This window comes from Glycine soja, chromosome 1, assembly GCF_004193775.1.
Source record: "Glycine soja cultivar W05 chromosome 1, ASM419377v2, whole genome shotgun sequence".
In the NCBI taxonomy this organism is placed as follows: Eukaryota; Viridiplantae; Streptophyta; class Magnoliopsida; order Fabales; family Fabaceae; genus Glycine; species Glycine soja.
Window position 1 is genome coordinate 25,378,401 of NC_041002.1, and position 72,089 is coordinate 25,450,489.

Below are 72,089 nucleotides of genomic sequence, written 5' to 3' on the forward strand. Positions count from 1 at the left end.
TTGACCATTTTGGAGTGACGGCAATGGAGTCGTTTGATGTTTAATCAATCCATTGAAATCCTAGGGTTTGTCCCCTTTTTTTTGTTAAAAGCATCGATGGGTGAGAACTTTTGATCGGCCCCTATGTTCACTTGAGGCTCATGCACGGTGCCCCTCATTGCCCCAGTGTAAGGCTTTGAGGTACCAATCGTTGTCTTTCGTCATGACCTTGTAGCTGGGAACCTATTGAGTGAGAACTTCTAATCTGCCCCTAGGTTCGTTTGAGGTTTATGCATGGGGCCTTTCATTGCCCCAGTGTAGGGCTTAGAGGTACCAATTGTTGTCTTGTTTTCACAACCTCGTAGTGAGGAAGAATGAAAGACGCAATTGATTCTTGCAAAAAGAATTTTCCAAGGACGAGAAATAGTTGAAGGATTTTTCAGCTGATGGATTAAGTCAAATGACTCCTATGTAGAAGCAAGATGTTTTGATGTCTTGATGATGCTAAAGGATCAAGTGCTTCTAAGTTTTATTCAAGACAAGAATCCAAGAAAGTCAAGATATATGATCAAGTTGATTTCTAGAATCTTTTGGAAGAAGTTTCCAAATTGAAAAAACAAAAGGTTTGACCAAAGAATTCTATCATTTCAAATTGAGATTTGCTCTCCGGTAATCGATTACCAGCAGCTGAAAATGTTTATAACAGTCACTAGAAATTTGAATTCAAAATTTATAATGTGTAATCGAATACACATGGATGGTAATTGATTACTAGCAATTTATTCAAATTTTAAAGCCTGTGATCTATTACACAAGTCTTGTAATCGATTACCAGAGGAGATTTTCAGAAAATAATTTCCAAGAGTCACATCTATTCAAATGGTTTATGAATGGCCATCAAAGGTGACTTGGAAACACGAATTTAAAGAGAGTTTTCATTGCCCACAAAGTTTATCCTCTCAAAAGATTAAGAGTTTTTCTGAACTGAACTGTCTTATCCTCTCAAAAAGATTCCTTGGTCAACCACTTGCATATTCAATAAGGAATTTTGATTGGTCTTCATTGTACAATCTATCCCTTTTAAGAGAGATTTCTTCTTCTCTTCTTCTTATTTCTGAAAAGGGATTAAGAGACCGTGGGTCTCTTGTTGTAGAGGATTCCTGAACACAAGGGAAGGGTTGTCCCTGTGTGGTTCAGACTTTGTAAAAGGAGTTTTACAAAGAGAGTGGAAAATCTCAAGTGGGTTGCTTGAGGACTGGACGTAGGCACGGGAAGTGGCCGAACCAGTATAAATCAAGTTTGCATTCCTCTCTTCCTTTAAACTTCTTTTATTTATTGCTATTTATCTTTTGCTTTAAAGAAGTTTATTTTGAATTGTCTTTTGAGTAATTCATGTTAAGGGTGCATTGTTAATCCAAAAAGAAAGAGTGATAGTTCAATTGGGGAATAGTCTTTGCATCTTAATTCAACCCCCCTTTTTCTTAAGGTAACTGAGGCCATTTGTCCAACATCCTATTCTTGACAACTCGCTTCTCTAAGAAGACAAACTTTCTGGAATGATAAAATGAAGTCACATGAACGTCTATATTTTTACTTGAAAACACAGTCAATCAAATGCCTTTTTATTTTTTTTTATTTTGAAACTTATTTGTTTTGAACTTTACTCATTGTTTTACGGCACCCCCACCAACGTGCAAGACGAGTAATCTCTGATTGAACAGTCTTGGAAGTCAACACTCAGGAGCGCAGGTCGCTTGAGCAAATAGACCAATGGCTTGCACCCACATTCCGGTGAAAGTTGAATAAGCAAACATGCGTTTGTGAGAGGATGAGGGACAAGGATGTCCATTTTATCCATATCATTTAGCATTGTAACTGTGGTTTATATTAATGGCATAAACTTGAAAATCCTGATGAGTCATAACAACAGCTTCCAGAATTGCCCCATGTATGGTGTTGCTTGTCAATGTTATGATTCAACAAGCGATTCTCCTCAAATTTCAGCCAGCCCGTATCAATTAGACTTCACACTTTATGCTTCGGGGTCATACAATGCTCAATGGAATGCCCCAGGGCTCCTCCACGATAAGCACACGTTGCGTTCGAGTCGTATCCTCAGAAAAATGAAGGTTGAGGAACCTTGGTTGGGGTTATGGCTACCATTGAATTATTGAGTGGATATGGGATCAAGTTTAGCATATGACAACGGAATTTGGGGTGAACCCTACAGGCTTTTTTCTGCAAAATTCCTTTTTGTTGGTGTTTTTTTAGTTTGTGCTAAAGGTGGTCTTCGTCATTGGAAGTGCGGTAGACAGGCTTTATGGTTGATTTAGGGATGGCCTTTGTGGATAACTGGGTGGTGGGTAAGGAGGAGGTTTGTTATTGACTGAGTAATGACATTGTTGGGTTTGGTGGGAAACTTGGCCGTATAGGAATGGCAGTCACAGCATGGGTTTCTCCCTCTTTCTCACCCTCTTCATTTGCCCCAGTTTTCTCAGTCGTCCTAGTAGGATGATCAAATTTGCCTCTTTTCGGACCCACATCGATCCTTTCACTGGCGAAGACCAAATCCGCAAAGCTTTGAGGGTGCGTAGCCCACCATCTTTTCATAGTAGAGTATCGATAATGTGTCTACCATCACGATCATCGTCTCCCTTTCCATCATTGGGGGTACCACCTGGGCCGCCAGATCCCTCCACCTTTTGGGCGTGTTCTTTGAAAGATCCGTCCCCCTTTTTGCAAATGTTCTGTAGTTGCATCCTATCCGGAACCATATCAAAATTGTACTGATACTGCCTAACAAAGGCAACCATTAGGTCCTTCCAAGAATGGACTCGGGAAGATTCCAAGTTAGTGTACCAGGTAACAGCTACCCCAGTAAGACTTTCTTGGAAGGAATGTATTAGCAATTCCTCATCTTTTGTGTATTCCCCCATCTTCTGACAATACATCTTTAGATGGTTCTTGGGACAAGTAGTCCCCTTGTACTTGTCAAGGTCCAGCACCTTGAACTTGGGAGGGGTGATGATATTGGGTTCTAGGAACAACTCTTTTAGGTTAGCAAAGGCATAATCTTCACCTCCTTCAATGGCCCTGAGCCTTTCCTTTAGATGATCCGCCTTTCCCTTTTCGGCCATAGCAGGAAGGGCTCTTCCCACCACAAAACGCAATGGTTGTGGTTGTGGGCGAAACTGAGGGCCCTCCAAAGTGTTTTCAAAGGGTATACCACCAACTGCTTGCCCTTCAGTGGTATATCCGAGCCAAGGCTCGAAGTCGGCTAGATTGTGATGGGGAATTTCATGGGTCTCTTCCACGGTTTAAGAGACATGTGCATGATCAGTTTGGGGTTGCTGGCTTTCAATGGGTATAGGAGTGGAGTTATTGACATTCTTATTGGGAGTGTACGCCACATTGGGTGGCGTATAGTTGAGAGGCAAGCCATATGACGGGAAGGCGTGCTCGTTTTGAATTTGCACATCATGGGGGCCGCCCGTACTTCCTAAATCTTTGCCTACCATATTTGAGGTTGGATGATTCATTTGCTTGAGGCCGGATGGGGACGTCGGGTTCACCTTAGCAACAACGCTGGTAGCGGCAATTGCAACCGCATTGGCTTCCATTATCTTCTTCACGCTCATCATGGCCTCCATCATTGTGGCCATTTTCTCTTTAATGGCCTCCATGTCGGCCTTCATCTTCTCTTGTATCTCCTCTACTTCACCCATTACTCTAGCTCTAGCACGAGTTCGGTAAGGGCGTCGTAAAGCGTGTCCCTTTCTTTTTTATAACAATGATTAAGTTCATTTTATTTTATTTTTCAAGGAAAGAATGCAACGAGCAATGCAACCAATGAAAAGCATGGATGCATGCGAATGATGTACAGTTGAAGTATTGCGAATTTTTACGCAAGATATGGGGTTGAATCAATTTAGATTTTCAACATGGTCCATGACATCTTTGTCAAGGTGAAACTGGAAGTAACAAGGACATCAATAATCCTAAATATGTTTGGCAGTAGACGAAGCAGTGATGTGACTCGATTCATCTTTTGCCCCAATTTTGCAAGACGGTTACCTCCATATTTCAACTTGACTTGATGAACCTTTTTGTAAAAGTATGAGCTTGGTTCAACCCTATAATCCAAGGAATGACAATTCTGATCGCCAATACTTCAACAACATCTCATAGGGATGAATGACTCGGGCATACTTTAAGCTATGCATGGGAAATGTAATTATGAAATTGAGATGCCCGAAGAAACACCATTTCCTAGTTAACCATGCATTAGGTACCATGTTCACTCATTTTGGTTTTTAAGTGAAACGGGTTTATGATCCTAACATGGTTGGCTCATGGTGCCTAACACATGCAACTAAGAATGTAGTGTGAAGCTTCACGCTTCCCCCTTTTTTGTTTTTGTTTTGTAGAGGAAAACGCAAGGATGAGCAAACATGAAAACAAATGGTATGCAATTTTGCAGATCAAAAAGTTTGTTGAACGCATATGCATGATGATGCCATGACTCATGCAAAATGTGAGGCTGGAATATGATAACGGACAAATGCAGGATATGTCCATTATGATGTTATGAAGAGATGCTTATGCGATGCATGATATGAATGCATTTTACGGACACGAGAGCCCAGAAAATTATCTCTTCTTACTTGCGCATTTGGGGGTGCAGTGGCCCATGTGTACAATTAAGAAGGTGATATGGACCTTCCGGCTTCCCGTGACAAAGGACGAGACCAACATACAATGCATGCTAGAGATAAAATGCGGGAGTGACTTGATTCGCACTGATTTTTGGAGTAAAAACGTGGGATAAACTCATTTTATTCAAAAAGTTATAACTAGTCAAGATCTGAGCGACAATACAAACTTCCTAGCGGTTTCTAATCATATGGTCCATTAAGTCTATCATATGTTGACAATAGCTGAGAAGTCCGTGGATCTTCTTGGGGGCGGAGTAGGTGTCCGCCATTGCTTTGGCCTTGGCTAGCAATCGGGGAAGTTCTTGACTCCTGTTCAAAGTAAGAGCAAATCGGTCCGTCCACCTTGTTGCCTCTTGGTGCCATGAATCAATTACCCTCTCCCTTGCTTCGCTTTCTGCTGATATCTTGGCGTACTCATCCTCTAGCCTTTGCTCGTGAGTCGCCGCTAGATTTAGCTTCTCTTTGCACTCATCGATGACGGCCCACATATTCCCTTCAGTCTCGCTTAACTGTTGGGACAAATTTCTTTTCGACCTAAGGTAAGCCTTTAGCTCGTCCTTCAAGATCATGCCTTTGACCCGTGATGATTCCTTTCACCTCTTCGGAGCTTGAGCTTACTATTGCTGCCCTATAAAGCCCCTCAAAACTTTGTTGGCACGTGTTCTTCCTTTCGGGCCTTCTTGGTTTCTCGTTCCAAGGCTTCAGCGGTGGCCATATTGACGTCCCTTAGTTCATCATACTCTTTTCAGACTTTGATGGCTATGGACTTGAACTTCTCTTCGACTACTCGGGCTCTTTCAAGCTCTGCCTTTAGGGCTTGTACCTCATCACTTTCTTCCGAAGCTTTAACCTCATCGTCCTTCACAGTCTTTAGATTTGGGAGCCAATCCAATCCTTGTGTTCGGACTCTCAGCCACTTATGATAGCCGCCGATGATCCCATTACTGCTTCCCCTAAGCTCTCTGTCCTTTCTTCACGCCGCATCCCATGCCTTGCGAAATCCTTGGAGTACCCTCGCGTTGTGGTCACTAAAACCCCGTGCGATGAAAGGCGTGATGCTTTCGTCTAATGGCGCTCCTCTCATGGGGTAGCCAAGCTGTCTTATGGCGAGAACGGGATTATAATTAATACAACCCCTTGTTCCCATCAAGGGAACATTTGGCCATCCTTTGCATGAAGATAGAATCTTGATTCTTCCTTCCTTCTAGCGAGGGAACCAATTAACAGACGCCCCCCCATGCTAGCCAAGAGTTGGTCCCAATTCGCCTTTCCTTTTTCGAAGCATGAGCGGTAACCTTGTAGCGGATAGACGGGCCTGCCTTCTTGGAGAAAAAGGTGTGAAACCAGCCCCACCTAGAGAGCTGGAGTACAGCAAACAATCCTTGCATTGCTTTCTTCACATCTTCGGTCGAAGGTGTTATATAGGTCGGCTAGCATAGCGACAACCGGACTTTCCTTGTGGTTATGATAGGCGAGAAAAACGTCGATCGCTGCCAGGTCCACCAACCCATCCACATTTGGAAAGAGGACTCCCTCGAAAATCAACAGTGTGAGAATATCTATGAATGGGGTCCACTCGCCTTTATCTGCCAAGATTCTTGCTTTTACCTCCAAATATTTTCTCGGTATTCCGACCACCCCATTTTCGACTTGCCTTTGGCGGTCTAATTCCTGCGCCGAGATTTGGACTTTTTTAGAAATTCTGGCCAATGAGGGGTAGAACCCTGAGAAGAGGTATGGTTTCCTTCCCCCTAGAGGACATCCTAGGATCTCTTCAAATTCTTCCACCATTGGTGATAGCTGGAAGTCCCCAAAGATGAAGCACCTCAACGGCCGATCATAATACTGGGCGAGGGAGGCAATTGGTTCCATGGAGACTTCTACCCTAGCTAGGTCCCAAATGCTTACCATAGGCTTTGCGGAAGGCTTGCCGTTGAAGTTGACCCATTAATTGCCCCAACTTTCGTAAACTGGTGACCTCTAAGCTCTTGATTTTGACTTGATAAAACCTCTTTTTAAGCGAAGGCTTTTGACTTGATCCCATGTTTTACTAAAGTGAAATAAAATCTAGTGCGAATCAAAACTCCAACATCTATCATGGGTGGAATGGATGAATGCATGAAGGAATGCATATGACACGGATGCAATTTATGAATACGGGAGCTCGGGAAATTGTCTCCTTCTTAGATACAACGTCTTGGGGTAGCAAAGTGCGCAACGTATGTATTTAAGAAGGTGACACGGACCCTCCGTTGGTTTGCCCAAGAGAGGGGATTAAGACGGAACCCGCACATGATGCACATGCGAAAGGTACAATACGGGGATGTACATAGTATGATAATATTCACTAAACATAAGCAAACGGGTATATGATACTTATGCATGGCAGTGTGAAAAATGGCACGCAGCGTGTTTGCTCCGTGCCCCTATTTAAGGGACCTATAAGGGAGAGAACTAACTAGGCTTTTAGCAATAATCCCCAAGGTAGTCATATCTCTCTTGATGGTTTCTAGAGGTATCATCCCCTTCGAAGAACATATTGCAGCAATAGGGACTACTAGCAACAATAAGTTTTCAAAGAGAAAAGCTCTAGATGAGGGTTCACTGTAATCAAGCAAGTCGGAGACCTAGCATGATCACAGATTCACCTCCACTCCTTATGTTCCCATGAACCCGGGTATAGGGCCCTTTTTCACTCACAGTGTGTGCAAATAGTGTTAGTGTTTGTGTGCATCAAATGAATAAATATTTACCTCATGCATACATTCTAAAACACACTAAAAGCAACAAATAGTTTATATACACAAGAACATAAAACAAATAAAGGGAAACCAACAAAGGAGAAAGTCATGATAAAACATTGCACAAGATTAAATGGCCTAACTCTCTAAAAAACAGTCCCCAGTGGAGTCGCCAACTGTCGCAACCTACCCTTCGGCGGGAGGGCGACGCGTGACTCGCGGGATGCGTGTTCCACGAAAGGAATACGCGCGGAGTCGCCACCAACGTTTATTTGAGGAAAACGTCGGAAAAACCGGAAAAGACGCGATCTACGAACTTTTAAGTGAAAGGTTCGGGAGTTGTATTTACGCTCGGGGAAGGTATTAGCACCCCACACGTCCGTCCCAAGGGACGACAGCCTTTAATCGAATGTGCAAACGTGACTTTGATTTTTACGTTCCCTTTTATGTCCTTATATCCTTTTTATATTTTTCCTTTTTTGTGGTCGACAAGGGTGTTTCCCTTTGCTCCTACGTATTCCTCAATTTGAGATGAGAAAATCAGACCTACGTAGTTCTTTCTTATCAAATGATTCTTTTTTACTTAAGTGGTGATCATTTTAAGGCGTTGGACCTTTAAAAATGATCCATTTTACTTAGTGAGAAATTGAAATGACAAACTTCAAAAACCTATTTTTGTGGACGAGCTTGACTAGGCGAGTTGATTTTAGCCTTAGTTTCACTTTAGTTATTAGTCAATTCGATTAAGAATGAGAAATCCCAAAGAGAAAACGTCCGATTGATTTTCCGCTTTATTTTACTAAAAGATGTTTTATGATTATTATATTATTTTTTTACCTCTTTTTTGATTTCCAACGTGGTTACGGCACGACCGAACGGTCGGAATTTATTTTAACCGAAGTTAACGGATAATACAATTCAAACGTTCGGTGGAAATTTATTTTATTTTTAAGTTAAGCGAGAAATGACTTAAGTAAAATGGCTTAAGCACGTCAAGAGGGGGAATAAAAAGTAAACAAAACGAGAATAAAAAATGCACGAAACACAATGTGGACCACTACGGGTACATAGAATGAATCGAAAAGCTTGGTTCGAGGTACTTACCCGTTGAAGATCGAAGAACGATGAAGAACGAATGAAGAACGTCGAAGAATGGTTGAAACCTTTGCGAAATTCTTCACGGAAAACGTTACGGAAACGTTTCGGAAGCGCCTCGGCTTAGATTTTTTTCACGGAAACAATTTTTCCAAACAAATTCGAAAGAGAGAGAAGTGCCTAAGGGGCTGAACCCTTTTCTTCTTCACTTCCTCCCCTATTTATAGCAAAATAGGGGAGGTGGTTGCCGCCCAGCTCGCCCAGGCGAGCTCAGCTCGCCCAGGCGAGCCAGGTTGCTTCCTCCAGAAGCAACAGCCTTCTGGAGGAATATTCTGGAGGGCCCAAGTGGGCCTGGGTGCTATTTGCACCCCCATTTTTACTAAGTACACCCCCCTCTGCTTTTTTTTGGTGATTCTTTTTTCGTAAAGTTACGGAAACTTACGAATTTCGTAACGATACTTGTTTTCTTTCCGTAATGTTACGGAACCTTGCGGATTACATAATCATTCCCCTTTTTGACTTACGGAATGTTACGGAACCTCACTTAATTATGCAACGATGCTCCCATCTGATTTCCGGTGTGTCACGGAAACTTACGGATTATGCATCAATATTTTTTTGGTTTTTCGGCATGTCCTGGAATTTCATAAATTGCCTAATGATGGATGCCAAGCACCTCACAAGGACCAAAGAAAGGTCGCATGTTATCAAGCAAAGGTCCCCGGACGAAATTAGGGTATGACATCATGCATGTAGGCATTATCTCTATCTCTCCAAGTCGCCGGCACATGGAAAGAGGCATTAAATTGATACTAGCTCCCAAGTCTATGAGAGCTTTGCCTACATCAACCTCACCAATAGTACACAGTATCGGGACAACTCCGGGATCTTTGTGCTTGGGTGGAAGAATGTGTTTAATCACAACACTACAATTACCTTCCACAACAATTCTGTCACTATGGATGTACCGATTCTTCTTAGTTAGCATATACTTCAAAAATTAGGCATAGAGGGGCATTTGCTGAAGTGCTTCTCCAAATGGCAAAGTAATTTCCAGTTTCTTAAAGATATCATGAAATCTGGCCAAATGTTGCTCTTTATCTTTCTGGGAGGGTACCAATGTATAAGGTACCTCCTTGCATGCAATAGGAGTACCATCTTTCTTCTTTTTTGAGTTAGCCTCACTCTTGCCCTTTTTCTTTTCAATCTCAACAACCTTCTCTTTTTGTTTTTCATTTTTCAATTTTTTTTCTTTTTCTTCCTTCTTCTTTATTATCTCTTGACAATCTCTTATTGGTGTCTCTCCTTCTTCATCACCTTCTGCTTCCTCAACAATTTCTTCAAGTTCAACTAAATCATTAACCAGTTTAAGTGTCGGATCAGCTGCTAGCTGTTGTTTATGTTCCTCCATCTTCTTCTCATCTTTTCTTTCATCCACATGGGTTGCCATTCTACTCCTTGTCATGACAGCTTTACATTCTTCCTTTGGATTTTTCTCTGTGTTTGTCGTAAAGCTGTTTGACAACCTATCTGCCAACTGTTTTGTGAGCTGTCCCACTTGGACCTCCAGATTTTTTATGGCAGACTCTGTGCTCTTCTGGTTGGACATAGAAACCTGCATAAATTGAGCTAGTCTCTTCCAACTTTGTGGTGCGATCATAGAGACTAGGCCCTTGTTGTTGCGGCCTTATGGATGATCCCTTGTGGTCTCTATTGAATTGATTCCCATGATGGTGTTGGATCGAGTGGCCTCAGAATAATTAAGAAGGGGGGTTGAATTAATTATTCCTAAACCTTTACTAATTAAAAATTAATTTTCTAAGGCTTTTACTAAATTGTTAAGAGAATGAGGTCCTTTACTAATTAAAAATTAGTTTTTATACTGGTTCGGCAACAACTCGTGTCTACATCCAGTCCCCAAGCGACCTGCGGTCCTTGAGATTTCTTTCAACCTTGTAAAAATCCTTTTACAAGCAAAGATCCACAAGGGATGTACCCTCCCTTGTTCTCTTTGAACCTAGTGGATGTACCCTCCACTAGAACTGATCCACAAGAGATGTACCCTCTCTTGTTCTCAGTCAAACCCAAGTAGATGTACCCTCTACTTATACCACAAAGGATGTACCCTTCAATGTGTTAAGACAAAGATCTCAGGCTGTTAAACCTTTGATATTTTGTGAATGGGGATACAAAATAATTCTCAGGCGGTTAGTCCTTTGAACACTTTTGTATAAGGGAATGGGAAGAATCAAAAGAATTCTCAGACTGTGTCATTTTGAATTCTTTGACAAGGGAGAAGGGAGACACAAAAGAATTCAGGCGGTTAGTCCTTTGTTCTTTTGTAAAAGGGAGAAGAGAGACACAAAAAGAATTCAGGCGGTTAGTCCTTGGCGAATTCTTTTTGGCAAAGGGAGAAGAGAATGAAAACATGAATAGCACAAGTTTTCAAGGTTTGGAAAACCAGAAAACTTCAGAAAGCTTTTGGTACAAAGAATAAGAAGAAGTTCAAAGAGATTCAAGGCTTGTAAAGGATTGTAAAAGATTGATTGAAAAAGTATTCAAGATTGAATGAATTCATTTTATTTGCAAAACAAAGCCTTGCTTTTATAGACTCTTCGTGTCTGGTCAAGAAGACCATTTAGAAGAGTTATAACTTTTAGAAAAACTTAAAACCAATTTGAAAAAGTCAAAACCTTTTTGAAGAGTTACATCTTTTGATTTATTCAGAAACAGTCACTGGTAATCGATTACCAAATAAGTGTAATCGATTACACAAAACTTTTGTGTGAAAAGATGTGACTCTTCACATTTGAATTTGAATTTCAACGTTCAAAGGCACTGGTAATCGATTACCAAAACATTGCAATCGATTACAACTTTTTGAAATTAATTGGAACGTTGTAAATTCAATTTCAAAACTTTTTCAAATCCATTTTGCTACTGGTAATCGATTACAACAATCTGGTAATCGATTTCCAGAGAGTAAAAACTCTTTGGTAAACATGTTTTGAGAAAAACCATGTGCTATTCAATTTTTGAGAAAAACCTTTTCATACTTATCTTGATTAAGCCTTCTCTTGATTCTTGAATCTTGAGTCTTGAATCTTGATCTTGATTCTTGAGATCTTGAATCTTGAATCTTGATTCTTGACTCCAAACTTTCTTCTAGAGTCTTGAATTCTTCTTGATTCTTATCTTGAACTCTTGAGTTGTTCTTTGATTGATCTTTGATTCACTTGAGTTGTTCTTTGATTGACTTTTGAGCTTTTTGTCATCACCTTTGTCATCATCTTTTGTTATCATCATTGTTATCATCAAAACACCTTTGAATCACCTTTGATTCACCATGAAGCTTTGCTTCTACAGATGGTTCCCCCATTGTTCCTGTTGTTGGTTGTATTGTTGTCCATACTGGAATCTGGAAAATCCACCTGCATTAAAATTGTTTCTGGGCTGGTTCCCCATGTAATTGACTTCATGTGTGACTTGTTCTTTATTAGGGATACAACATCAAGATTGATGAGCTCCACCATAAATTGTACATCTTGCAACCTGCAAAACATAAGAATGTGAAGTATGCACAAAATGAATTTGAGTTGGCAACTTACTTAGTGTTTCAGTCAATGCCTCAAGTTGCTTAGATAGCAACTTGTTCTGTGCCAACAATGCATCTTGTGAGGTTAGCTCCAATAAGCTATTTTTAGTAGGAATATGGGCTCTACCTCTCATAATAGCAATGTCACATGCACCATATTTTCAATGAGATCCATGGCTTCTTCAGGGGTCTTCAACTTGATTTTTCCCCTTGCAGAGGCATCCGACAACTGCTTGGACTGTGGTCTTAACCCATCTATAAAAATGTTGAGTTGTTTCGGTTCTGAGAATCCATGAGTGGGGGTCTTTCTTAATAAACCACAAAATCTTTCTAAGGCCTCACTCAGAGATTCATCTGGAAATTGGTGAAAAGAAGAGACGGCGGCTTTGCCTTCGGCAGTCTTAGACTCAGGAAAATATTTCTTTAGAAATTTCTCCATAACTTCATCTCATGTCTTTAAACTGTTGCCTTTGAATGAATGAAGCCACCTCTTAGCTTCTCCAGATAGTGAGAATGAAAACAAGCTCAATCGGATTGCATCTTCAGGCACACCAGCTAGCCTAATAGTATTGCATATTTCAATGTAAGTGGCTAGGTGCACATATAGGTCTTGATTTGGTAAACCATGAAATAGATTATTCTGAATTAGCTGAATCAATGATGGTGGATATGTAATGGTTTGTGCTTTAACTTCTGGTTGTGCAATGCTGGTGAAAAATTGTGGCACATTAGAACTTGAATAATCTTCTAGGGTTACTCTTCTTGGCTCTTTAGCCATGATTGTATCTTCAACAGGTTCTATTTGAGAATGCCCTACAATAGGAAAACTAGAAGATGCCTCAGAAGATCGAGGCTCTTCTTCTAGAGTTGCTGCTACTTCTAAATCCTGCAAAAAAATTCTGATTCTATCTGAATTATGCCTTCTACATGTGGCATTAATCTCCAAATCAATGGGAATCAAATCACCTGTAGTAGATTGTGGAAGCAATGCCTTCTAAGATTATTTTGATGATGCCAAAGAATCAATAGTCAAAAAAGCTCCAAAGAATCAAGAGTCAAACAAGTTTCAAGAATCAAGATCAAGATTCAAGATTCAAGATTCAAGTAAAGAATCAAGACTCAAGATTCAAGAATCAAGAGAAGACTCAATCAAGATAAGTATTAAAAGAGTTTTTTTCAAAACATTGAATAGCACAAGAATATTTCAAAAAGAAAAATCTTTTACCAAAGAGTTTTACTCTCTGGAAATCGATTACCAGAAGGAAGTAATCGATTACCAGTAGCCAGCATTCTTTCCAAAACTGATTTACAAAGCTGTAATCGATTACCATAATCATGTAATCGATTGTCAATGTTTTAAAACGTGAGATTTCAAATTTCAAGAGTCACAACTTGTGATAAAACTTTTTCAAATCATTTCAAACTTGTGTAATCGATTACACAATACTTGTAATCGATTACCAGTGTTTCTAAACGTTTTGATTTTCAAATTTAAACACGAAGAGTCACATCTGTTGATGTGTAATCGATTACACTATGATGGTAATCGATTACCAATGACTGATTACAAAAAATAAATTTCCAAAAGTCACAATTCTTAAGGTGACTTGTTTCTGAAGATTTTTTCAAAAGTCACAACTTTTTAAGTGACTAGTTTTCACAAAAGTCACAACTCTTAAAATGACCAATTTTAAAGAAATTGCCAAGAGTCACAAACTTTAACTTGAGTCATCAAATGATTATAAATATGTGACCATGGCACAAATTTAAAAAGATTGATTTCCTTTTATGCATAACAGATTTCCTTCATCTTTCTAAAAAAATTTGTTCAATACTTTCTCTTTCAAGAAAAGTTCACTGATCAAAAACTTATGCTATTCTTTTTCTTCATTCCTTCTCTCTTGTCAAAAGATTCAAAGGACTAACCGCCTGAGAATTCTTTTGTTTCTTCCCTTCTGCCTCTTGACAAAAGATTTCAAAGGACTAACCGCCTGAGATATCTTCTGTTTCTTACAAAAGATTTCAAAGGACTAACCGCCTGAGATATCTTTTTCCCTTTCCCTTTAAACAAAAGATTTCAAGGGACTAACCGCCTAAGAATTCTTTGTCTTAACACATTGGAGCGTACATCCTTTGTGGTACAAGTAGAGCGTACATCTACTTGGGTTGTGATACTGAGAATAAGAGAGGGTACATCTCTTGTGGAACAGTTCAAGTGGAGCGTACATCCACCTGGTTGTTCAAAGAAAACAAGGGAGTGTACATCCCTTGTGGATCTTTCCTTGTAAAGGATTTTACAAGGTTATTGGAAATCTCAAGAATCGGTGGTTGCTTGGGGACTGGATGTAGGCACGGGTTGTTGCCGAACCAGTATAAATCTTGTGTTTGTCTTCTTCTTCCCTACACTCTTTACTTTTCTGCTGTGTACTTTTCATTTCAGCTTTACTTTTGTCTAAGTTATTGTTTTGTTCTTTACTTTCTCATAACTTAGTAGTAAAGCCTAATTGAATCTAGTAACATTAAGAAGGAAATTTTTAATTAGTCAAGACACGTTCATAATTAATTCAACCCCCCCCCCTTCTTAATTATTCCGAGGCCACTTGATCCATCATAGATCTTCTTTGCATAAAGGAAAACAAAACAGCAATTATCCAGTCCAAAAGAACAATGAATGTATGGTAGCTAAAATATGAACAAACAGAATCAATGAATTAAAGAGAAAAATATAAAGCAATGTCGTAAAACGAAACTAAACTTTTCTTAAATCTAGTTCCCCGGCAACGGCGTCATAAATACTTTGTTGGGATTTCCCCTATAGTTACTTTTTGGTCCACTTTTTCTTTGTACAAATATGTTCAAGGGAAATCCGGTTTGCCAGAAAGCGCATCGGATCGTCAAGTATTTAAAATTAAAATAGATGAATCTAAGTATCAAACTCAGGGAACTAGTCTAAGACTGGGTTAAATTCAGAAATAAGCCATTGTTGAAAGAGACTTTGATAATTGATGGTTTAAAATAGAATTAAACTAAGTCTAGGATAAAAACCAAAAAAAATGCAAGTAAAATTGACACCAGTAGATAATATGTTGGGCCTTTCTAACAGACCAACTGATGTATATAAAGATATTTCTCTAATCAATCATGCTTTTGTGTTCTATGTTGTAGCCTAAATTACTAAACCTCGATCACTAGTTAGACTGAATCAATCCAATCTTCGTCCTCAGATCCCTCTTGTTGGACATGATCCCTTGTGTCTCTATTGAATTGATTCCCATGATGGTGTTGGATCGAGTGGCCTCAGAATAATTAAGAAGGGGGGGTTGAATAATTATTCCTAAACCTTTACTAATTAAAAATTAATTTTCTAAGGCTTTTACTAAATTGTTAAGAGAATGAGGTCCTTTACTAATTAAAAATTAGTTTTTATACTGGTTCGGCAACAACTCGTGTCTACATCCAGTCCCCAAGCGACCTGCGGTCCTTGAGATTTCTTTCAACCTTGTAAAAATCCTTTACAAGCAAAGATCCACAAGGGATGTACCCTCCCTTGTTCTCTTTGAACCTAGTGGATGTACCCTCCACTAGAACTGATCCACAAGAGATGTACCCTCTCTTGTTCTCAGTCAAACCCAAGTAGATGTACCCTCTACTTATACCACAAAGGATGTACCCTTCAATGTGTTAAGACAAAGATCTCAGGCTGTTAAACCTTTGATATTTTGTGAATGGGGAACAACAAATAATTCTCAGGCGGTTAGTCCTTTGAACACTTTTGTATAAGGGAATGGGAAGAATCAAAAGAATTCTCAGACTGTGTCATTTTGAATTCTTTGACAAGGGAGAAGGGAGACACAAAAGAATTCAGGCGGTTAGTCCTTTGTTCTTTTGTAAAAGGGAGAAGAGAGACACAAAAAGAATTCAGGCGGTTAGTCCTTGGCGAATTCTTTTTGGCAAAGGGAGAAGGAGATGAAAACATGAATAGCACAAGTTTTCAAGGTTTGGAAAACCAGAAAACTTCAGAAAGCTTTTGGTACAAAGAATAAGAAGAAGTTCAAAGGATTCAAGCTTGTAAAGGATTGTAAAAGATTGATTGAAAAAGTATTCAAGATTGAATGAATTCATTTTTATTTGCAAAACAAAGCCTTGCTTTTATAGACTCTTCGTGTCTGGTCAAGAAGACCATTTAGAAGAGTTTAACTTTTAGAAAAACTTAAAACCAATTTGAAAAAGTCAAAACCTTTTTGAAGAGTTACATCTTTTGATTTATTCAGAAACAGTCACTGGTAATCGATTACCAAATAAGTGTAATCGATTACACAAAACTTTTGTGTGAAAAGATGTGACTCTTCACATTTGAATTTGAATTTCAACGTTCAAAGGCACTGGTAATCGATTACCAAAACATTGCAATCGATTACAACTTTTTGAAATTAATTGGAACGTTGTAAATTCAATTTCAAAACTTTTTCAAATCCATTTTGCTACTGGTAATCGATTAAACAATCTGGTAATCGATTTCCAGAGAGTAAAAACTCTTTGGTAAACATGTTTTGAGAAAAACCATGTGCTATTCAATTTTTGAGAAAAACCTTTTCATACTTATCTTGATTAAGCCTTCTCTTGATTCTTGAATCTTGAGTCTTGAATCTTGATCTTGATTCTTGAATCTTGAATCTTGAATCTTGATTCTTGACTCCAAACTTTCTTCTAGAGTCTTGAATTCTTCTTGATTCTTATCTTGAACTCTTGAGTTGTTCTTTGATTGATCTTTGATTCACTTGAGTTGTTCTTTGATTGACTTTTGAGCTTTTTGTCATCACCTTTGTCATCATCTTTTGTTATCATCATTGTTATCATCAAAACACCTTTGAATCACCTTTGATTCACCATGAAGCTTTGCTTCTACAGATGTTCCCCATTGTTCCTGTTGTTGGTTGTATTGTTGTCCATACTGGAATCTGGAAAATCCACCTGCATTAAAATTGTTTCTGGGCTGGTTCCCCATGTAATTGACTTCATGTGTGACTTGTTCTTTATTAGGGATACAACATCAAGATTGATGAGCTCCACCATAAATTGTACATCTTGCAACCTGCAAAACATAAGAATGTGAAGTATGCACAAAATGAATTTGAGTTGGCAACTTACTTAGTGTTTCAGTCAATGCCTCAAGTTGCTTAGATAAGCAACTTGTTCTGTGCCAACAATGCATTTGTGAGGTTAGCTCCATAAGCTATTTTTAGTAGGAATATGGGCTCTACCTCTCATAATAGCAATGTCACATGCACCATATTTTCAATGAGATCCATGGCTTCTTCAGGGGTCTTCAACTTGATTTTTCCCCTTGCAGAGGCATCCGACAACTGCTTGGACTGTGGTCTTAACCCATCTTAAAAATGTTGAGTTGTTTCGGTTCTGAGAATCCATGAGTGGGGGTCTTTCTTAATAAACCACAAAATCTTTCTAAGGCTCACTCAGAGATTCATCTGGAAATTGGTGAAAAGAAGAGACGGCGGCTTTGCCTTCGGCAGTCTTAGACTCAGGAAAATATTTCTTTAGAAATTTCTCCATAACTTCATCTCATGTCTTTAAACTGTTGCCTTTGAATGAATGAAGCCACCTCTTAGCTTCTCCAGATAGTGAGAATGAAAACAAGCTCAATCGGATTGCATCTTCAGGCACACCAGCTAGCCTAATAGTATTGCATATTTCAATGTAAGTGGCTAGGTGCACATATAGGTCTTGATTTGGTAAACAATGAAATAGATTATTCTGAATTAGCTGAATCAATGATGGTGGATATGTAATGGTTTGTGCTTTAACTTCTGGTTGTGCAATGCTGGTGAAAAATTGTGGCACATTAGATATCGGAAAAACCGGAAAAGACGCGATCTACGAACTTTTAAGTGAAAGGTTCGGGAGTTGTATTTACGCTCGGGGAAGGTATTAGCACCCCACACGTCCGTCCCAAGGGACGACAGCCTTTAATCGAATGTGCAAACGTGACTTTGATTTTTACGTTCCCTTTTATGTCCTTATATCCTTTTTATATTTTTCCTTTTTTGTGGTCGACAAGGGTGTTTCCCTTTGCTCCTACGTATTCCTCAATTTGAGATGAGAAAATCAGACCTACGTAGTTCTTTCTTATCAAATGATTCTTTTTTACTTAAGTGGTGATCATTTTAAGGCGTTGGACCTTTAAAAATGATCCATTTTACTTAGTGAGAAATTGAAATGACAAACTTCAAAAACCTATTTTTGTGGACGAGCTTGACTAGGCGAGTTGATTTTAGCCTTAGTTTCACTTTAGTTATTAGTCAATTCGATTAAGAATGAGAAATCCCAAAGAGAAAACGTCCGATTGATTTTCCGCTTTATTTTACTAAAAGATGTTTTATGATTATTATATTATTTTTTTACCTCTTTTTTGATTTCCAACGTGGTTACGGCACGACCGAACGGTCGGAATTTATTTTAACCGAAGTTAACGGATAATACAATTCAAACGTTCGGTGGAAATTTATTTTATTTTTAAGTTAAGCGAGAAATGACTTAAGTAAAATGGCTTAAGCACGTCAAGAGGGGGAATAAAAAGTAAACAAAACGAGAATAAAAAATGCACGAAACACAATGTGGACCACTACGGGTACATAGAATGAATCGAAAAGCTTGGTTCGAGGTACTTACCCGTTGAAGATCGAAGAACGATGAAGAACGAATGAAGAACGTCGAAGAATGGTTGAAACCTTTGCGAAATTCTTCACGGAAAACGTTACGGAAACGTTTCGGAAGCGCCTCGGCTTAGATTTTTTTCACGGAAACAATTTTTCCAAACAAATTCGAAGAGAGAGAAGTGCCTAAGGGGCTGAACCCTTTTCTTCTTCACTTCCTCCCCTATTTATAGCAAAATAGGGGAGGTGGTTGCCGCCCAGCTCGCCCAGGCGAGCTCAGCTCGCCCAGGCGAGCCAGGTTGCTTCCTCCAGAAGCAACAGCCTTCTGGAGGAATATTCTGGAGGCCCAAGTGGGCCTGGGTGCTATTTGCACCCCCATTTTTACTAAGTACACCCCCCTCTGCTTTTTTTTGGTGATTCTTTTTTCGTAAAGTTACGGAAACTTACGAATTTCGTAACGATACTTGTTTTCTTTCCGTAATGTTACGGAACCTTGCGGATTACATAATCATTCCCCTTTTTGACTTACGGAATGTTACGGAACCTCACTTAATTATGCAACGATGCTCCCATCTGATTTCCGGTGTGTCACGGAAACTTACGGATTATGCATCAATATTTTTTTGGTTTTTCGGCATGTCCTGGAATTTCATAAATTGCCTAATGATGGATGCCAAGCACCTCACAAGGACCAAAGAAAGGTCGCATGTTATCAAGCAAAGGTCCCCGGACGAAATTAGGGTATGACATCATGCATGTAGGCATTATCTCTATCTCTCCAAGTCGCCGGCACATGGAAAGAGGCATTAAATTGATACTAGCTCCCAAGTCTATGAGAGCTTTGCCTACATCAACCTCACCAATAGTACACAGTATCGGGACAACTCCGGGATCTTTGTGCTTGGGTGGAAGAATGTGTTTAATCACAACACTACAATTACCTTCCACAACAATTCTGTCACTATGGATGTACCGATTCTTCTTAGTTAGCATATACTTCAAAAATTAGGCATAGAGGGGCATTTGCTGAAGTGCTTCTCCAAATGGCAAAGTAATTTCCAGTTTCTTAAAGATATCATGAAATCTGGCCAAATGTTGCTCTTTATCTTTCTGGGAGGGTACCAATGTATAAGGTACCTCCTTGCATGCAATAGGAGTACCATCTTTCTTCTTTTTTGAGTTAGCCTCACTCTTGCCCTTTTTCTTTTCAATCTCAACAACCTTCTCTTTTTGTTTTTCATTTTTCAATTTTTTTCTTTTTCTTCCTTCTTCTTTATTATCTCTTGACAATCTCTTATTGGTGTCTCTCCTTCTTCATCACCTTCTGCTTCCTCAACAATTTCTTCAAGTTCAACTAAATCATTAACCAGTTTAAGTGTCGGATCAGCTGCTAGCTGTTGTTTATGTTCCTCCATCTTCTTCTCATCTTTTCTTTCATCCACATGGGTTGCCATTCTACTCCTTGTCATGACAGCTTTACATTCTTCCTTTGGATTTTTCTCTGTGTTTGTCGTAAAGCTGTTTGACAACCTATCTGCCAACTGTTTTGTGAGCTGTCCCACTTGGACCTCCAGATTTTTTATGGCAGACTCTGTGCTCTTCTGGTTGGACATAGAAACCTGCATAAATTGAGCTAGTCTCTTCCAACTTTGTGGTGCGATCATAGAGACTAGGCCCTTGTTGTTGCGGCCTTATGGATGATCCCTTGTGGTCTCTATTGAATTGATTCCCATGATGGTGTTGGATCGAGTGGCCTCAGAATAATTAAGAAGGGGGGTTGAATTAATTATTCCTAAACCTTTACTAATTAAAAATTAATTTTCTAAGGCTTTTACTAAATTGTTAAGAGAATGAGGTCCTTTACTAATTAAAAATTAGTTTTTATACTGGTTCGGCAACAACTCGTGTCTACATCCAGTCCCCAAGCGACCTGCGGTCCTTGAGATTTCTTTCAACCTTGTAAAAATCCTTTTACAAGCAAAGATCCACAAGGGATGTACCCTCCCTTGTTCTCTTTGAACCTAGTGGATGTACCCTCCACTAGAACTGATCCACAAGAGATGTACCCTCTCTTGTTCTCAGTCAAACCCAAGTAGATGTACCCTCTACTTATACCACAAAGGATGTACCCTTCAATGTGTTAAGACAAAGATCTCAGGCTGTTAAACCTTTGATATTTTGTGAATGGGGATACAAAATAATTCTCAGGCGGTTAGTCCTTTGAACACTTTTGTATAAGGGAATGGGAAGAATCAAAAGAATTCTCAGACTGTGTCATTTTGAATTCTTTGACAAGGGAGAAGGGAGACACAAAAGAATTCAGGCGGTTAGTCCTTTGTTCTTTTGTAAAAGGGAGAAGAGAGACACAAAAAGAATTCAGGCGGTTAGTCCTTGGCGAATTCTTTTTGGCAAAGGGAGAAGAGAATGAAAACATGAATAGCACAAGTTTTCAAGGTTTGGAAAACCAGAAAACTTCAGAAAGCTTTTGGTACAAAGAATAAGAAGAAGTTCAAAGAGATTCAAGGCTTGTAAAGGATTGTAAAAGATTGATTGAAAAAGTATTCAAGATTGAATGAATTCATTTTATTTGCAAAACAAAGCCTTGCTTTTATAGACTCTTCGTGTCTGGTCAAGAAGACCATTTAGAAGAGTTATAACTTTTAGAAAAACTTAAAACCAATTTGAAAAAGTCAAAACCTTTTTGAAGAGTTACATCTTTTGATTTATTCAGAAACAGTCACTGGTAATCGATTACCAAATAAGTGTAATCGATTACACAAAACTTTTGTGTGAAAAGATGTGACTCTTCACATTTGAATTTGAATTTCAACGTTCAAAGGCACTGGTAATCGATTACCAAAACATTGCAATCGATTACAACTTTTTGAAATTAATTGGAACGTTGTAAATTCAATTTCAAAACTTTTTCAAATCCATTTTGCTACTGGTAATCGATTACAACAATCTGGTAATCGATTTCCAGAGAGTAAAAACTCTTTGGTAAACATGTTTTGAGAAAAACCATGTGCTATTCAATTTTTGAGAAAAACCTTTTCATACTTATCTTGATTAAGCCTTCTCTTGATTCTTGAATCTTGAGTCTTGAATCTTGATCTTGATTCTTGAGATCTTGAATCTTGAATCTTGATTCTTGACTCCAAACTTTCTTCTAGAGTCTTGAATTCTTCTTGATTCTTATCTTGAACTCTTGAGTTGTTCTTTGATTGATCTTTGATTCACTTGAGTTGTTCTTTGATTGACTTTTGAGCTTTTTGTCATCACCTTTGTCATCATCTTTTGTTATCATCATTGTTATCATCAAAACACCTTTGAATCACCTTTGATTCACCATGAAGCTTTGCTTCTACAGATGGTTCCCCCATTGTTCCTGTTGTTGGTTGTATTGTTGTCCATACTGGAATCTGGAAAATCCACCTGCATTAAAATTGTTTCTGGGCTGGTTCCCCATGTAATTGACTTCATGTGTGACTTGTTCTTTATTAGGGATACAACATCAAGATTGATGAGCTCCACCATAAATTGTACATCTTGCAACCTGCAAAACATAAGAATGTGAAGTATGCACAAAATGAATTTGAGTTGGCAACTTACTTAGTGTTTCAGTCAATGCCTCAAGTTGCTTAGATAGCAACTTGTTCTGTGCCAACAATGCATCTTGTGAGGTTAGCTCCAATAAGCTATTTTTAGTAGGAATATGGGCTCTACCTCTCATAATAGCAATGTCACATGCACCATATTTTCAATGAGATCCATGGCTTCTTCAGGGGTCTTCAACTTGATTTTTCCCCTTGCAGAGGCATCCGACAACTGCTTGGACTGTGGTCTTAACCCATCTATAAAAATGTTGAGTTGTTTCGGTTCTGAGAATCCATGAGTGGGGGTCTTTCTTAATAAACCACAAAATCTTTCTAAGGCCTCACTCAGAGATTCATCTGGAAATTGGTGAAAAGAAGAGACGGCGGCTTTGCCTTCGGCAGTCTTAGACTCAGGAAAATATTTCTTTAGAAATTTCTCCATAACTTCATCTCATGTCTTTAAACTGTTGCCTTTGAATGAATGAAGCCACCTCTTAGCTTCTCCAGATAGTGAGAATGAAAACAAGCTCAATCGGATTGCATCTTCAGGCACACCAGCTAGCCTAATAGTATTGCATATTTCAATGTAAGTGGCTAGGTGCACATATAGGTCTTGATTTGGTAAACCATGAAATAGATTATTCTGAATTAGCTGAATCAATGATGGTGGATATGTAATGGTTTGTGCTTTAACTTCTGGTTGTGCAATGCTGGTGAAAAATTGTGGCACATTAGAACTTGAATAATCTTCTAGGGTTACTCTTCTTGGCTCTTTAGCCATGATTGTATCTTCAACAGGTTCTATTTGAGAATGCCCTACAATAGGAAAACTAGAAGATGCCTCAGAAGATCGAGGCTCTTCTTCTAGAGTTGCTGCTACTTCTAAATCCTGCAAAAAAATTCTGATTCTATCTGAATTATGCCTTCTACATGTGGCATTAATCTCCAAATCAATGGGAATCAAATCACCTGTAGTAGATTGTGGAAGCAATGCCTTCTAAGATTATTTTGATGATGCCAAAGAATCAATAGTCAAAAAAGCTCCAAAGAATCAAGAGTCAAACAAGTTTCAAGAATCAAGATCAAGATTCAAGATTCAAGATTCAAGTAAAGAATCAAGACTCAAGATTCAAGAATCAAGAGAAGACTCAATCAAGATAAGTATTAAAAGAGTTTTTTTCAAAACATTGAATAGCACAAGAATATTTCAAAAAGAAAAATCTTTTACCAAAGAGTTTTACTCTCTGGAAATCGATTACCAGAAGGAAGTAATCGATTACCAGTAGCCAGCATTCTTTCCAAAACTGATTTACAAAGCTGTAATCGATTACCATAATCATGTAATCGATTGTCAATGTTTTAAAACGTGAGATTTCAAATTTCAAGAGTCACAACTTGTGATAAAACTTTTTCAAATCATTTCAAACTTGTGTAATCGATTACACAATACTTGTAATCGATTACCAGTGTTTCTAAACGTTTTGATTTTCAAATTTAAACACGAAGAGTCACATCTGTTGATGTGTAATCGATTACACTATGATGGTAATCGATTACCAATGACTGATTACAAAAAATAAATTTCCAAAAGTCACAATTCTTAAGGTGACTTGTTTCTGAAGATTTTTTCAAAAGTCACAACTTTTTAAGTGACTAGTTTTCACAAAAGTCACAACTCTTAAAATGACCAATTTTAAAGAAATTGCCAAGAGTCACAAACTTTAACTTGAGTCATCAAATGATTATAAATATGTGACCATGGCACAAATTTAAAAAGATTGATTTCCTTTTATGCATAACAGATTTCCTTCATCTTTCTAAAAAAATTTGTTCAATACTTTCTCTTTCAAGAAAAGTTCACTGATCAAAAACTTATGCTATTCTTTTTCTTCATTCCTTCTCTCTTGTCAAAAGATTCAAAGGACTAACCGCCTGAGAATTCTTTTGTTTCTTCCCTTCTGCCTCTTGACAAAAGATTTCAAAGGACTAACCGCCTGAGATATCTTCTGTTTCTTACAAAAGATTTCAAAGGACTAACCGCCTGAGATATCTTTTTCCCTTTCCCTTTAAACAAAAGATTTCAAGGGACTAACCGCCTAAGAATTCTTTGTCTTAACACATTGGAGCGTACATCCTTTGTGGTACAAGTAGAGCGTACATCTACTTGGGTTGTGATACTGAGAATAAGAGAGGGTACATCTCTTGTGGAACAGTTCAAGTGGAGCGTACATCCACCTGGTTGTTCAAAGAAAACAAGGGAGTGTACATCCCTTGTGGATCTTTCCTTGTAAAGGATTTTACAAGGTTATTGGAAATCTCAAGAATCGGTGGTTGCTTGGGGACTGGATGTAGGCACGGGTTGTTGCCGAACCAGTATAAATCTTGTGTTTGTCTTCTTCTTCCCTACACTCTTTACTTTTCTGCTGTGTACTTTTCATTTCAGCTTTACTTTTGTCTAAGTTATTGTTTTGTTCTTTACTTTCTCATAACTTAGTAGTAAAGCCTAATTGAATCTAGTAACATTAAGAAGGAAATTTTTAATTAGTCAAGACACGTTCATAATTAATTCAACCCCCCCCCCCTTCTTAATTATTCCGAGGCCACTTGATCCATCATAGATCTTCTTTGCATAAAGGAAAACAAAACAGCAATTATCCAGTCCAAAAGAACAATGAATGTATGGTAGCTAAAATATGAACAAACAGAATCAATGAATTAAAGAGAAAAATATAAAGCAATGTCGTAAAACGAAACTAAACTTTTCTTAAATCTAGTTCCCCGGCAACGGCGTCATAAATACTTTGTTGGGATTTCCCCTATAGTTACTTTTTGGTCCACTTTTTCTTTGTACAAATATGTTCAAGGGAAATCCGGTTTGCCAGAAAGCGCATCGGATCGTCAAGTATTTAAAATTAAAATAGATGAATCTAAGTATCAAACTCAGGGAACTAGTCTAAGACTGGGTTAAATTCAGAAATAAGCCATTGTTGAAAGAGACTTTGATAATTGATGGTTTAAAATAGAATTAAACTAAGTCTAGGATAAAAACCAAAAAAAATGCAAGTAAAATTGACACCAGTAGATAAATATGTTGGGCCTTTCTAACAGACCAACTGATGTATATAAAGATATTTCTCTAATCAATCATGCTTTTGTGTTCTATGTTGTAGCCTAAATTACTAAACCTCGATCACTAGTTAGACTGAATCAATCCAATCTTCGTCCTCAGATCCCTCTTGTTGGACTAGGCTCAATTTAGGCAGCCCTCCTAGGTTTATACTAACTTAAACTAAGCTTCATCCTCAGATCCCTCTTGTTGGACTAGACTTAGACCAAACAGCATTATTGTAACAACATACTTAAAACCAAAACTTAATCCGCAGATCCCTCTTGTAAGACTAAGTTTCAATTCTGCTTCATTCAAGTTCTAAGGCAACAATACATTTTCCAATGTTAAAATCACCTAACTAGGCACACAAATGGTTGATCAGACCAAGAGCATACAGAATTTAAGCACTAAAAGAAGCATTAAACATAAGAAACATAATCAATTAGATATGAAAATAATTACATCTGTTGTTCAGTAGAAATCCTGAACAAGGGTGTTTAGCCAGCCATTACAGAAGAAACCTTAACAATAATAAGCTTACAAAACCTAGGTATCTTTGCAAAAGCTGCTCTTCTTGCTGCCTCCAGAGCTCTTTTCCCGAAATAGGCACTATGGTGTGCTGTGGAATTCTGTGCCCTAGGCCTTGTTTGCCATAATTCTACACAAGACAAGCTTTAAATAGGCTCTAAATTCGTGACGTTGTGCTTAGCGCCACCCTTGCGCTTAGCACGAGTAAGTGGATTTGAGCTTAGCGCCAGTCGTGTGCTGAGCCTGGTTGAAGACAACTGTTGTGCTGAGCGCATTGATCTCGCTCTTAGCGTGCGGCCTTGATGATGATGCCCTACCAGATTCTTCTGTCACGCTGAAGTTGTGCTTAGCGGTGGATGCACGCTTAGCCCACTGATGAGCTAAGCTCAACTGTCACTTTTAGCACTTCATGACTTAGCCTCATTTTCATTTGAAATTACACATATTTCATCATTAAATCCAATGGACATATTCTAGAGACAGCTTTAACCATAAAATCACCACAAAATAACCATAAATTGGGGAACTATACAAGTTTTGGAAAATGTTTTCTATACAAAAGTTAGTCGTATAAGACGAATAACAGTAGAATTCCTACTTTAGAAAGTAGTGAGATCTAAGGTACCCATAATTTCTTGGGTCTTTTTGTCTTAGTTACCTTTCTAAAGGGAATGTTCCTTTTTCTATAACATTCTGAGGTCTAGTGTCCCTATCTATTACAGTTATAACATTTCCTTTCAGCCTTTCTATTTTTTTTAGGCTTTTGAAAAACCTTTTTTGGATTGTTATTGAATCCTAAACCTGCTCTATCATAAAAGCTTCTTTGGACTCCAATTAGCTTATCCAAATTGTTTGTTCCAGCCACAAAGTTAGCTAAATTTGTTAATAGTTTCTCAAATTTTTCTTTTGATTTTTTTTTCATTTTCAAGATGAGTTTGATCAAAAGAGATATCTCCTTTTGTATTTGTTTCTCTTCTCAATTTTAATTGTTCAAAAAACTTGAAATGAGATACCTGCAAATAATGTTTTATAAAAAAGGATTTCATTATTCATTTTGAACTTCTCATTTTCTTTTTGAGCATCAAAAAGTTGCTCTTTCAAATGAGCATATTTCTGAGTTAAAATATGAGAATCATTTAGTAAGTTATCAAAAGCTTGTTCTAATTCTTTCTGATTAGAAAAATCCAAATCACTTTCAGAATCAAATACCTCATCTTTGTCTGAGTCTGCCATGAGGCATAGTGGGATGCTTGCTCTTCATCTTTTTTTTAGGATTATGAGTCTTTATCATCCCATGTTCCCATCATTGCCTTCTTCTTTGGATCACTTATCTTGAGGTCTTTCTTAAGGAAATGGTAGTCAGCTTTGATGTGGCCAGGTTTGTTACACTCAAAACCCTTCTCGAACTTTCTCCTTGTTGGAAGTCTCTTCTAGAGAAGTTCCTTCTTGGCCTTGTTTTTCTTCTGATTTGTCTGGCACATTTCTATTAAGAAAGGAAGTTCTTATTCACCTTCATCAGAAACCTCATCATCATTGTTCTTAGTATCAAAAGCTACAACTAATTTTAGTGCTTCGAACTAAGGCTTTGTTTTGGTTTTTTAAGAGGCCTTGAAAGCTAAGATTTTTCCTTTTGGTAGTTGTATCTCATTTAGCAACTCTTGTTCATGAACTTTTAGAGAACCAATAAGTTCATTCATAGTCAAGGTCTACAGATTCTTGGCTTCTATTATGGTAGTGACTTTTGGTCTTCAGACTTTGGGCAAACTGCTCTAAATCTTCTTGATTCTCTTATGTGTTGTATACTTCTCTCCTAGAGCATTTTGTTCATTCACTATAGTAGTAAACCTTGTGAAAATTTCTTTAGATTTATGTTTCAGCGTATTAAATAATTTGAATTTGTGAGTTAAAATATTAACCTTTGAGTTTGTTATCTGATTTGTACCATCATGTATTGTTTAGTGATTGAATCACCCAAATCAGATATGTGCAAAGCATATTAAAAAGTGAGTAGGAAGAGAGGTGCACAAAGTTTTTTATACTAGTTCACCCCGACCTTGTGCTACGTCCAACTCTCCCCCTTCAAGGTGAGATTTCACTAACACTCCCAGTCATAACGGGACCACTAGCTACTGGATTTCAACACCTTGCCAGTTCCATAATTGGACTTTAATCCTAGCCTGAACTAGACCAACAAAACCAATGCATTTTAGCAGAAAGGCTCTGGACGATAGAAAAAGTATCAGTCACTGGACGATAGTGCTTATGCATCTAACCCTGAGAAGACAAGTGCTTTCGCACTTGACTCCCAATACAAAACCAATGGAACAATTACTCGATCCTCAAGAACTTAAAACAATCATAAAAAATAACATCCATATGTTCAGTAAGAAACTTCTGCCAAATCACACAAAATGAAAGATTCAAATTGTCTTGTCTTGACATTCTTAATTTCTTTTGTTTTATGTTGTTAAAATTTCTTTTGATTTGTATTCTAAAAGTCAGCTTCAAGTACTAGGTGACACTGGCAAACTCTATTCTCAAAATATATGTTGCAGAAAGTATTTGTGTTCCCCACTCTCTCTCTCTGCATAATAGCGACCTAGTGTTAAGTGCCAAAGCTATTAGACAACGGTTAGCTGGGATCTCTCAATGGATCAAAGCTCTAAAGTTTATATAAAGCTTAAAGATGTTCATGTTAAAAAAAGTGAGAGGAATCACGAGAGAACATTTTGAGACAAAATGAACAAGTGTTGTAACATTGTTAGTCCACTGGCCGAAGGAAACTTGAGAAAATTGAGTGAATCTCAGCTTTGCTAAGTTAGTGAGTTTCATTGTATTCAAGCTTACTGTGTAAATACTCATTCGATGATTAGAATACATTTTCTATCAAACATATATTGTTTGTGAAAGCCAAGAGTGGCTTAACGACAAAAAATACTTGGGTCTTAATCTTAGGAAGAGATTAAATGTAGTGTTAGAAGTGGTCTAGAGAGTACTCATTGTAGCTAGAAGTGGTGATGCAATCCTCCCAAGGAGGGGACCTATCATCAAAGCCATGGGTACGAGACTTTAGGAAGATTAGGCCAGGGATGCAAAAGAAGGCCCTAGGGTTCCATGAGCCTTAGGGTAGATTTTGGGCCCATAGGCAAAGTATGAGTCCACTTATCTTTGTACATATTAGATTAGGGTTTCATTATTTTTGGGCTCTGTATTTAAGGCTCCATAGTGTAGGAAGGGTTCCCTACAAGTTTAGGGTACCCTAGTAATGTACGAATTTTCAATTCTTGTATTTTAGGGCACCTATACTAGTTTTTGTATTAGGCGTAGTCTTGTAATTTCACATGCATTACTATTTGATGTGTGTGTTAGGAGAAAAATTTAATTGAATTGGGAGAAGCCCAATTCAATTAAATTTCGGACCAGCCTAAGGAGGAGGTGAGAATTTTCTTGCTACACCCCATTGCCACATCATATATTCACACTTTGATACCTAACATGCCTCATGACACCTAAGCACACATAGTGGAGAATCTTGAATTTGATCTTGGATTAATGGGCTGAACCATAGCTGAAATTCAGTAATCATAATTAGTGAAATTTTGGCTCCACAAATTCAAATTCAAATTCAAGTGAAATTTGAATAGAAATTCAAATTTCCCTCCAATTTTGTGTGACACTGAGGCTATAAATAGAGGCCTTGTGTGTGCATTTTGCAACTTTGATCATTTGAGAAATTAAACTTCAAAGTTCATACCTCATTCTCCCTCTTCTCTCTCTCAAATTTTTGTTCTCCTCTCTGCTTCTCCCTCCACTCATCTTCTCCTACCTTCAAGCTCTTATCCATGGCTTCCTATGGTGGTGAGCTTGTTCTTGACTCATCTCCTTGAAGTGGCGTCTCCAATCACCTTTCCTCCTTCTCCATTCCGCTGCCATTGATCTTCAAGAAGCAAAGGACTCCATTGATGAAGAAGATCCAAGGCCAACAAGCTCTATATGGAGCTACATTATGTGGTATCAGAGCATCATCGTCTAGGTGATGTTCTTTTACTTCCTCTATCTTTTGTTCAGTCAATTCACTTTAATTCCTTGTTCTTGCATTTCTATGGTTCAAATTTTATAGATCTACTATTGAATCATGTTTTTGTGTTGATTTTAGGTTCTATCATTTTTTAGTCATAATCTTTTTGTGCAGAACCTTTAGATCTCAATTTTCTTGCAAAAATATTGATTAGAAAATAAAACACAAAATTCTAAGTGTAAATCACTTCATTCATGTTGTCTTAGAGTCATGTTTAGTCATAATAATTGTCAAATTATGTTCTAAGTTTGTGTTAAATTTTGATTTTGTTGATTCAATTCTAGATACATTTGTTCATGTATGTTCTAAATCAATTCCTAGAAGTAGTCTTGTTGAACTTTTCTTGTTTTCTAAGTTTCCTATATGATGTCTATGAAGAAATTGAGTTGTGGCTAGATTTGTGAATCAAAATAAGTCTTAAGCTCTCTTGAATTGTGTTATCCAAGACAACCGAGCATAATCATACAAAAATTGTAACTATCTAAACCTTAAACAACATAAACACTACTCTTGATTTCTAGGTTGAAATTCTGGTTGTTGTTAATTCTGGCACACTGCCGTCTTAACTCCGCTATGGCTTGAATACTTTGAGTTTTGAGCTGAAATTTTAACTAGATAAAATACACATCTAGACGAAAACAGTGGAAAAAGAATGAACAAATACAAAATGAGCGAGAAAAGGTGATAAAGATTAATGTCAAAATACACATCCAGAACAACAACAAAAAATAAAAATAAAAATGTGTATGCTTGATTTGCTTGAAAATTGTTCAGTATTTTGAGTTGTATTACAAGCCTATTTGAATTCTTGAAGTTGTTCATCTTTTAGATGTGTTTCCAAATTGACATAACTAGAATTATGCTTTGATTCTTGTTTTTAATTTGTCAATCTAATCTAGTGCCATTCTAGGACTTCCTTTGTGTTCCACCTTAGCTTGTTGTGCTATCCTTTTGCTTTATTTTTCCTTGAATCTCATTGAATTAATGTCATGTTAAATTTCCTTTTGGTTTAGATTTCATTTCATCTTTTGGTTTCTTTCATGTCTTCTTATTTTATTTTTTTTTTGTGTTTAAGTGTTGCCTAAAATAAGGATTGGAAGAGGAAATTGGTGCATTGCTTGAAGGATGATTTTTGAGTCTTGGAGGTTAACCATCCAAGAAGCACCATTGGATTTGAAGCAACCAAAGCCTCACCAAATTTTGAATGAAACACTTAGAAAACAAACAAGTATTGAAGACAAATTTGAAGACCTTAATTGCTTTGTTAAATTTGTTGTAATATAACAATTGAGTGCTAGATTTTTTTGCTATTGCAATTCCTTGTATTTGGACATTCTTTAGGGGTGTATGGGGAGTCTCCAAGAGACCATCCAAACCTCTATTTGTGTGTAAAAGCTTAGTGTAAACCGTGTAGACTAAGTGAAGAGCCAGTGGGGACCTCCAAAGAGTCATCCAAGTCTTCACATAGGAAATCGTCTAGCTTGCTTTAAATTTCATTTACCTTCCATTGTCAAATCGCCTAGATAGCTTGCTTTTTACCAATTAGTTTTTACCTTATCTTTCAAACCTTTTTTAGTGTTTATTTTGGCTAGTTTCAACCATAGTTTCTTTTACCTTTTGTTTTCAAACCCCCAACAAGAAAGAACCACAACTTAGGAACCAACATGAGTCTTCATTCTTCATCTAGTTTTAATGGTGAGGGTTCTACTCCTAAGGATCCCTTGAATAGGATATTAGATGAGTTGAGATCCCTTAAATTGTGGAAAAAAAAACAAGAGAGAAAAGAAAAAGGAAAGAAATGAGTGGAAGAAATAAGTCAAGATTAAAGAGATAAAATAAGAAAGGAAGAAACAAGAAAATTAATGGAAGAATTAAAAAGAGGAAGAGATGCTTCCTATGGTAGTCATGAGTCTTGTAAAAGTTTGAGTGAAGAGTTAAGTGACTACTACTATGGAGGTAGGCATAGGTCTCATACTAGACCTCACTCCCAAAGAAGAGAAAAGGATAGAAGGTCTCAAGAGGTTAGCATTAGCCTCCTATATTTACATGGAAAAGATAATGTTGAGGCCTACCTAGATTGGGAAATGAAGGTTGAACAACTCTTTGCTTTCCATCATATTAGTGAAGAAAGAAAAGTTCAATTGGCTACCCTTAGCTTCCAAGGATATGCCCTTTATTGGTGGACTTCCCTTGTTAGGGAAAGAAGGATTCATGGGGATCCTCCAATAGAGTATCAAATGATCTTAAGAGTGCCCTTAGAAAGAGTCACATCCCCTTCTACTATGAAAGGGAGTATGAGTGTCGAAGAATATAGACAACAAATGGAACTACTTCTTTTAAGAGTTGGACTTAGGGATAAGAAAAGAACAAGCATAGCTAGGTTCCTTAGTGGGCTTAATATGGAAGTGAGGGACAAGGTTGAACTCTTTCCATATAGAGACCTAGATAAGCTAGTCCAACTTTGTATAAGAGTGGAGCAACAACTTAAAAGAAAGCCTTCTTAAAAATCTTATGGCTTTCACTCTTATCTAAGTAAGAACCAAGCCCAAGGAATTTTGGGGGCTGCACCTTCAAAACCCAAGGAAGATAAGGGTAAGACCATAGAGAAACCCACCCCTAAGACTAGTTTCCAAGCAAGGACTAGCAACATTAAATACTTCAAATGTCTTGGGGGATGTCACATTGCCTTTCAATGCCCGACAAAGAAAATCATGATTATAAGGGGTCAAGACATTTATAGTAGTCAAGGGGAGACTACTTCTTCCCCTTCCTCTAGTGGAAGTGACGATGAAGCAAGGGGTGAAAAGTCTAGTAAGGAAGTTTACCCCCATGAAGAAGGTGACCTCCTAATGGTTAGAAGGCTCCTTGGAGGCCAATCTTATGATCTATCCCAATCCCAAAGAGAGAACATCTTTCTTACAAGATGCAAAATTTTAAATAAAACTTGTTCTCTCATTGTGGATAGTGAATCTTGTTGCAACTGCTGTAGCACAAGATTAGTTTCCAAGTTGAACCTTATTCCCGACCCAAAACCTTATTCCCGACCCAAAACCTTATAAACTTTAGTGGCTCAATAAGCAAGGGGAAATGATAGTTAATCAACAAGTGAAGGTACCTTTCTCCATTGTGACATATAAGGATGAAGTTATTTATGATATAGTTTCCATGGAGGCAGGGCATATTCTCTTAGGAAGGCCATGGCAATTTGATACGGAGATCATTTACAATAGCCTAACTAATGAGATTACCCTCACCCATCTTGGCACTAAATTTGTGTTGCATCCTTAAGCACCTTCGCAGGTAGCTAAGGATCAACTTACAATGAAGGACAAGAGGGATGAGGAAAAGTTAGAAAAACAAAAGAAAAAAAAAGATAGTAAGGCCTTAGCTCATAAGGTCATGGAGAAGGAAAATGAGGAAAGGTGTTCCTCTAAGAAAGTTGTAAAGAAGGAGAGTGATTTTGCAACAAAAGGAGATATTAAGAGAGCTCTTCTTCTCAAGCAATCTTTCTAACTTCTCCTCTCAAGAGAGACTTCCCTTAGCACAGCCATAATTCCCACACTTGAGATCATTCCCCCAAAGGTCTCTTACAGGAATTTGGTGAGGTATTTTCCAAAGAGATACCCCCTGTGATGTAGCTCCATGTAGAGCTTGTAGGTCTTGGATCTTCTTCATCAATGGAGTCCTTTGGTTCTTGAAGATCAATGGGAGCAAAATGGAGAAGGGGGAAAGGTGATTGGAGACGCCACTTCAAGGAGAAGATGAGTCAAGAACAAGCTCACCACCATAGGAAGCCATGGATAAGAGCTTAAAGGAAGGAGAAGATGAGTGGAGGGAGAGGAAGAGAAGGGGCACGAAATTTATGCCTCAAATGAGTTCTAAACCTTGAAGTGTAATTTCTCAAATGATCAAAGTTGAAAAATTGCACACACAAGGCCTCTGTTTATAGCCTAAGTGATGGAAGCTTGCTTGAGAAGCTTCTATGGAGGTTGGATCTTTGAGCTTCAATAAGCTCTTTCAATGGTGGTTTTCAGTCATGGAGTTTCAATGAAAGATAAAGGAGAAGAGGTGAGAGGAGGCGCCATCCACTAGAGAATAAGCCATGGAAGTAGAAGCTTCACCACCAAGTGAGTGCCTTGGATAAGAAGCTTAGACATGACGCTTCAATGGAGGAAGAGAATGAGAGAGAGAGAGGAGGGGGGGCATGGGATTTGAAGGAGATTAGGGAGAGAAGTTGAACTTTGAAGTGTGTCTCACAAGTTTCTTATTCATCAAAGTTATGACAAGTGTTACACATGTTTCTATTTATAGCCTAGCACATGGGAAGCTTCCTTGAGAAGCTAGAGGGGGGCTACTCACACCCCTCCAATAGCTAAGCTCACCCCCATGCCAAAATACATGAAAATACAATGGGAAGCTTCCTTGAGACGCAAGGGAGGTAGCTTCCTTAGGAAGCAAGGAAGAAAGCTTCCTTGATAAGCTAGAGGGGGGCTACTCACACCCCTCCAATAGCTAAGCTCACCCCATGCCAAAATACATGAAAATACAAAAAAGTCCCTACTACAAAGACTACTCAAAATGCCCTGAAATACAAGGCTAAAACCTTATACTACTTGGGTACCCTTAACTTGTAGGGTAGGGTGCCCTTAAATTGTAGGGTACCCTATGTCAGACTCTAATTTCATCCGGGTATAATGTTTTATCATTTGGATATGATGTTTTGATCATTGCTAATCGAATTACGGTGTTTGGCACCGATTACAGCATAAGGCCAAGGGGTCGCGCGGGGTTTTCATGGTTGTTTGTTAGTTCCATAAACAAAAGTCACAAGGAAGGGGCAAAATGGTCATTTCCTAGAGTTTTCTAACCCTGAACTCGCCCAGGCTAGCATCCAGCTCGCCTGGGCCAAGAAAAAGCTTTAGCCCTAAGCAAGCTACTCGCCTGGGCGAGCTGATGAGTTCAAGCCTAAGCAAGCAGCTCGCGTGGGCGAGCTTCCCTTGCACCAAATGGCTTTTTCTATAAATAGCCATGCAAGGGAAGAGGTTCAGGGGCTGAAAAACTGAGGAAAGAGAGGAAATTCACAGAAAGGAGAAAGAGAAGAAGAAGAAAAAAAGAAAAGTTGAGGCACTATCGAATCAAACTGTGGATTGTTTCCTACATCATTTCTCTTGCTAGCCTTGTACCCTGTGCAACAATCGGTTAGTTTTTCTTAAGATTTTGATGTAATCTACGTACCCTTAGAGGTCCTTTGTGATATTATGTGTGCATTTATCTTCTCCACTTATCGTTGGTAATTCCATGTTATTCTTAAGGCTTAGTTCTAATCGATCACTAGTGTCATGAAATTAGTTTTTTTTTTAGTGAGACTGGAAAGTAATAAGCAAAAACAAGTGAAAAAATCAATTCACAACCAAACTTCTTTTTGTCAAATATCACTTGAGATCGTTTCAAGGTCCAACGCCTTAACGATTCTCTTCGCTCTTTTTCAAAAAAATTAAAACATCGTTTCAAGGTCCAACGCCTTAACAACTTTTTGTTTGCACTTAGAATGAATCTATCATAAGCGTTCTTATTAAAGAACTACGTATGTCTGATTTTCTCATTGCACCTAAGGATATGTAGGAGTAAGGGTGACACCCTTGTCGATTCGAAAAAAATAATAATAATAAAAAAAGGAAAAATAAATAATTTTGAAATCATGTTTTGCACACTTGATTAAAGGTTGTCGTCCCTTGTGACGGACGCGTGGGGTGCTAATACCTTCCCTATGCGTAAACAACTCCTGAACCCTTCTTTTCAAAATTCGCAAACCTCATTTTGGTTTTTCTAACATTTTCCTTAAATAAATGTTGGTGGCGACTCCCACTCGTTTTCTCCTTAGGAGACAAACGTGCTTTTATTTATTTTCTTTTTTCGTCTGGTCATAAGGTAGGGTTGGACAGATGGCGACTCCACTGGGGACTCGTTAGAGAGTTAAGCCATTTGATCGAGTGTGCAATTTTATTGTAACCTTTTATTTATTTATTTTCCCTTTCTCTTTAATCCCTGTGTTGTGCTCATGTTCATTAACGTTTCATTCTGTTATCTTTCATTTTGCAGTTTAGCTTTGAACTCGTTTCCTTTATTCGTTGTTTCACTCATGTCTGTATATAACCTTTGCTGTGTTGCTACTTCTTGGTGTGTATCTTTGTATCTATTACCTTTGTAGTTAGAAATAAATTGTGCCATTGAATCCTAGGATAGACGACATGTGCTATACTTCTTGTATTTGCCTGGGAATTTTCTGGTTGTTTTGCATGTGGGGTTAGGTAATTCTTAGGTTGCTCCATTCACACATGACATCCACACTTTTTGCACACACATTGAGATATTAGGTCATGTACCTGGGTTTGTGTTAGCTATAGGGAGTGGAGGTCGATTTGTGGTCATGTTGGGTCACCGACTCACTTGATAACAATGAAGCCTCATCTAGAGTTTTCCTCTTTTGGTGATGCATTGTCGCTGATAGTGTAACGATTCGCTTCGTCGCTACAATATCACTTACTATAAAATGTGACATTTCAATTTTTAAGTGAAAGCTCCATTAATTTGATTGTGAAAACGATGGTATATTTTTCGCGATGTACATTCATCAAACAACTCACAAACACGTGAACATATATATATATATATATATATATATATATATATATATATATATATATATATAAATTCCAACGTTATCACGTCGGCTTGGCGGCTCCAACAAAAGACTTCCCTCCAAGTCACCTACTGCTACTCATCTGCTCCCACGAACAAAAGTTCAAGATCATCATAGGCACCAATCACACGGTACAAAAATTGCAAAGGTGAGTTTATTATAAAAGATCAACAAACACCAAAAGACAATGATTAACAAGAAAACAATAACAATGACCTCAATCATTCTTAATATCCCATCGGTTCAACGTACACTTAACAAACTAGTCATCAACTTTTCCATAATTCAAATCATATATGCTCAGAATGATGCATGTACCTGACTTAACTCTAAAATGCAATGTGGTACCATTTATCAGGAAATAGCCTAAGCGTGTCCACATGACACTCTCACTTAGGAAAACTAGGCAGCAAGTGTCGAGGTCACCCTATCATGCATAGGCAACTCCTCCCCCCCCCCCCAAACCGAGTGACATGCCCCTAAGTACAAGTATTTTTCCTCATGAAAAACTATGAGTACTTACTGACAAAGATGCAAGAGAAGGCCCTAGGGTTCTCACGAGCCTTAGGGTAGATTTTGGGCCCATAGGCTAAGTATGAGCCCACTTATCTTTGTACATATAAGATTAAGGTTTCATTATTTTTGGGCCTTGTATTTAGGGTTCCATAATATAGGTAGGGTACCCTAGAAATCTAGGATTTTCAGCCCTTGTATTTTATGGCACCTAGACTAGTTTTTGTATTAGGGGTAGTTTTGTAATTTCACATGCATTTAGTAAATATTTGATGTGTTTGCCGGAAAATAAATTTAATTGAATTGGAAGAATCACAATCCAATTAAATTTTAGAGGGGGAGGTGAGCATTTGCTTGCTACACCCCATTGTCACATCATATAGTCACACTTTGTGCATGTCCTTCATGCTTTACATGCCTCATGACACCTAAGCACACTTAGTGGAGAATCTTGGACTTGATCTTGGATAAGTGGGCTGAACCGTAACTAAAATTCATTAATCATAGTGAAATTTTTTCTCCAAAATTTGGCTCCACAAATTCAATTTCAAATCCAAGTGAAATTTGAATAGAAATTCAAATTTCCCTCCAATTTTGTGTGACACTTAGGCTATAAATAGAGGTCATGTGTGTGCATTTTTTTGAACTTTGATCATTTGAGAATTAAAATTCAAAGTTTAGACCTCTTTTGAGGCATAAAATTTCGTGCTCTTTCTCTCCCTCTCCCTCCATTCATCTTCTCCTACCTTCAAGCTCTTATCCATGGCTTCCTATGGTGGTGAGCTTCTTCTAGTCTCATCTTCTCCTTGAAGTGGCATCTCCAATCATCTTTCTTCCTTCTTCATTCCGCTACCATTAAACTTCAAGAAGCAAAGGACTTCATTGATGAAGAAGATCCAAGGCCTACAAGCTCCAAAGGGAGCTACATCAGGTGATCTCCAGCTTATTGAAGATGTCAAGAAATCAAGCAAAATATGGCTCATTCTCTTTCTTTGAAGGCACCAAGGGATAGGGGGTGTCTTTCACTGGGACCAAAGGTATCTCTTTTCTAGCCTCCCTAGCTAACTAGTTTTTAGTCTTAATAGCCAAGACCTTGTCACCTATCTCCTTACTCTTATTTTTCTCTTTTTCCTCATTACTCACATCCTCCAATACTCCCTCATCTATTTTTTCTCTCTCTACATTCTCCCTCCTTTGACTCCTAGTGAAAATTACCTTGCACTCCTCCTTTGGATTCTTCTCCATGTTGGCCACAAAAGAGCCTATGGACATTTCAGCCAATTGGTTAGCTAATTGGGCCCACTTGTACCTCCAGATTCCTGATGGCGAACTCAATGCTTTTGTGATTTGATAGAGAAACCTGCATGAATTGAGTCAAAGTATCCTCCAGCTTGGTGGTCCTCTCATATAGATTAAGCCCTTGATTGGGAGGCCAAATAGATGGACCGCCTTGATCTTCATTGAAGTTATTCCCGGGATGGGATCTCCAACCTTGGACTTGATGTTGAGAGAAATTTCCCCCTTGATGGTATCTTGGAGGCCCTCCTTGATGGAACCCTTGACGGTGTGGATTGGTCATATAGTTGACCTCTTTAGATGCATCATCTTGAGCCATGCACATGCCTGACTCATGGGCCCCACCATAAATATTGCATCCCCCAATTTGCATGATTGAAGAATGGGTAGGTTGCACTGCGTGCAATTGTTGAGGAAGCTTTCTTAACATCTCTGTGAGGGTCTCTATTTGCTTGGCTAGGAGCTTATTTTGGGCTAGTAGTGCGTCTTGTGATGTGAGCTCAAGAATACTCTTCTTTGTAGGTATGTCATGTAGCTCCATGTGGAGCTTGTAAACCTTGGATCTTCTTCATCAATGGAATCCTTTGCTTCTTGAAGATTAATGGCAGCGGAATGAAGAAGGAAGAAAGATGATTGGAGATTCCACTTCAAGGAGAAGATGAGTTAAGAAGAAGCTCACCACCATAAGAAGCCATGGATAAGAGCTTGGAGGTAGGAAAAGATGAATTGAGGGAGAGGGAGAGAAGGAGCACGAAATTTTGTGCCTCAAAAGAGGTCTAAACTTTGAAGTGTAATTCTCAAATGATCAAAGTTGAAAAAAATGCACATACATGACCTCTATTTATAACCTAAGTGTCACACAAAATTGGAGGGAAATTTGAATTTCTATTCAAATTTCACTTGGATTTGAAATTGAATTTGTGGAGCCAAATTTTGGAGCCAAATTTTCACTAATTATGATTAGTGAATTTTAGTAATGGTTTAGCCCACTAATCCAAGATCAAGTCCAAGATTTTTCACTAAGTATGCTTAGGTGTCATGAGGCATGTAAAACATGAAGGACATGCACAAAGTGTGACTATATGATGTGGCAATGGGGTGTAGCAAGCAAATGCTCACCCCCCCTCTAAAATTTAATTGGATTGGGCTTGTCCCAATTCAATTAAATATATTTTTCAACACACACATCAAATATTCACTTAATGCATGTGAAATTACAAAACTACCCCTAATACAAAAACTAGTCTAGGTGCCCAAAAATACAAAGGCTGAAAAATCCTAGATTTCTAGGGTACCCTACCTACATTATGGAGCCCTAAATACAAGGCCCAAAAATAATGAAACCTTAATCTAATATGTACAAAGATAAGTGGGCTCATACTTAGCCCATGGGCCCGAAATCTGTCGTAAGGCTCATGAGAACCCTAGGGCCTTCTCTTGCATCTCTAGCCCAATCTACTTGGAGTCTTTTATCCAATGCCCTTCTGGGGTAGGATTGCATCAGTATGTAAGCTCGATCACGAAGGATGGCATGGCCACGAGCTGCCATGTTTTCAATCAACTTCATAGCTTCATCAGGTGTCTTCAATTTGATCTTCCCACTAGTGAAGGCATCAAGTTACTGCTTCGAATGGGGTCGCAAGCCATCAATGAAGATATTGAGTTGAACCGGCTCACTGAACCCTTGGGTGGGAGTCTTCCGAAGTAAACCATGTAAGCGGTCAAGAGCTTCACTCAGTGATTTATCGGGGAATTGGTGGAATCTTCAAGATTGTGGATAAGTGATGTTGGCAGTTTGAACTTCGGGTCGGGCTATGCTTGGGAAATACTGAGGTGTAGAGGTACTATAGTAGTCCTCTACAGTGATTCTCTGTGGCCGGTCCTCTACCATGATGTGTTCTTCAAAGTTGGAATGTGGAAATGAAGAAGATGATAGTGAGGATGATGGTTCTTGATTCTCTTGTAGTTCCCTCTTTCTTTTTGCAGCGTTGTTTCTTCTACATGTTACTTCAATCTCTAGATCCAATGGAACAAGATTGTTTCCTCGCATACAAGAAAGAAAAACACTATTGTGCACGTTATCACAGAAATTAAAAATTAAAACTAAAAATTAAAATTAAGAGTGAAAAGTGAGAATTTGAAAATAAAATATTTTTTTTAGTTTTATTTTATTTTTCAAAAAAATTAAAGAAAATTGAAAATAAAACGAGCATATCCAAAATACCAAGTACAAAGAACAAAGTCCTTGGCAACGGTGCCAAAAACTTCTTGATGGATTTGCAAGTGCACCAATTCGGCCCAAGTAGTAAAGTTAAAATGAAATTTCGAGTGTCGAATCCATAGGGGCTTTGTTTGTACTTAGGTAGATGAATATTTTATCAATAAAAGAAGTTAAAGAAAATTGTTTTGAAAAGGTTATGAGAAAAATAGTAATTTAAATTGCCAGAAAGTTAAATCAAACAAGAGGAGAAATTAAACAAGAATTTAAATTGATTAATTAAAGATAGAAAGGAAAACAAAAACCAATTATTATAGAAGTTAAATTCAAAAGATGAGAATATTGGAAACTTAGCCTATCAAAGCTACCCATTGATGTAATGTTACGGATTTTTCTCAATTTATAAATATTCCAATTTACACCGGCATCTACTAATATACTCTAACTTTGGTCCCCCACATAAAAGAGTCTAATTTATCTATTTTCTCTCCCCAAATCCCTTTGCAGAGCTCAAATACTAAATTGCATTAAGAATAGAGATGTACAACAGGTTAAACAAAAATCAACATATCCCTAGTGATGACTTTATTTAGATAACCTTTCCTAGTTCTATTAGACAATAATGTTTCCCAACACTGCCCCTAAAAATTACCATGCAAATGGGTGATCAAGCCACAAGCAATAATATTAAGCACAAAAAAGGATAATACAAATGTAAAATTATTAAATAGATAGGAAGAGAAATTACATCAAGAGTAGTTGGCTACCAAGTTCCCAACAAAGGAGGATTAGCCTGTCATTGCCATGGAGGCTTTACAATTGCAAGAGATTAATATTTAGTAAAAGGGAAGAAGATAAGAAAGGGAATAGAGGGAAGGAATGACTCCTAATGCTTGCTTCTCCTTCTTCTAGCCTTTGCCTTCTATAAGAAATTGTGTTCTCTTGGAATTTTTGTGTGTGTTTTCCTTCTTCTTTCTTCTTCTTTTATAGGTGCAGATTAGCTTAGCTAAGTGGGCTTCTCGCGCTAAGCCCGCCTTAATCTTCCTGAATTAGCTTGCTTTCCTTAATTAGCCCTGCTTTTCTTAATTAGTCTGGTTTCCTTAATTAGCCTACTTTTCTTAACTAGCCTATTTTCCTTAATTAGTCTGCTTTCCTTAATTATCCATGCTTTCCTGAATTATCCTACTTTTTTTTTGCTTTATTTTACTCACTAAGTATCATAAATTCATCACTTTTAATATTTTCTACACAAAAATTTAAATGATTTTAATTTAACAATTATTTGCTAAAAAAGGAAGAATTAGGAGAGAAAAATTACAAATTCCTATATAATTTAACCCCCAAATATACTATAATTTGTAGTTATCAAGAGCAAGGTTGAAGTATGAGAGGACGCTCTAAGTCTGAGCTAGATTTGTCATGTCCTTCCTTAGGATCTTCCATGGGGCCTCATCAGCATTATGAATGAAATTACCCCCATGCAGGTAGAGCTTCACCTCAATGGCTTGGTGGTTGGGGTAGGTGTGTAGAAACTAGGAGAAGGTAGGGTATGTCTCCCCCTCCTAGAAGACCACCAATGTCTCTAGGAAGGTGTTCAACGTCCGAGCGTCGAATCGGATGACCATTCTGCGGACCATCACTACTAGAAAATAAGGTTTTAACATCGGTTATTAAGGACTTTCAACATCTGTTATTAAGTGATGTTCAAAGTATCGACGTTGAAAGTAATACTGTTAACATCGGTTTTGGAAACCGATGTTAACATAAAAATTACAACATCAGTTTTTAAAAAAATTGATGTTATATAGTAAGCATTATCAAAACAATTCATATATCTTCACATCAACATCGGTTTTCACCAAAACCGATGTTAACTTATACATACGACATCGGTTTTTAGTTAAAAATGATGTCGTTGTCTGATAATCGACATCGGTTTTTGGTAAAAACTGATGTTGTATGTTCAACAACAACATCAGTTTTATAGAAACCGATGTTGTGAATGAAGCTTCAAAAACCGATGTTAATATATACATACAACATCGATTTTTAGTAAAAACCAATGTTGTTTTTTGGAATTTTTTAATGTGTTCTCTATTTTTTTAATAACCCCAAATTAACCTACAAATTTAAAAGCAGAACCACAGCAGATAATTTTCATTCTATTTTCAAACATTTTTTAGCAGAAATTTCACAAAAATTGAATATATACTATGAATTAAAAGAATATTTAATGTACATATAACATGAATTGTAAAAAATATAAATTAACTAAACTACAATTCCAAAATTACTTAAACACTAATTGTTTCATTTTTAACTTTCAAATAGTAGCTTGCCCACTGGATGCAAAGCGCCTTCAATCTCTTTGGTTCCAGTGGTCCAGATCTCTGTATGGACTGTGGCTCGAGGAATCCGTACACATCGAAGTTCCCCGCTTGCATACTTGTCTCAGTAATATGCCTATTGTTGTTAAAATAAAGTAAATTATGTATGAACTTAAAATAATAAGTTAGGTAATAAACAATAATATAAAGTGACTTACAGAATCCACAATTGTATAACAGAGATGTTGAGACATTCACCACTGTGTGCTATTTCAGAAAAATCTTCATGCATTATGTACAAGGGAAAGTTTTCATTAAACAACCCAAACACGGTAGCATCCCACATAACTTACAACGGCTTTAGAAAAAGTTGTGGGATGTTCAATGTCATCAAATATAGGGAATCATCGACATCATGATCTGGCCTATCTGTAGGTTTCGCTGGTCTCGCAGCTCCATGTTTATCCAACACAATTATTTAACATAATTTAATTACAATGCACAGTTTAATTGAGAAGATGTGTCGGACAAGCAACGAAGGTGTTAAGTGTATGCCCCACTAACTGAACCTCTTGAGTGGGTACAGGAATGGGAGCATCTGCATCTCTAACTTCCTCAACACCAACCTTGACTTGATCATTGCGCAAATGGATGTCGTGAATGGTTGTCGACCCCTCATAAAGTCTTCCTAGGGCAACCAGGCGGGGAGGATTTTCTTTGATGTACAACCCCCATTTCTCTGAGTCACCCGTGTCTGGATCGTTCCCTGAGGGATACATACAACTCTCCTTTGTGCTGACACGAGCAGTTGAAAGACCAACCTCAGGCTCAGGAGGCAGTGCAAGTCCCTATGATTGCATCTGCGATTGAAATTGGGACTGCATCTGGCTGAAGGACAACATTAGTTGTCGAGTCACTTTTTCTATGATCGAATCCTCCAGCTGGTCCCTTATTTTTTGCATCAATTGCTCCAGGTCTTCAGAAGCTATGGACGAAGACGTGCGGGAGGTCCTTGGAGTCAGTCCAAAGTATTGTTTAATCGTGACATCGGCTCTAGCAACACACACACGACCAGGGTGTTCTGGTCGCCCAATGGCAGCTGTCAATACATCCTAACGTCCATGGGCAACAAAGGAACCCTATGAGGTCTGATCCTCCAAGGAATCCAACAACGAACACATTTATTAGTTTACTCAATCAAACAATAAACATAAATAACTACAATTGACAATTGAAAGTGACTTACAATCTTGTCAGCAATTTCCTTTGCTGCCTCAGATATCATTTGGCCAATTTTCTTGGTGCGGGTCATCTTCCACTTCACGTGTCGTCTGACGGGAGATGGAGGATCAATAAGGGTGTCAGTGCTACCAAACTTAGCAGCTTCCTCCAGTTGTTTCTTTTTCTTCTCCTCCATCAACTTGTTTTCTAAAAATTCATAACTCCCACAACACAACACGTGAGGGGCAGTGTTTTGTTTTTGAATGGCTTGTGCCTTCTTTTGCACATCCTTCAAAAATTAAACATTATCCAAAGTTATTATTACTGAAAATAATAAGTAAATTTAACGTTTAAAACAATAAAAATCATAAAGTTACCTCCCACAAAGGGTCTCTGCGACTCTGACAAAATTGGGTCCACTTTTCCTTGCTAATGTCGTACTTTTTGCAAACAACGTCATCGACACTATCCTTGCCGGCTGCAAGTGCCCATTTCTATGTCAAATCAAACTTGAACTGTCTCCATCGCTTCCCCACGGTCTAAAGTATTTTCTTTTTCGTCCTTAAATCAGATGCTTTAGGAATATCAAATTCATCCTGACAAACGAAAATTATATTTTATTATTAGTAAATTACAATTTTATTGTTAATCAACATGTAGCATTTAAGTAAAATACCTGAATATCCTCCCATATCAAATCCTTCTGGGCAACAGGGACTTGTTTCCAATTCTCATATGTCACATCTACCTTATCCCGAGCGACGATCCCCAAATATGTTCTTAACTTCTTTCTGCGCGAACCATCGGCTTTCCTAGTTGCAAGATCCACATGGAACAAAGGTCTCTCTGCCCCAATTGGTCTTGTAGCCAATGATCTCAGCCAAATCGCTTTTCTTGTCCTCTTCATGGTAAAAGGTGAATGTGATGTTGAATTAGTAAGAGGAGGAGCAGGAGGAGAGCTGGGTGGTGTAGCCATTTGCTTGTTAACAAAAAAAATTAATTTTAAAAATGATCATAAAACTATTTTATGTTATGTAACTGAATAAACTGAAATGAAGTACACATAAAAAAAATTACATTAGACGTTGTTAATTAATTCTCCTTCATCATGATCATTATGATTTGCATGAACATCGTCAGCTTCTTCTTCTCCAACGATGTTAGGCAAGATTTGTGTGGGCAAATGACTAACATAAGTATCAATGAGTGAATCATCATCTTCAACATTAACACCAATTGTTTTCCCGGGTAGAACCACTGCCCACCTTTCATCACAAGGGTCTTGAACATAAAATATTTGTTTAGCTTGTTCTGCCATAATGAATGGGTCATTCTGGTAAGCGAGTTTCTTAAGATCGACCAACGTAAATCCTACATCATTGGTCCACACACCGATATTGTTGTCAACCCACTTACATTTGAAAACACAGACAGTGAATTTGACATAGTTAAGCTCCCAGATTTCTTCAACGAAACCAAAGTAAGGGATGGAAGCTACACGGGGATTGTCATCAGGTACACTAGCGAAGTGTTGAGATTCAGCCCTTAGGGTAACCCCACTGCTTTGCATTATACTTTTCTCATCTTATGCTTTTGTATAAAAGGAATACTTGTCTATATCATATCCTTGCCAAGTTATAACACTTCTTTTAGGCCCATCTGCTAGCTTTCTTAACGTTTCAGAAGCATTATCGTCACCAAAGATTGTATCTTTAAACCAATTTAGGAAAGTCTTGTTATGCTCTTTCAACACCCTGTTCTTTGACATTTTTGGATTACTTTCCTTCATTAAACCTTCATGGTGAAGTATGTATGGAAAAACTTCATTACTGTTATTCAATACATACAAATGAGCTTGTTGCAAATCTTCTACACTTAGAATGATAACATGTAGCCCTCTTGAACCCTTACCTCCCACTCTTTCGTCATGCCGAGAATCGGGAAGCCCAACAGGTTTTGCCTTTTCAATGTACTCTGAACAAAATTCAATGGCTTCTTCTGCAATGTACCTTTCCACAATAGATGCTTCCAAACGGTGTAGATTCTTTGTATACCCTTTTAAGATCTTCATGTATCGCTCAACCGGGTACATCCACCGCAAATAAACAGGACCACAACATTTGATTTCTCTAACCAGATGAACAATTAATTGAACCATGATGTCGAAGAAAGCAGGAGGAAAATACATCTCCAACTGACACAATATAATGGAAGTCTCGTTTTCCAACTCATCTAACTTGATAGGATCAAGGACTTTGCTACATGTGGCATTGAAGAATAAGCACAACCAAGTTATGGCAAGCTTGACTTTGTTAGGCAAAATGTCTTGTATGGCCACGGCTAACAATTGTTGCATCAAGACGCGGAAATAGTGAGACTTTAAGCTTACCAACTTAAGATATTTCAACTGCACAAGGCTCTTAATATTTGAAGAGTATCCTTGTGGGACTTTGACACGACACAAACACTGACAAAAACTCATCTTCTCATTTCTGGACAAAGTATGACAAGCTGGAGGCAAGTATATTATTTTACCAACAGACCTTGGATGTAAATGGGCTCGTATACCCATCTCAACTAGATCTTGACGAGTATTCAAACCATCTTTCATCTTGCCTTGAATGTTAAGGAGTGTCCTAATGACACTATCATAGATATTTTTTTCTAAATGCATAACATCGATACAATGTCTAACATCTAGATCGCACCAGTATGGAAGATCAAACAAAATCGACATTTAATTTCATATGCAAATCTTACTTTTTTTTCCTTCTTTTGGGTCTTTCCAAATATAGTATTCAAGTGTTGAAACCGCTGAAAGACCTAGTGACCAGTTAATAGTATTGATGCACTTTCATGCTCTTGACTTCCATTAAATACTTTTTTCAATCGCCGGTAAGGGTGATAAGGTTTCAGAAAACATTGATGCCTCGTGTATACTATTTTTCTACCAGGTTTCAATTGTATGTAGCTTGTGTCTTCTTCATAGATGGGGCATGCACAATGGCCCTTAACACTGTACCCGCTCAAATTCCCATATGCTGGACAGTTATTAATGGTACAAAAAAGTATTGCTGCAAATCAAAAGTCTCATTTCAAAACCCATCAAACACTAAAACCCCTTCATCCCACAACTTTGTCAAGTCTTCAATAAAGGGATTGAGATAAACAACATCATGTATTTTCGCTTCATGCACAACCAAGGAGGCAAGTTGTAAATTACTAGCAAAATTGGCCACGAATTGTGTTGAGTGCTTAAACTGCCATGTGGATTCATTCCATCAATGTCAAGTCCAAGCCTAAGATTTCTTGCCTCTTTGCTGAAATCCGGATACAAACGATCAATCTTCTTCCACTAGGAGGAATCAGTCGGATGACGGAGCATTCCATCATAATTTCTCCCATTTGCATGTCATGTAAGGTCTTTTGCATCGTCTCCATTAGCAAACAGATGCTTAAACCTTGGAATGATCGAAAGATACCACAACACCTTCATTGGGGGGCTCGTCTTTGAGTTTACGACACTACTACACTCGTCACCATCCTTCACTTTGTACCGTGATACCCCACACCTAGGGCATTTGTGCATTTCTTCAAACTCATGTCTGTACAGTATGCAATCATTAGGACAAGCATGAATCTTCTCATACTCCATACCCATCGGACACAATATCTTTTTGGCCCGATAATAAATTTTTGGAAACGTGTTTTCGTCTGGAAGCATATCGTGCACTACTTGAAGCAGTGAACTATAGCTTTTGTCACTCCACCCATATCTGGCCTTCACATTAACCAGACTTAATACCGCTGACAACAACGTCAAGGAATTGTTGCACCCCTGATATAAAGGCTTTTTTGAATCAGTTTGCAATGTATTATACACAAGGGCATGTGCTTGCTAAAAAGAATCTTGTCCAAGATCACAAATCATATCCTCTAAGCAATATCCCATTTCTACATCAAATGGTTCAGACTGGGACCCACTCTGCATGTCTGTCAATTCACTATGCCATATCCACGTTGTATAATTCTTCTTAATCCCATCACAAAATAGATGCTCTTGTATGTCGTCAACATCTTTCGGAAGCAAATTGCAAGAACTGTTCCACGCCTTCCTTATACGTAGGGCTCATGCGACTTTCATTCATCCAACTTCAATCCATCTAAATAATAACTTTGTGATACTCACAAAGTTATTTGATGCATGAAAATCTCACTTTTTCGTTAAAGGTGTGGCCCTATCCCATTCAGAAAGGCATTTTTTATGGTAGCTTCATACGTCAAGGTTAAGTCTCTTTTGTTAAATTTGACAAAATTTTGGCAGCATTTCGCATTGATCTCCAAGTACACAACATGAAAGCAGTGAGATTAATTCCCTGACAATCAAGCATGTACTTAAAGAACAACTAGAAATGCATTGTGCCGAAATTTCATCAAATTCAACAAAATAATCTTAACCTTAACGCATGAATCTATCATAAAAATATGACTCTTCCCAAACTGTCCAAACGGACAATTCAAGATTCAATACAATGATTAATGCAAACTATCTGCAAGAATCATTGTATTCAATCTCAAACGGGAATCTAAGACTCACTCATGATGAACATAACTTGTATAGCATATATCAATTCTCATTAAGCATAGTGAACAAGCAATAAAAACATTGGTAACAGACAACAACATCAAAAGTTTACAAAATACATTTGTATCTATAATGATGAACAGCACGGTCCAAAAACAAAGCAATAATCCAATAAAGAACTCAATCAACACCTACATCAATCATCATTCCCAAAAACATTAGATATAAAACTTCCCCACCTACATCAATCATCAACCATATTGCTAACATGTGACATACAAAAGTTGATTGACAAACTTACCAACAATTCAAGCAACAAAGTAGTATGAAGTTGGGTTGGAGTGGGAGCAAGGAAGTCAAGGCTCAACAGAAAACCAACCAAGTCAAGACACCCTAAATATGCTAGAAACAGTAAAATCAACAAATTTGATCAGAACATAGAATTAACAATTAAAAGAACTAGCAAATAGATAGTAATATCTAACAGTTTCAACCATCCAAGTCTAAAATATATTAATCATAACGGTTTCCACCATCAACAAACTCAACAACAATAATGTGGACATAAAATGCCATCAATATAATTCTTCTCTCAAGACCCAGAAAATTGGTCATGCCATATCCACAACACAAAAAACTCAACAACAACAATGATGGCGTAGCTGGAGAAATGCTAGAAGTGAAGAGTGAAGACCCACAAAAGGCAAATAAAAATTATAATAAACACCTACTAAGGTTTCATTAAATTTGCTCCAATACCCTTATCTTTTTTATCCTTACATTAACCCCTTTAATTGTTTGAAAAACATTACACTGCTACTCCTTATATACTTTAGTTATATATTATAAAGACAGCCCCTGCTATCCAAGAAACACATTACACAATGTATTCCTTCTGAAAGGTTAGTATTAATATAAAAAAAACCTCACAATGATTAGTATAATTTGCTAAACATAAAGTCCTTCTGAAAGGAAATAAAGTAAAATACCTTAATATACTCAGAGATAACTAAGAAATAGATTAATGATGAATTAAGAAGAAGACAGAAAGCTTTAGTTTAACTTACTTTGCACCTCAATGCCGAAGAGCTGAAGTTAGCTTTGATAAGTTCTAACAATAAAAGACCGAACAAGGTGGAGTCCTTGAGAGACACACCACTCTTTCCCTACAAACACAAAAGTCATGGTTCAATTATCTCTTTGGAAAAACTATATAAGACAATGAATAAGAACAAGCAACAGTGTGGGAGATTGAAGCAAATCTCTTTAAGAACCGAAAAACAAGTAGGAACAAGAGAAGCAGCCTAGAGAGCCATTTCAAGAAGAAGAAGAAAAGTATGAAACTAGATTTTGAGTTTTACAATGTTGTTCTCAAGTAAAGTTGTTGAGTTTTACAATGTTTGGTATTAGCTATAACTCATAATGAAGAAACAGTACATAAGTAGCCATTCAAACCATTCCACGAATTTTGAGTGGTGCTTCATTTCATTGTCATTGACAAAATAGAAATCAAAGAAGCTACAGAACAAATGAACCATGAAGATAGAGGAAACATGAAAGTAGTAAAACAGTCCAACAACAAAAAAACAACAAATAAAAATTTTTGTTTGACACACGGAACAGACACACAAAGTCCATGAAGAAAACCATTCCATTTAAAATAGAAACAATGCATAAGTATGATGTGTAAGAGAAGCTTACCTCAACACCAACAACGATAATGGTAGTGAGATTGGATGCAAGTGGAAGTGAGAACGAAGAGTCACGACGTGGAGAGTTTGTGACATAGAGGAGTTGAAACAAAAAGGATGACGCGGGCGACACTAGAGTTGTGGCAGAGACGAAGATATGCAATAGACGTGAGTGAATTAGGGTGTGGAGCCAATAATATTTTTAAAAATCGAGTTCATTAACATCGATTTTCACAAAAAAAAAAAAATCAATGTTAACTTATCATTTACCAACATCGGTTTGTCCAAAAAATAATGTTAAGGAAGTGATGTGAACATTAACATCGGCTTGTCAAAAAAAACAATGTTAAGGAAGTGATGTGAACATTAACATCGGTTTTTAAAAAAAAACGATGTTAAATTATCATTTTCCAACATCGGATTTTCAAAAAAATTGATGTTATCGAAGTGATATTAACATTGGTTTTTAAAACCGATGTTAACCTAACATGTTAACATCAGTTATTTAAAAAACCGATGTTAAGAAACTCACTTTATTTACCATTATGCCACCGTGTTTTTGTTAACATCGGTTTTATCAAAAATCGACGTTAACTTAGCAATCTTAAATCTACATTTTGTAGTAATGCATACACTATTTTGGTGAGTCATCCTCAGGATCATAGACGTTGGCATAAAATTCCTTCACCAAGGCCACTCTATGTTCTTCTTTGCAAGCCTTGTGAGCTTCCTGTCCCAATGTCTCTTCTCGAGCTCCTCCAAGAACTCGTCATAGTCGGTATAGGCCAGTTTGGACGTTCCTCTCTGGAAAAATGTTCTAAAGATGAAAATTATCTTGATATCTATGCCAAGCCACCTCAGAGGTGAATCTGGTGGAATTCCAGGCTGATTTTGCAACCTGAGGTCTACTGGTGGAGGCTTGACATTTCTTGGAGGCCATCTGAAAAAAAGGACAAAAAGAAACTAGTAAGTAAAAGATAAAACAGTTAAAAGTAAAAAGTAAAAATAAAGGTAACATGTAGTAGACTCGACGCTAAGCCCACAGTTGGGTGCTAAGCCCACAGTTGGGCGCTTAGCACCACCATTAGCAAAACACTCAGTTAATGAGGCTAGGCTTAGCCCAAGGGTGCACGCTAAGCTCAATTATTGAAAACAAGCAAACATATGGCTCACTAAGCCCCATACAAAAAAATTGAACCTCTAGGAGAGGCTTGGACTTAGCCCAAGTAGCATGCTTAGCCTAATTGACAAAATATTCAGATGAAGGAATTGGGCTTAGCGTGTAGGGCGCACTTAGCCCAATTCAGTAATTAATTCAGACAGAGCCACTTAGCGCGAGAGTGGCGCTTAGCCCAGGCAATGAACAACAAAATGTCCTATGGGTTCAGTGGCTTATTGCAAGTGAGGGCACAAAGCTTGGGTGTACAACATTTATTTAACGTTCTAGCTTATCACACGACGCGTGCTAAGCTTGATACACAAAATACCAAAACACATTGGGGCTTAGCATGTAGCTAGTGCTAAGCCCGTGCATCTAGAAATGAAAAGACTTAACGTAAAATTGAAATGGCGGGTGGGCTTAACACGTAGGAGGTGCTAAGCCAAAGTACTGGAATATAAAAATACAAGTCTCTCTTAGCGAGTATGTGCGCTTAGCGAGCAATAGATTTTGGAAAATTCAAGATCTGTATGAATGTTGATGAAGATTAAAAAAACAAAGAACGAAAACCCAGAAATACATACATATTAACACACAAAATTATGAACTCGCTAAGCGTGCAACACAAGCTTAGCGAGTTCATCCCAAATTTTCCATAAATTCATACTAAAAACCAGAAATGCATGAAATCACTAATCATGGCATGCTGGCTTAGTGCGTTCATGTTTAGAAACCCAGATCATATGAACTTACTAAGCGTAAAGGTCCGGCTTAGTGAGTTCATCGATTTTCAAAACCAACATCACATGATCAATGCAAACAAACACAACAGACATATATGAACACAATGTACACTAATTTGTCACACAACCAAATTATAAACTCAATTAACAAAAAGAAATCAAGAAACATATTCATACAATCAAAAAAATTATGAAAATTAAATAAAACGAAAAAGAGAAAAGGGAGAAATGGAATGTACTTGGGAGGGTGAGAATGAATGCACTAGGGAGGAGAAGCACAGAGAATGTGAATGCGTGAGAGCATGAGTGAATGAGGGTGTGAGGGAGTGAGAAGAGTTTTGGAAGCGTAGGGAGAAAGAAAACAGAAGAGGGAAGAAGAAAAGGTTTAAAAAGTTGTGAGTTTCGCACTAAGCATGCAACTCTGATAGTTTTAGACATATTAATTACTATCACACTCAGCGAGAGTGTCTCGCTTAGTGACTTTAGGCGGTAACCATCTATCGCGCTTAGCGGGATCATTCCTTGCAGAGCGCACATGGGAGGTGATATTCTCTTTTTAATACAAAAGGTAGGCTTAACCCGTGTTTGCGCGCTAAGCCCAATTTATGGAATTGCAAACCCGAGAGTGTTTTAGGTTTAGTGCTTGTTGATCTGACTTAGTGAGAGTTGCAGGTAAAGTTTTAGCTGCAACTTTCGCTTAGCATGCAGAAGGCACTTAGCACATAGAAGTGACTCGCTTGGTGGGTGATGTCGTGCTAAGCGAATTGTTTTCCTGAAGTTCTAAGGGTGTGTGCGCGCTAAGCCTAATTCATGATAAATTCAAGATATAGAGGTTTTTGGCCTTAGCACGTCCTATGCTCTTAGCGAGATTTAGCAAGCAAAAGGTCACGCTAAGCTCAAATCCAAAAAATTTCAAACAGAGAAATTTTTGGGCTTTGCACGTCCTGGGCGCTTAGCGGGAGTGCATAACAACAAGTGTGCGCTTAGCGAGATTTATGGTGCTAAGCTCAATTCCAAAAAATTTAGACAGAGGTTTTTGGGCTTCGCGTGACATTGTGCACTTAGTGCAACTACCAAGATAGATCAAGCTCGCTCAGCACGTATTCTCGCGCTTAGCGCATGTCAGCAAAAATGCAAAACACAAACTGGGCAACAACAAACATCAATTAACATCACACTTTGCCTTAGGCAGGGGTCTATCAATTCATCAACACATTAAGCACAACATCAAGCAAGCTCATGCAATCAAAGCACATCAAAGTCAAGGGATGTTCATAAAACAGCAAATTATCAACATTCAAAAGTCAAATTAACATAAATACGAAAATAAGAGAAATTTCAAGAAAGGTTAGAAATCTTGGGTTGCCTCCTAGTAAGCGCTTCTTTAACGTCACTAGCTTGACGCATAGGACCCTCATGGGTTAGGATCAATTGTTCCCTTAGTGAAGGAGATGTCATCAATACTGGTGAGCGTTGTTGAGTCAAATAGATTGAAGGAAACCTTTTGTTCCTTCACACTCATCTCCAGATTGTCATTTCCCCTGTCTACCACGTAGTTGGCGGTGAGCATGAAAGGTCTACCTAGGATGAGGTGAATTTCAGTGTCTTCCTAGATGTCCATTATAACAAAGTCCACCAGGAAGGTGAACTGCTTTACCTTTACCAGGACGTCTTCAACCACACCATATGGTCTTTTGATAGAATGATCCGCTGACTGAAGAATCATCCTGGTGGGAACTATCTTTAGATTCCCAATTCTTCTACACATTGATAAAGGCATTAGGTTGATGCTCGCCCCCGGATCAATGAGAGCTTTTCCCACAAGCATTGTCTTGATGGAGCATGGAATAGTCACACTCCCAGGATCCTTGAATTTTTGTGGTAGAATTCTCTTAGTAACAGCACTATAGTTCTCTTCTACCACAATGTTTTCATTATTGATGTACTTGTTTTTCTTTGTGGGGAGATCTTTCAAGAATTTGGAGTACATTGGCATCTACTACAGAGCTTCTCCAAAGGGAATGGTGATCTCTAATTTCTTGAAAATGTCCAAGAAACGAGCAAAATACATCTCTTTATCCTTCTTGGAAGGCACCAAAGGATATGGAATATCCCTCACAGGCACAGATAGTGCTTCCTTCCTTGCCTCTCTAGCCAACTACCTCTTGGTCTTAGAGATTAATACCTCACCATCACTCTTCTTAGAACTATTTTTTTCTTTTTCAATTTCTTCATTTTTTCTTCTTCTAAAGCTCTCTCATTATTCTTTGCCTCTCTCTTTTTTCTCTCATCCTCTACCTCTTTTACTCTCTCATCTTTTTCTACTTCCTCAATTCTCATTTCCTTCTCTAGACCCTCTTTTCTTATGCTTCTAGTGAGGACCACCTTGCACTCTTCCTTTGGATTTTTCTTCGTGTTGGTCACAAACTGCCCATTGGGTTTCTCAGCTAATTGCTTAGCGAGTTGGCCCTCTTAAACCTCCAAATTCTTAATAATAGACTTAGTGCTCTTGTGATTTGAAATAGAGAACAACATAAATTGAGCCAGAGTGTCCTTCAGCTTGGTGATTCTTTCGTACAAATTTGGACCCTAATTAGAGGTGCAATTGGACGGTCCCCCTTGGTCTTTATTGAAGTTATTACCTGGATGGAACCTCCAAGTTCTGAGAAAAATTTCCTCGTTCATGAAAACCTACATTGCCTCCTGGATGGTAACCTACATTGCCTCCTTGATTATACCCTTGGAAATTTTGGTTGGCAATATAATTGACCTCTTTTGATGCTTCCTCTTGATTCATGCAAGAGCCTGACTCATGAGCTCCGCCGCACAAAGCACAACCTGCTTCCTACATTATAGAAACATTAGCACAATTACCTAAATGTAGTTGTCGAGGAAGTTTGATTAGGGTTTCTGTCAAGGTCTCCAGTTGTTTTGCTAGAAGCTTGTTCTAAGCCAGTAATGCGTCTTGGGAAGTGAAATTAAGTAGACTTTTCTTTGCAAGAGTGTAAGCTCTATCCCGAAGAATTGCATGGTCATTGGCTGCCATGTTTTCAATTAGCTCCATAACTTCATTAAGCATTTTTAATTCCAGAAACATCTAGAAGTTACTTCAAGTTAGGTCGTAAGCCATTGATAAAGATATTTAGTTGTATTGGCTCACTGAATCCATGCGTTGGAGTTCAGCGATGTAAACCACGAAAGCAATCTAAAGCTTCACTAAGTGATTCATCTGGAAACTGATGAGATGAAGAAATCTCAGCCTTGTCTTATGCCGTCTTGGATTTTGGAAAGTATTTCTGCAAGAATTTCTCCAAAACCTCTTCCCATTTTCTTAGGCTATTTCCCTTGAACAAGTGAAGCCATCTTTTAACTTCACTGGCAAGGGAAAAGGAGAATAGGTTGAGGCGAATAGCACCTTCCGGAACACCAACTATCTTGACTGTATTACATATCTCTATGTAAGTGGCCAAGTGGGTGTAAGGATCTTTATTTGGCAATCCTTAGAATAGGTAGCTTTGTATTAGCTATATTAGAGAATGTGGGTAAGAGATGTTGGCAACTTGTACCTCTAGCCACACAATACTTGTGAAGTATTATGGTGTTGAAGAGTTGGAATAGTCCTCCAAGGTAACTCTATATGGCTCATCTCTTGCCATTGAGTTATCTACAAAGATAGAAAAAGGAGTGGATATAGTTGGCTTGTCCAAATCAAGTGGAAATGGCGAGGATGCTATAGAGGATGAGATTCCTCTATCTCCTTAATTTGCCTAGTTTTCTAGTTGCTCTCTCTTCCTCCTTAAGGTGTTGTTCTTCCTACAAGTTGCCTCGATATTCGGGTTCAACGGAACAAGGTTTACCTTAGAAGCCTTACCTCACATACAAGAAGGCAAAAACAACTCGAGAACAAGTTATCAAGTCAATAATCAAATATGTATTAACAGATTAAAAATAAAGAATCAAAGAATAAAGAATAATTGCTTAAAATTAGATATATTTAACTACCAAGTTCCAAGAACATAGTCTCCGGCAACAGTGCCAAAAACTTGTTGACTCCTTAGCAAGCATACCAAGTTGTACAAGTAGTATTAAAACGGTAAAGACCGAGTATCGAATTTAACAGGGAATATACTTGTACTCAAAGTTATATATACATATCTAATGATTAAGCAATTAGTGACTCAAATCGAATCTTGTTCATTGATAAACTACAAGCATACTAAAACGAATTAACTACGAAGCAAGGAACATGTAAGGTTAAGAAAACAAACGCTCAAGGTTGTGAGATGGTGTTGTGATGAGTTAAGGAACGTGTTGGAGGTTCCGCGTGCTAGAACTATTCTTGATGTAATCTTAAAATATTTTTCTCTATTTAACATGAATATGATTATTAACCACACCTTATAACATACTCTAACCATGATCCCTCAAGTGAGAGAGCCTAAATCACCTAATATCCCTCCTAATCCCTTAATAGTTATATTAAATAATTTGCATTTCGAGCAGAGATGCATAAATAGGCTAGACAATATCACTCTATCCCTAAACATGGATTACCTAGATGTTCTTCCCAAGTTCTTAGCATATAAACATTTTTCAATATCTATATCCTAAAACAGTACATGAAAATAGATGATCAGACCACAAGCATGTGAATAAGCACAAAGATGAACAATAATATCAACATCATACTAATAGATAGTTTAGAATCATTACATCAAAGAGAGTTTGGTTTGTAGAGCTCCCAACAACGGGTGGTTTTAGCCTCTCATTGTCATGAGAGACTTACAAATATAAAAGTGGGATGAAAGGGAAGAAAACGGAAGAGAAATGCATTGAAACGAATCGGCCAGAGCTTCAGAACTAATTTCCTTCAATAATGGTTTCTTTGCTTCCTTGCTCCTCTGCTTCTATTATATTTCTTCGTCATTAAGGAAACAAATGTTTCCTTTCTTTTTATATGATTCACCAATTGATTGGCCAATCAGAACTTCCTTGTGCGCTTAGCGCGACACTCGCGTTGAGCGCATATGTCCAGTTGGATCAAGTGGTCATGCGCTAAGCGCAGGATGCGTGCTTGCTCATGACAGCTATCTTTCAATGTGGCTTCCTATGCTTAGCGGCTTGCTTGGGCTAAGCGGCTCTGACTCACTGAGTGAGGAGGTCACGCTAAGGGTGACACTTCAAAGCATCAATCCTTTTCCATGCCTCTGCTACATCTCTACACAAAATACAACCAAAATTACTATAAAATCATTTAAAAAAACTAAAAATAAGCTAAATTCCTATTGTTTTAACACAAAATAAGAAATAAAAGACAAGAAAATGAGATAATTGCTACGTGATTTCAGTATACAAATGACGTATGTGTAGCACTCATCAGTAGTCCAATGTATCCTTTATAGTGTGCACAACTGTTAGGAATTTTGTCTAACGTTGCTTCCCACAAACATAATGCTCACAAAACTGAAAAGGTTCCACCTTGTGATTTCCAAGTACGCCTCGCATGCTCAGAATTTCCAGTCTTTTATCACTCATGTGGCCCAGACGCAAATGCCACAAAGAATTATCATTAGACAAGTCATTGGACACATGGCTCCCAGCTTGTGAAACAATTGAGGCAGAGCCTATCATAGTGGACCCTTGAAGGATGTATAGTTTTCCTTGCTTGGTTCCCTACATTACCATAGACTTCCCTTTTCCTCTGATTTGCATAACTCCACTTTTAACCTACCAAGAAAAACCTTTTGAATCCATCGCACCCACGGAGACTAGATTTTTCTTAAGCTTTGGAACATGACAAACATCAATTAAGGTTCTTAACAATCCCATCATTCATTATGATTTGTATAGAGCCTATGCCAACTATCTTGCAAGGAGCATTGTTACCCATCAGAACATTACCACCAGACTTCTTCTCATATGTTATGAACCAGCTTCTATGTGGACACGTATGATAAGAACAACCTGAGTCCAGTACCCATCAAGATAGAGTTTAACTCATCAAGATGTTCTTTCAATGTCGTACCTTCTCTCATTCGGAGGCCAAACAAACATCATTTCAGAAGCAACTTATTGTAGATTGATGTCTTCATGAAGAATGTCTCCAGCTTGAGCCATAACACAAAAAGTGATTTTCTCTTCAGAAACTTCATAAAGAATATCATCAAATAGCGACAAGAGAATCAGCAACAGGCTTTTTCATCTTGTAACTCAAGCACCGACTTATCAACCTTTGACGGTTGATCGGAGAGAGGTGCCTAGATCCCATGTTCTTTCATCAAGGCATGCATCTTGATGCGTCAAAGGATGAAGCTATTCTTCCTTGTGAATTTCTCAATCTTGATTGTGCTGACCATCCTCCTTGATCAAATCTTGAAGACACAACACAAATAGAACAAACATAATGGAAGTTTTATTGCGATTAAATAGAAATACAATATAATGAAGACTGGGTTCAAAAGCTCTCTCTTACTCGCTTATTGAACCTTACAAACTAACTCATTTTATAGGAGTGAACAAATAACAGAATAACTGAAAAATGATTACAATGGTTAAATCAATTACAACATAGAACACTATTAATGAACCATCTAATTATACAAGCTAAATTGACATCTAGATGATACATTGTTAGACACGATTGGATGTTTCATTGGACAAAAGACAGATGCCAGCATAGAAAACTAGATTAAGACTTCATTAATACTCAATGTTTAAGATCTGCTTACCAGGGAATGTCTTGAAACATTCTTCCGAGGATCTATCAAAGTCCAAGGAAGTAAGAGAACATTCAAGTCTTAAAAGGAACAACATCTTTCTTCATATCTAGAGACACGCTCTACTACAATTGCTATAGTTAGAATTGTTCCAAGCAAAAACACATTGACCTCTATTGAAGTGTGGTTTAAGAAAGCTAAAGAGTGATATTTCAAAATTGAGAGGACGTGTATTTAATACTCACATTAAATGATCCAATGGACATCTCTTCATACACAAGCTCTAAACGAAGAAAAAGAAGTCATTTAGAAACAATGGATGCTTGCTGAAGATTGCATATAAATAAAAGAAGCCCTAAAGAGAAGAAGCTATGAACCTACGCACTAAGCATTCAAATTTGTTGTTCCCTCTTCTCTAAGTTTTCTATCTAAGATTTCAAAAGTTGTAAAGCTCTCAAAATTATTTGTATATCCTGAGAGAATAGACCAAGTACTTCATTTCTATAATCATCTCTAAGATGTTAAAAACTAGTCAACGAGGAAACAAACTTCAACAAACCTATATGATTTGTTTAAGAGCCAGAAGTGGCTTGGTAGGTAAAAAATACATGTGTTATAAGCTTAGGTATAAGTTGTTTTGTAAGAACTAGAAGTGGCAAGGAAGAATACTTGTAACTTTTGTGAAAGTTAGTAAAACTTGGTGAGTTACCAAGAATTGAACGTAGTCTCAATGGTGGAGACGAACTAGCATAAAATTAAATTTTTTGCATCTTATATTTCTATTGCTTTCGTTTTTAACTAACAAAGGGTTTAAATTTGATTTTGGTTTCCAAAAGGTGTTTTTAACAAAATCTAATATTGTCATCTAATCATATCTATTTGTGAAAATCTTGTTTCTCTTTTGATAAAACATTATCAAATGGCAGGTTTTGAAAAGGCTTACAAAAATTTTAAAATCACAATTCAACTCTCTTTCTTGTGATATTTGGTTTTATAGTGATGATCCTTCTAAAAGTAAGTTATGTGATGACACCATACCTTTGTTGGGTTTTGAGAAACCTCCAACTCCAAGAATTGAAAAAGAGTCCAAGAAACCACCAATCCTCCAAGTGTGAGAAACCTTTGGCTTGATATGCCCCGTTTACTTGTAAGATTACTAGCTAGGAATCACTGCATATTTGGGTCCTTTTTGCACCAAAATCTTCGACCATTGTCATTTCAACAATGCAAGCCTACTAATAAAACAATAACAAAATTAGTACTACGTCATCACTTGTGGTGATATTTTACGACAGAAACTAAGAGCATTAATGAAACTAAAGATCAAGACCTAACACCAGGCAAACTTTTATTCAGGGCTAAAAATCGAATTTTAGAAAAATTCAAGAAAAAAACATACTTAGCTTTTTTTCAAACCATAGAAACTATAACTCTAAGTATTTATCTCAAAATACTAAGTTGTAATGTACACTCATTTTAAACATAATTTGATAGTGCACCCTCATTTTTTTATTTTACTCATGTCCATTAGTGATGCTTAATTTTTAGCCTTTTAGAATATATAACATTATTTTTATAATTATATATTTGTTCATTTAAGATGTAAAATAGTCCAAATAATAATAATAATAATAATAATAATAATAATAATAATAATAATAATAATAATAATAATAATAATAATAATAATAATAATAATAATAATACAAGTCAAAATTGAAAACAAACATGAAATGTATGACCAGAAGGTGGTGAGACAGAAAATGCAAGAGAAAATCAAACATTGAATAATGGCTAACTGCAATGGGATAACCTGTGAACTGAGGCAGTGACGTATCAATGATGGGGCGGCTAGAAAGTCTCAGATGCCACTGTTGGCTTTGTCCGAGTTTCCTTTCTCGTACAAGAACAACAAATTGGCAAACTTACCTTTATCTTTCCTTCATTCAAAGTCCCTCTTATACCAATTTCACAAAGCATGCTCAATATGCATGACCTACAGTTCCTCTCTGTACTTCTTTGACCCATGTCATTCAATCAATGTCCAGAATCCAAAGCTTTAAATATGTACTCTCTTTGGTATATCCATAATTTTTACATAATATATTTTTAGAGAGAAACAATTTTTTTTATTAAACCTAAATCAATAATTAATCTTGTAATTGACTCAAAGAATTAAAACTTATGCAAATACTTTAAAGTTTCTTTGAAAAATTAAAAAAATTTAATTATGATAATATATATATATATATATATATATATATATATATATATGCTGTCTTTTCCTTTTCTTCACTGCTCTCTTTCAAATTTTGGACTAGATTAAGACTTTGAGTTTAAAGTCTCCAAGTCATTTAGCTCATATGGGTTTTTAGTGAACTTTTGAAGAGAAACATCATCTTTTTAATTTGGTGCCAACATGTGTGTTTCACAAAGGTGCCTACTCATAATTCCTAACCTTAATTCGATAATGATCACGGATAAAACAATTAAGTTAATTATCTGAAATGAAATGAGTGTTTTGACAGTGTTCATTTTGATTCCAGAGGATGTTCCTCATTCAACTGTTGAGTTGACGATTTGATGTTGTCTGGGAAAATGTTATTTCCCATGCTGGTTATGTAAGGACAAGCTCATTAAGGACAGTTATGTCGTTGTCACTGTGTTTAGCATGGTTCAGAGGCTCTGTAATAATGTCTTCCATGTGAATGCAGGACACTTATGTTTGAGAGTTCAGTAATAAATAAGGTAGGTATACATGTCCACATTTTGATAATATTTGTGTTTAGCTATGTCGACATAAATCAATCAATAAGAAAAGTAACACTAACAACACATTCTAATATATTTTGGTCAATATATCTTTTTATTAGTAAACAGTTTAATATAAATATAGAAGTTTTATATGGTTATTTAATTATAAATTATTTTATTTGATAAATTTATTAATTTTTTTTAATAATTATCATAAAGGATGTAATTTTAGTAAATGGCATACCTGCACTTCAATTAGACTGCATGTCTAAGTACACTCTCATTTTGAAGAAAAAAATTACATGTAAATATGTTAAATATCTTTATGTTTTTCCTTTCTTAATTTTTTATATTTAAATCCATTATTTCTAATTTTGCACTTATTTTCGTGAACTCAGAGTTATAAATTCATCGTTGTCAATTATGACTTTTAATTAGATGGATAAAACTTTTTACTATCCGTATAATAAGTCTCACTCATAATTTAGTGAATATCAACAATAAAAAAATATGTTAAAAATATATTACTAATATTAATTTTTTTGAAGAAAAATATATGGAATTAACATAATTCTAAACTCTATTGGCAACAGCTAATACATTTTGTATATAATAGCTATCACACTGAATTATATTCTGTCGTAGACATGTGGTTGAACTCAATAATGTTTTCCCATCAGTTTCCAGCTACTGGCACAAACAATAACCATAAGTAACTATTGCTACATGCATTATCACCATATAAAATTGAAACGATATAGTTACAACAGCGATCAGACTAAGATACAAGCTGCAGAGATTCGCCAGAATTTTCTTTTCTCTCTATTTTATTTTTTAATTTTAGATACTATGATTTTTGTATCATGGTTTATTTACATCTATTAAGTAATAATACGATCATCTATATTCACAAAAAAAATAATGTATAATTGAATCACTGGTTAATTAATTTCTTAAACTTTGCTTATCTTATCTTTTCAACTTTATTTCCTTTTAGAGCATTTTTAACGTGAGTGTTTATATTTATGAATTTAGAATCATAAATATATAATAACCGTGCAAAGATACGTGTAGGGGAGGGCGTTGTAAGTTTTATACATTTGTAATTGTTTTCGGTACTCCTAGTACCACGTTTATATATATATATATATATATATATATATATATATATATATATATATATATATATATATATATATATATATATGGCTGATAAAAAAATTTACTATTGAAACAGATGATTTCATAATATATTTCTTAATTGAGTTACTTATATAAATAATTATTATTCAATTCACTCTAATCAATTAAAGAATCATTTTTAATTATAAAAATTTAATGTGACTCAAATACTAAAGCAATTACTCTAGCAATTTTAACATTAGAGTAAGTTCTTGTGTAAGGTTTTTAAATCTATGTAACACCATAGGACTCATAAATTTAAAATAAATAACTTATTTAAGCAATCATGAATAGATATTCTTAATATTTTCTTCTCCGATTGAATAGGCGGAATGATTTAATTTAACATGCACATTAATAAGTTAATTAAACTAATAAACTCAAAATAGAACCGATTTAGAGGTGAAAAATTTGAGTATGCTGTATGAGGTCGCGCGTGTAGGTTTAAAGCTTACTATCTCCATTATGTACAAAAAAATTACACTAATTTTTTTTTAAAAGAAATATTATTTAAACAACAATTTTATTATAAAGTATGCATAACTTGTTCTACCTGTACGTACAGAATGCAATTTCTAGTGTCAATTATAATTTATAAATTTACAAAACAATATTTTTCATGTATAGAAACAGGCCTTTTAATCAAAAGGGTTTTTTTTTTCGAATTTACCAAATGAAAATAATTTTTGAATTAATTTTCGAATGAGATAAATCGTATGAGTGTCCACAACTTCGTGGACAGATATCGTGAAACTTTAACTGACTTCTAATTTTTTTTATTTTTTTTTATTTGTTCGTGGTAAAGTCATAAGAAATGGTATGACTTTTGTCCATTTATTTATAACTTTTGCATTTTTTTTTTAACTTCACAGACCGAAACACGTAAAACCCTAAAGGACTTCATATAATTATTATTTTTTAATTTAAATGGAAGTCCTGACTCAACCCATGACTTGTAACTTTTTTAATTTTTGTTCCTATGTAAATTATAATTGCTGAGTATTGATATATTTTAAAAGAATTTTTGTTTTAATATTTTATTTGTGATGCAAATTTTAATTTATTTTCAAAAAATGGTGAATTTGTTTTATTGTTTCTGATATTATTTGTTTTCAAATTTAAAAAAAATGATGTAAAAAAATACTTAAATTTTTGCAGAGATTTATAAAGAAAATAAATTTAAATAAAAAAGTACCTTATACAATTTTTAAAAAATATTAATAATGGAAGGATGTCTCACACCTAGTCCTTCTACATGTGTGTTATGATTTTTCATCTTATTGCACTTGATTTGTTGGTAGTTGTTGTCTTCTTATTCTACGACTTCTTCCTCCTCTTGTTCTAGGATGAACAATGACCATTTGTTGTTGGAGTGAGGACACAAGTCCATGATGAACAACAACATCATCATCATCATCATCATTGTTGTTGTTGTTATTATCATCCTCCTTATCCTCATGACCCATGTCATGCATAACAAACATTTCTCAGTGTCCTTCAAAAATATTTGAGGCAAAAAGAACTTGAAATGAGAATGTCGGTGGTTGAAAACTTTATTCACAATATTGAGGTATATATTCAGGGAAGTTCGTTGATTGATAAATAGATTGTGAATGTGATTTACGACATTGGGACATATATCCAGAAACATGCATTGGAGATACACTGGGTTCAACATGTGATTAATGGTGATGATGGGCAGGATAATACTAAAAAATAAGAATTATCAAATTAAAATAATAATGAAGAATAATAACATAATAATTTCAAAAAATTATTAAGTAAACTTATAACCTCAATATAGATGGTTCCCCCTTACGTGATATATATCGTCTAGTTCGACATATATACCATTGCATGTATTTTGAATGCTCATGTAGAATACCATGGTGAATTTGACCTTGAACAACATAATCATTCCAAATAAGTCTAAGAAATACTCCATTGTGAAGAACTAAAGAACATAATCATACTAATTATTCATATAAGTAGGTTAATGCCCAATAACATATGTAATTTTCAATTTTATGTTCATGCTTAATTTGTATTATTTGATTTATATTAATATATTATGTTATTTTTATTTTAATAAATATTTTTATTAGTACATTATTTTTTGTCGTTAATATTAAAATAATTTTATTAAATCAAATTAACTAATAATACTATAAAGTTCATACAAAATTATTGTTTTACTTAATTCATAAATGTTTAAAATATTAAACAATTTTTTTAAAACTAAAAGTTACGTTAAAACTATGAAAAATCATGCAAAATATTTTTTTTTTTTAAAATAAAGAAGTCGTAATATACTTTACGTTTTCTGTATTAGAACAATAAAAAAATTCTAAAAAACAATATAGTCGTGTAGAAACCTAGGACTTCAATATATTTTCTGACAAATAGGAGCGGTATTCACGACTTCAACAAAAATTGATGAGAATAATTAAAAGATAAAATCAAAAATCAAAAGTCGCGTAAAGTTTCACGACTTTTATCTACAAAGTCGTGGACCACTTATTCTCATTTGGGAATTAATTCAAAAACTTCTGGTAAATTCAAAAAAATGTTACCCTTTTAGTCAAAAAGCATTAGAAACACTTACTAAAAATATACCTTTTGCAGTACGTGTTCCATATTTATAAAGAAAGAAATACTTGTGCATATAAATCAACTTCTTTTGGGATTATTTTCAATGTTTTACTGGGAGGGATTTAATTCATATAGATTGAGTATATGTGAGGACTTTTACTGTAATAGGCTGGTTCTTCCTAGCTATTGATTTAGGTGATTTTTCTGTCATTATATAGGTTTTGGTTCTTGTCTCCCATAGTTATTTTCTTCTTTTGGAATAATTTTTTAGTGTGCTGCAAATGCTAGATAGAGTATGAGGTTTTAACATAGTTGTGATTTGTTTCTCTAGCTACAGACTACAATGGTACATTTGCATACTTACTGTTAAAAAATGTATAGAAATCACTAATTTTTAGTACATAATAAAAAATAAAAAGCTAGCTCTCAGAACTTCACTAAAATCATAATTATAATAATAAATGACACGCTACAACCAAAATTATGGAATAAATTAAGAATTATCCATTCAAAAGTTAATATTTTGTCACGTCCTTAGATGCGGTGAGTATATCTAATTTTAACTAGAGAAGAAAAAAAGTTCTTAAATAAATAATAATACATTTTTAATAGTTTGGCAAGGTCAACTTCGCCATTTAATTTGATAGTGATTTAGTTTGACCGAATTGGTGTTTCTAATGGACATTAAACAAGTGAGAACAGTTGTGAGTGGAAAATTCAGAGTAACATCAAATCACCTGCATGCAAAAAATAGAAACCCAACAGTTATAAAGTGATACATCCAAGATTCACGGCCTATTAATTTATTCCGATGTTTGTATAGTTATGTCTCTAGCCCTCTGAACTGGTAAATATTATGCTATTATGCTATATGCTGTTTCTTCTTATTATTAAACAACTAGAAAGTGTAGGAGAGTGGAAACTGAATATAAGCCATAGATGAAAATAGCCCTTGAGCCCTACAAGGTGCTAGGCATAATGAACCCTAGGTTAGATGAAACTACTCAAAGTGGAAGTTCTACCTGACCTTTTACTAGCCCTTTTGGTGGACTCTCTGAATGAAAGCATAGAGAAAGATGCTTATTGATTTGATGGGTGTTGTGACAGTCAATCAAAGGGTTTTAATGTTTTGGGCTATGTCCAATCAAAGACATGGCCCACACCAACCATTTGCTTCGGCCCATTAATGTTGTCCCCTTTAAATTTAATTGATTAATTTTTCTTCTTTTGATTTTGTTTATGGGGTTGAAAAGTTGCAAACTGTTCACGTAGCGTGCTTGCATTAATGGATTGAGTAGGCAAGACAAAGAATCATCCCTTATTTCTCTGACTTTTTGTCCAACATAGAGAATTTCTCCATTTGTATCCCGTGATGGTACTTATGCAGAAGATTCTCGGTGGCTTCAAAAGATTACAATTACTAATATCCAAAGCAGGGTTATGTGGAATTAGCAAAATATGAACCAAAAGTTAACAATAAGTCTATAAGGTGTGCGAACACGTGAACTATTTAGCTAAACTTTTCTATTAAAAAATTCAACTTACTGTGTACTGTTCGAGTAACTTGCAGGATTAAAGAAAAATATGTTTTAACCAAATTTGACTCTCTTTATATAGATATTGTTCATGTGCAGAACAAGCTTAGTTTCTTACCATAATCATGAACATTAGTATCTGCAACTGTCTTAACCGTAATATTATTTGGTAAGAGAATAATCATACAAAAATTAATATCATGTTATATACAATAATTCAAAATTAATATGATTAGGAAGAAACTAAAAAAATAATTTATCAAACACAAGTTTTTAAATCATTTCATAAATTTCTTTTCTAAAATACATTTTTACCATTTCATGTTGTTTTTATGCCATCAATTTTTTGTCTCTTTTTACTTGAATGGCGATATATATTTTGACATCTGAAAATCGCATTCCCTACTCGTCTACTTAAGTGTTTGAGTGCATGGATCTAATTGTGATTAGTTGTAAAAAATTTAGATGTCAAAATATTAACTTTCATTTTCTCACATCTTTTTACATTCAGTACAATATAATATAGTAATAATGATGATTATTAATATCTTAATCGTCAATATTACCAATGACCGTATTTTGGCCATAAAAAAAATAAAAATGAGATAATGCTTAATTATTTTTTTAGAGATGGTAGTCGATAAGAGACAAAAAATTCTGCATTGCCAAAAAATTTTTATGGTTACCTACAATATTTTGTAATGTGTAATTTTCTGTTTTATTTACACTCTCTATATTTGGTCTATCTCATCTCAGTCGTTACATGTCTCACATTTTCCCCTTTTTTTTTATTATCATTCTTCTATCTTTCTATCTCTTAAAAGTTAAAACCCCGTTTCACATTGGTTGTGTGAAGATATCATTATTATTAAAAACAAATGTTTTTCCCTTTTCACATTCTGTCACTGGATGATGAATAAGAGACGTAGGAGTAGAGATACACAAAGTTATTGGTTTACACATCCTAATTACACAGTGCAACTATCACTTCCGTTGCATTAGCATCACTATCACCATCAACTATCACTATCACACTATCTATCCCTTCTCTTCTGCTAATAACAAAGTGGGGGAGAGAGAGATAGACACACGCCTCCACCTGCTACAGTTCTCCATGTCTACTTCCTGTGTTCTTATACACTCTTTTCATTTTGTGGTTTTTTTTTCTTCTGTGTCTCTGCAATGGAAAGGGACTGTGCCATTGCCCACTCACTCTCAACTTTTGAGAGAGAGAGAGTAATTAAATGTGGGAACAAGAGAATTCAGAAAGCTTACATGAAGATTGAGGACCTCATCAGAATTGAAGTCCCCCCATTTGGTTTGGTGCAAAGATTTAGGGCTATTATATACGTCATGATAAAAAATGGACCACATTTTAGGGTGAATGGGAGTGGAAAGAAATGAGAGGTAGGGGGAATGTAAGAAGAGAAGTGGCACACGTGATTGATTTTATTTTTATGGAAAAAGGAAGAAAAATATAGAAAGAAAATAAGGATGACAATGAAATGGAAGAGAACATATGTTTTTTTATAATATAAAAATCTTGATTTACGCTAATACAAATGGAAAAATTAAGTATTTGTTTAATAGCTTTTTATTAAGGAAATTAAATGTTAAATGTACACTCAAGCTTTGGAGTGTATAGGTGCAAGGAAAATGGAAATAAAATAAATAAATAAAAAGTGTTATTGATATATAAATATCATGAAATGGGGTGAAAATAAAATAGAAGAGAAGTTGTGTATATAATAATAATAATAATAATAATAATAATAATAATAATAATAATAATAATAATAATAATAAATTTATTAAATTAGAGTTTATTCACATATATTTGGATAGTAGCACGACGTTGTATCTCATAAAAAGAAGTAAAACATTTGTAAATTAAAATCAATTTCATTTTGAGAACTTTTTCCTGAAATTTATTAACAAAAACTAAAAATAAAAAACTTATATAAAAAGGTCATAAATTACTTTTATGAAATTTAATAAAATGTTTCAAATGTCCCCAAAATTATGAGTGTGATTTTACTTAGATCATCCACAAGGGCGAACTCCTTAACGGTTTTTAACAAAGAGGCATGGCACTTTTTCTGTATATACCCATTGTGGAGTATCTTAAAAAAGAACAGGCGCTTATTGAAGCACCGATGCTAAATCAAATTGTGGGTCGTCCCATCACATCGGTATAGAATTTTATAATTAAAATAAAAATAAAGAATGTAGACTTCTTAGTGGGAATTAGTTAATTTTGTAGAAGTGCTAGGTTAGAGAAAATGAATTTTTATGAGATGCTAAAATTAGAAAAGATTTTTTTTTTACTGCATAAGTAGAACTTATTTAAGGACTCAGCTGAGAGATACTATGTACATTACAGATGCTATTAAGATGTTTTTATTTTCATTTTTTAATAATTTATAAAAAAAATATTTTTTATTTAAGAAAACCATCATATTTTTTTTATGTAAATCTCTAAGAAAATAAAATAAACTACTACTTTTATAGTTAAAAATAAACACAAGACAAACGATTAAAAAATACATTTTCCTATAACCTTTTGAGAATTTATTGATTATAGCGTGAACACTAATATATTATGTGGTATGTGTGAATTGTGAGAGAGAAATGAATTAGAGGGGATGGCAGTGCTGCTACAATATTGTCGTATATTGGTGCGATGTTCTATGCATTGCATCCTCCTTTGCCTCATTGCCCCTCTCACACTTTCCTCCTTTGCCGGTGCTGTGTCTCCTCTATTCCCAAACACGCCAAAACGCATCATATCACCAATTTCCCTTCATTCCACGTACGCGCACACACTCACGCCACTCCAACATGCTACCACCCCTTCTCTCTCTCTCCCTGCATTCTATATCTTCTATATATATATGAGACCACAAAACCACACACCAACACAACCAAATCCATGAGCACGACGACACGTATAATATGAAACAAATTAAACCAATTAAAGAATGGTACTCAAATCAATACATTTATATATTATGAGTTGTCTGAGTTACCTAAGTGAAAATAAAATTATGTACCAACCATATCTTTAATCACCTAAAGAATTGCACCAATCATCTACTATAGAGTTGTTTAACTCAATTGTTATTTGGAGAAAATTAGACAATTTCACATATACTTATAATTACATTTTTACACATCTTAATGTTAATATTGATTTTAAATGTGTGCATAGAAGATTTTAAAAAATAGTATGTGACTGCGATTTTAATTGTAATGTCAATGTTTTCTGGGGTGTCCACGATATATTGTAATGCGACTTACTTGAGATGGCATAAGTTGTATTTGTATGCAATTTACGAGGAAAACAATTTAAAATATTGTATGCTATAAGCTATGCTTTCATGATAAGAATAACTGTATTTCAATGTTCAAATGCCAAAAGCTAAAGCTAACATCCACAAGATTTGTTTATTTATTGCCTTTCTCGTCCCCACTTACATTCTCACACACCACACAACACAACACTCACAAAAACCCTCTCCCTCTCCCTCTCCCTCTCCCTCTCCCTCTCCCTCCCTACTCTACTCTCTCCTACCTAGCTACTACCCTCTCTTTCATCATATCATAGAATAACATTAAACACACCACCTCATCAACCACATCTCACAGATCACACACCATGCAAGCTCACCACCCTTTCTCCTACATATCCTCTTGTCCTGGTAGTAGTACTAGTGCCTTCTTGGAACCTCATCATCACCATCATCATGAAGTTGTGGATGAAGCCTCTATCTCCCTCTCTCTTGGCCCTCCTGGCCAACAACAACACAAAAACCACTACCAAGCCACCACTTCCTCCTCCTCTCACCACCCTTCTTCCATTCTGCACCACCATTACCAGCAAAATCCTAGTACTACTACTGCTACCACCTCTGATGATCATCATCACCAGAGAGGTGGTGTAACTGTGGCCCTTCACATTGGCCTTCCCAGTCCCACCACCACAACTTCTTCAACAAACAGTGCCACCACCCCAACTACTACTAGCAAGTTGCCTGATCTTCATTTGGCCTCTGCTGCCCCCAACATTCAGGGCCAGTATTGGATCCCTTCTCCTGCTCAAATCCTCATTGGCCCCACCCAGTTCTCTTGCACTGTCTGCAACAAAATGTTCAACCGTTTCAACAACATGCAGGTAAATTTATTAGTCAACCACAGCTGAAAAACACAAAAAAAAAATTAAACACTGTAGAATATATAGCTACTCCATCATAATTTCATGGCCATTTATTTAAGGACTAGGTAAAAAGGATTTGAAAGAAAGAAAGAAAGTACAAAAAAAAAAAAAAAATCACCACTTACAACTTTTCTTTCAAAGATTTCGATATGCTGATAATATAAAAAAAAAAAAAACTGTAATGTAACCGTCACACTCTCTGTTTTTGAATTTGACTCCATTAATTAACAATCCTTCTTTGAATGCTTTTGTTGTTCTTTCTTTCTTTCTTTTTAAGTGTAATACCTTTGATTTCTTTCGCAGCCACTTTTCAAATCTCTCTAGCTAAAATCTCTAGTTCTTCCCTTTTCATCACGTGCAATGTAATCGTGACTTTGAAATTTAATAAATCCTTTTACACCCCAAAAAGAATGTGAAACATTCATTATCAAATATCTATACTTTTTTTTTCTCTTCCTATCTCTCTTATCTCTTCACCTCAATCCACCCCATTTTTTGTGTATGTTTTGTTTATCAACCCTCTTATCAAAATAC

General features: G+C 36.4%; 1 protein-coding gene across 1 annotated transcript in view; it reads left to right on the forward strand.

The window, feature by feature from the left end:
* Positions 1-70,772: 70,772 nt before the first annotated feature.
* The window catches only part of LOC114413777 (zinc finger protein WIP6-like), a 2,123-nt gene continuing 806 nt past the window's right edge, over positions 70,773-72,089 (forward strand). Inside the window, exon 1 of the mRNA XM_028378320.1 lies at positions 70,773-71,513. Within this exon, the coding sequence (XP_028234121.1) occupies positions 70,998-71,513 (516 nt within the window). The 5' untranslated portion in view covers positions 70,773-70,997. The remainder of the gene's footprint in view (positions 71,514-72,089) is intronic.